Source organism: Ceratotherium simum, chromosome 37 (genome assembly GCF_057802395.1).
Source record: "Ceratotherium simum simum isolate JZ-2026a chromosome 37, ASM5780239v1, whole genome shotgun sequence".
Classification (NCBI taxonomy): Eukaryota; Metazoa; Chordata; class Mammalia; order Perissodactyla; family Rhinocerotidae; genus Ceratotherium; species Ceratotherium simum.
Genome location: NC_141936.1, coordinates 2183501 through 2252955, shown reverse-complemented (window position 1 = coordinate 2252955; position 69455 = coordinate 2183501). Strand labels below are relative to the sequence as shown.

The following is a 69455-nucleotide window of genomic DNA, read 5'->3' as shown; positions in this document are numbered from 1 at the left end:
TGGGGGGGGACCTGGGGTGTGAAACAAGGGGGCTCTGTGCTCGAGGCCAAGGGGCGGGGTGCTAGTTGGAGGCCTCCCAGGGCCTTTGAAGTCCTGGGCTCGTCCACCCCAGAGGCCTGGGATGGGACAGATGCTGGCTGAGCCTCCCACAGAGGTTTCCTGCCCCAGGGGAGGGGCGGTGGGGGCGGGAGAGCAGAGACGTGGGAAGAGGGGAGGATCAGGGCAGGAAGGGGCGTGGAGAAGGGAAGAAGGCCCCCCAGAGTGGCCCCAGCCCTCAATGTCCCTCAGGACACTGAGGCCTCCTCTCAGACAGTCCCCTCCCATTGCCTTTAACTTGGGTCCTCTAGGCCAGTGTAGGTCCCAGGGATCGGTACGCTGTTTCCCTTCACAGCCAACCTCCTCCTCAGCCTCTCTGAGTCCATGTGCTCTCTCTCTCTCTGTCTCTCCCCCTTTCTCTCTCCCTCTCTCTCTCTCTCTCTCCACCCCCAGGTTCCTCAGAAGAAAGCCTGCCCAGCCCGGCCCAGCAGCCACGTGCCCAAGTGCTGTGGGGACCCGCCCAGACGTCGAAGCTCTGGGGGGGCCTCTGTGACCAGCACACAGGATGAGCATTCAGGGCCTGCACCGGCTGGTCACTCCTGTCATGAGCCTCCATTTTCTTATATGCAGACGAAGTGATTCCTTCCCTCCCAAATACTCACACTCAGGCCCCGGGCTGGGCCTCGGGGGTCCTGGGAACCAGGATGGGAGGGGCTGTCTCAGAAGCCGCCATAGGCCAGGCCTCCAAGGAAGAGAGAGCAGGGCAGGGAGGAGGCGCAAGAGACAGAGGATGAGCCTGAGGATGCCCGCTGCCCGTGTTGGCCCCACTCCGCCCAGGAAAGGAAGTCGTCGTCCACAACCACCCTGAGAAGCAGCAGGCAGTGTGTGTCAGGGGCCCGGGAGCGCCGGCCCCCTCATCTACCATTGGAAATGTCAAACCTCATCCCAGTGTGAACGGTCAATGAATGCCAAAATAATCTAGTCCTTATATTTGTGTGTTTAGTGTTAAATGTATCGTACATACAAAAGAACTCATATAACATTTAAGTAATTTTAACAAAATAATAAATACCTGTCATAAGGCTTGAGAAATACAATAAAAATTATATCTTTAAAGCAGGAGGATTTAACCAAAGGAGGCCATGAGTAGATTTCTGGATGTCTTTATAGTTGGATGGAAGAAAAATTACATTTTTATTTTTACTAAACTCCCAGGTCCTCTTGAGAAGGGCAGGTGGCTGTGGCTCCTTACATTTACCCCCGCACTCACACACACACAGTCACACACACATACACTCACACATGCACACACTCACACATAGACACACATGCTCACACACACACACACGCGGGCACAGACGCATGCACAGCCGGGGCTGTCAGAAGAACTGGTGGTGTCCTGGAGAGCTGATCCCACCATCCAGCCTTCCTGCAAGAGCCCCCACCTCCAAGGCCCTGTGGCAAAGGCCCCTGAACCCCAGCGCCTCTCCAGACAGCCTCCCGGACTGGCCTCAGGATGGAGTCCCCTAGCTCACTAGCTCAGCCCCCTTCCCTGGTTCTCGCCACCCATGGGGCCCACACAGGGCTCTGACCAGGCCAAGGCCAGGCCTCTAGGCTGCAGACACAGCGGCCCCTGGGCCCCACTTCATGCAGGCACTCACAGGCCCCTCCCCACCCCTGGACCCCCGTGGGACTCTGCATCTGGGTGAGCCTGGCCACGCTGGCCCTGCCTGACCCTGCCCTGGCCCTCCTTGTGGTCACGGATGTGACTCTGGGCCCAAGGCTCCTGGCTGAGAGCAGAGGTGACTGCAAGGCCATTGACCTGCACCATCCAGCAGGCGTCCAGAGAAGGCCAGGCTCTGAGTGACGTCACTTGGAAGCTGCTCCCCACAGCCCAGCGACCCCACGCTCCTGGTGTCTCTGCTAGAGCGGCCACCCGGGCCCTCCCCCGGGACCAGGAGGAGGAGAGGAGGCCTGGCCCAGAGGTTTCTCTGATGCCAGCCGAGTGGTGGGGCCTGAGGCCAGCTTGGCCTGAGTTGCATTCCTGAGGAATGATGCAGCGGCCTGGTGATCGCAGGCTGTCGCTGGGGGAAGCCCACAGCCGGAGACATCCCAGCCGAGATGCAGGCAGCCATCTGGCAAGTCCTCCCTCGCACACTCGTGCGGCCCCGCACCAGGCCCCCCGCAGGCCCCAGCAGGGGGCCGGGGCCCCAGGAGGGAAAATACCGCGCACCTGGATGCCGAGCACCAGAGAGGGTCTGGTGGTGGCCATCACAGTCAGGAGCGTCCGGCCCCAGGCCCGGCTCAGAGGACCATGTCCCTCCCCCTCAGCACTCAGGCACAACAATCCTCAGGACCCCGAGAGCCCCCACCTTCTAGGCCCGTCCTGCCCTCCTCAACGACCCCAGCCCACCCCAGAGAGGCCCCAGGACAGCTTCCATGCATCACTTTAAGGGGAGAATACAATTCCTACTGCTCCACAGTTGACTTACATAGGGTTTATAATAATATTCAAACATATTCAAATGTAAAACTAGATTTTGCAAACCATATGCAAACAATCTCTAAAAGCCAATAAAGCTAATGTTCACACCACCAACGGGATGCGGCCAATGATGCTGTTTGGCTGAAATTCACTTTCTCTGGATCTTTTGAATCTGGCATGCCTGTGCTCTCAGCTGCTGTGGAATGATGACTCAGTTTCCTCACTGCTCTTCTTGAGTCCAGGAAAAGAGGCAAAGCCCTCCTCGAGAGGGCAGGGGTGCCGAGAGCCCGGGGGGGGTCTCCTTGGTTCAGCCATCGGGGGCACATTGGGCGGGGAGGTGGTGGATCGGGGCTCTTTCCTCTGCACCACGATTCCTACACCAATGCGTTTCTCCGTTCTACTCTTGATGGCCATTTCCAGTTTCTAGCTTTAGGAACAAGGCTGCTATGACTATTCTTGCGCACACATATTGATGCTGTTACACACACCTGATTTCTCCAGAGTGTATCGGGAGCGAAGTTGCCGAGGCAGAGGTTTGCAACTTTAAGTTGACTAAATGCTGTTAAACTATTTCCCAAAGTGATTTCACCAATTTGTGCTCAGTGTATGGAAGTTCTCACTTCTCCCCAGCCTCATCCACACGGTTTCTTTGCCAACCTAGTGGCTGTGGTAATTCATTGTAGTTCAACATGCACCTCCCTGGTTACTATGAGGCTGGGCACCTTTTCCGTGGCTTATGGCCATTTGGGTTTCTGCTTTGTGAAACGCCAAAGTGTCCAGTGTCCTGCCTGTTTTCTGCTTTCATTGACTGCTCTTTTGTAATGGATTTGTGGGTGCTTTTTACATATTCTGGATGCAAAGTCTTGTCAGTTACATATGTTGTGAATATCTTTTTCTGTTCTGTGGCTTGTCTTCTTCAGGATCTGGGGACTTCTGCTTCCTTAATTCACCAAAACCCTTACCAAACATTCAGGGCCTGATGCTAAGTGGGAGAGAACAGAGCATCCACCGCCCTCTGGGACTCCGCCAAGCACAGGTGATACATGATAGAGATGTCCAGTGCAGCCGCTCGGCCCATGTGCTGGGGACTTCACCAAAGGGGTGAGTCTAGAAGTGGAAAAGCATCAGGCAGATGAGGGAGGGAAGGTTTTTGCCTGAGAGCATCTGGTGAGTAGGGTGTGCGTGGAAGGATCTTAGGCCCAGCAGCTCCCACCTGGCCCTGGCTCCCAGGAGAGAGAAGAATGATTCTCCCCCGTTCATGTCTCTTTCTTTATCCTGTCCGCAGAGCTTGGAAGGAAAGGCTGTGTGGCAGGGGCCCTGTAGCACGAGGCCAGTTTGGGAAGCGCCGGCCGGAGGCCGAGGCCTCGGCGGCCCACCCTGTGAAGTTAATCTAGGAAGAGTGCGGAAAGCCGGGTGGGGACAGACAGCCTGTCGTGGGCCTCAGACCCTCCTGGCCAATACTCACTCAGCCATCCTGGAAGACAAGAACATACACTTTCCCTCTCTGGAAAAGGCGATCATTGGAGGCGGAGTCTGGGGGCACTGACGCGGACAGGGCAAAGGGAAAAGCCTAATCAGGCCCAGGCCAGTGAGCAGTGAGCTCCTAGAAGCCACTGACCATCCTGACCTGACTTGTACACCTGGCCCTACACAGCTGGGCAGCCCCCTACTGCGCCGCCACCCCTGCCGGCCGCTGCTCCTGGGTGTCGGCTATGAACAGACACTGATGGGCTGTGGGCACCTGGGGTGGCAGAGCCTGTGAGGTGCCGGCTGTGAGCGTTGCCTCTCTGGAACACTGGCTGGAGGGTGGGAGCCGAGCGGCTGCTGAAAGCGCCCATGAGAGGGGAGGCTGAGCACCTGAACCCCCTTCCCGCCCCGGCCTGGCACCAGCGCTCAGTCTCCACAAGACGGGACCAAAATCAGGGCCCTGGGCAATCCATTCTCCCGGGGGACCGAGGGTGAGAAAGGGAAAGCAACAAGCACGTCGCCGTGGAAACCCAACAGTGGGCATCAACAATTACATGGGGAACACTTATTTTAAAGGGGGAAATTATAGAAATAGATTAATGAGCTAATTTAAAAGCATCCTTCTTTTCTGGAAGATCAAAAAGGCCAAAAACATGGGCCGGCCCGGTGGCTTAGCGGTTAAGTGCACGCGCTCCGCTGCTGGCGGCCCGGGTTCGGATCCCGGGCGTGCACCGACGCACCGCTTCTCCGGCCATGCTGAGGCCGCGTCCCACATACAGCAACTAGAAGGATGTGCAGCTATGACATACAACTATCTGCTGGGGCTTTGGGGGAAAAAATAAATAAATAAATAAATAAATAAATAAATAAATAAATAAATAAATAAATAAATAAATAAAAAGGCCAATATCAGCAGATGGAAAAAATATGCTGAATGGAATGAGTGGCTTCCACCCCATTCATCCCCAGGAGAGCCTAAAGCAGCTTCTCATGGTCCTGGAGCTGAGAAGCTGGGATCCTGCCGCAGAGAGAGGACAGAGGGACCCTCTTGACAGGGGTGGGCAGGAGTGGCCTGGGGAGGGGTCAGACCCTGGGTGGGCCTGGGGATGAGAGAAGGCACAGCGACCCCCCAAGGAAGAGGCAGGGCCCCGGGAGGAACAGCCATCCCAATGCCCTACGCCCAAGAGCAGAGGTCCCGTGGCCTCTCCCAGGGCACGTGGAGACTCCCAGGCCAAGTGGACATGGACCCGGCATGTGTCCACACCAGCCACACCGACTGAGGACACAGCAGAGGTTCTGGGTGGGAAGAGACCCTCGGGATCTCGAGTGAGTGGGAGAGGCTGGAAAGGGCATGCAGTGGTGGCTGAGAGGCACTTTTCCACCTGCTAACTACATTTGATTTAGAGAAAACACAGCAATGTTCCTCGCACTTGAATTTTGTCCAGAAAAACCTCTTTGGCCACACAAAAATACAAAGGATTTCACTAATGAAATCTATTAAAATTGAAAATACTAGCATATAAAACATGACAACATCATGTATTTGTTTCCACTATATAATGTACTTTATGCTCCACAAGCAGTGAACATGCCTTCTCTTCTGGCACTCAGACACGTCTTAAAAATAGTCACGTGCTAGGCCACAACAAACACCACAATAAAGTATGAAAAATCGCTTTATCTAAACGAAATCATACAGCAGGTATTATTTTGTTTCTTGCTTCTTTCCTAAATAGCGTATTTTTTATTTAATAAATTTTATTTTTTAGAGCAGTTTTAGGTTCACAGTAAAACTGAATGGAAAGTGCAGAGATTTCCCATATGCTCCCTGCCCCCACACATGCACAGCCTCCTCCATCGTCAACATCCCCCCAGAGTGGTCCATCTGTTACCGTCGATTAGTCTACAGGGACGCGTCATCAACACCCAGAGTCCATAGTCTACATTAAGATTCACTCCTGGTGCTGTGCATTCTGTGGGTTTGGACATGGGTATAATGACATGTATCCACCGTTACGATATCATACAGAGTAGTGTCACTGCCCTAAAATCCTCTGTGCTCTGCCTATTCAATCCTCCCCCAAGCCCAAGGCAACCACTGATTTTCTTTTTTTTGCCTTTTCCAGAATGTCATCTAGTTGGAATCATACAGCCTGTAGCCTTTTCAGACTGGCTTCTTTCACTTATTAATATGCATTTAAAGTTCCTCCATGTCTCTTCATGGCTTGATAGCTCATCTATTTTCAGTGCTGAATAATATGCTGTTGTCTGGATGGACCACAGTTTATTTATCCGTTCACCTACTGAAGGACTTCTTGGTTGCTCCCAAGTTTGGGCCATAATGAATAAAGCTGCTATAAACATTTGTGTGCAGGGACAACTCATTTTTTAAATGGGCAAAAGGCTCAAAAAATCAATCACGAAATGGCAAAGTAAACATATGACAAACAGTGCTCAACATCATTAGTTGTCACGGAAATGCAAATGTAAAACCACAGTGATCACCAGAATGGCTACAATCAAAAAGGCTGACAAATCGAGGCTGTCATGGACGCAGAGCAGGGACACTCTCCTGTGCTTCTGGTGAGAGTGTAAATTTGTACCGTAACTTAAGGAAACCGGCAGTATCTTTCAAAGTTGGAAATAGACATATCCTGTGACCCAACGATCCCATTCCTAGAAATGCTTGCACATGTTCCCCTAAAGACACGTGCTCGAATGCAGGGCAGCATGGTTCATCACAGCCCTGAACTAGAACACAATTGTCCATTGACAACACTACGGAGAAATCCTTTCAGACAATTACAGAGTCATACAACTGGATACAGCAATGAGAAAAGAATGAACTTCTGCTCATAGTAACCTGGATGAATCTCACAAATAATTTGAACGAAAGAAGCCAGACACAAAGGCGTAAGCACTGTATGATTTCATTTATGTAAAGTTCAAACCCAGACAAAACCCACTGGTGGCAATGGCAGTCAGCATAGTGGTTCCCTTTGAGGGCGTCAGCGAGGGGAGAGGAAGGAGGGGCTCCGGGGCTCTGCTAATATTCTGTGTCTTCATCTGGATGGTGGTTTCACAGGTGTTCACTTTTTTAAATGCATCAAGCTGTACATTTATGATTTGTGATCTTTTCTGTTTATTTATTATTCTTCAGCAAAAAGGTTATTTTAAAAAACCATGCCCGTGAAAATGTATGTGCCATCTTTGGAGTTCAGATAGTCTGTTCACTGCAGGCTCCGCCGTATTCCGCAGCAAAGACGGCCACAGCTGAACCCAGAAATGATTTGCTGCCAGTGGAGAGGGTGCCCCCAAACCCACCTAGATGATCCCATCGGCCCGGGAGCCGCATGTATCTGAACCCAGAGTGTACCGACATCTCCACACCAGCTCCTCAGAGATAAGACAATGAAGGGACTTGGAAGATTTTCCACACGCTGTTCTTGGCTTTTAAAATTCACAGTTTATGAATTTTAAAGCTAGATATTGAAAGCAAACTTTGCCCTCCAAGGAGGAATCCATCTTTTGGCTCCACGCTCTGATGAACCTGAAGATGAATCACCGCTCAAGGCCAATGCGTCTTCTTTACAATCTGCCATCAGTTCTCTGAGATGGCTCCCTGGACAGCTCCCAGTCGGGAAACGCTGGAGCACGCTTCTCAGCGGAGAGAGCCGGCTGCTGGACCACAAAGGCTGAGAAGAGGCAAGGGGGAGGGAGGTGGGCACAGGGCGGTCAGACTACCCAAGGGCCTGCGTCCTCAGTAGGTCCCAGGCGTCTCCAGCCTTTCATCCCACCAGGCCAGGCACCCTGGGCAGCTGAGTGCAGCCTCAGGCCTGGGGTCGGCCAGCCTCTAACCCTCCCAGCTGTGTCCTTCAGGAGCTGTCCAGCCCTTCTCATGGCCAATCCCACCTAATGTCAGAAATGCCAGGCTCCCTGGGCACACCTCCTGCCGCCTCCTCGGCTGGGACTCCAACCCTGCCAGGCAGAGGAGCTCCCCCCAGCTCACTGCCAGAAAGCCGAGCGTTCACTGCCACCGGGTCCTGGGTGGTGAAGCTGCAGGGTCAGTGAGGCCTGCCAGCAAGACGGTGTTGGGGACACGTGGCTGCCGGGAACAGAACCCACTCAGATGGTGTCAGTCCAGGAGCCTTGAAGGCAAGGATGCCAGGCACGCCCACGGTCCCTAGAGAAGGCCTCGTGCGGCCCAGCCTGGAAAATCAGACCAGCTTCCTCCACTGCCCCAGCGGGTCGCACTGAGCATGCTGGTTGTCTTTTTGTTCATTCTTTTCTCTTTTTTTTTGAGGAAGATCAGCTCTGAGCTGACACCTGTTGCCAATCCTCCTCTTTTTGCTGAGGAAGACTGGCCCTGGACTAACAGCCGTGCCCATCTTCCTCTACTTTATATGGGACACTGCCACAGCATGGCTTGACAAGCGGTGCCCAGGATCCAAACCTGCAAACCCCGGCCCACTGACGTGGAGCGCGTGAACTTAACCACTACACCACCAGGCTGGCCCCTCGTTCATTTTTCTTTCTTGTTTCTCTCCCTCTAGCTAACTGGGAGTCCCCGAGGACAGAGACTGTCCAGTCACCACCGGGCCCAGCGCCTGCCAGTGAACAGTGTTCACTGGACGTTTTCCAGAGGAATGAATGAAAGGAGGAGGGAACAAACGAGTGAATGAACCAGCACAGCAGCTTTGGCACACTGCTAGACTGTACACGGCTGTGTTGGTGGTCCTTCCAGGCCACCCCTGTGTACAGCAGCATGGAAATGGCCTAGAAGGCTCAGCTGGACATGCAGCACCTGGCCTGACAGCCCCACCCCCACCCCCACCAGGCCCCCTACAGGCTGCTCTAGGCTGTGGTCATGGTCAGGTCTCAGAGTCCCCCAGGCCCTGGCGGCTCCCGCTCCCTGTGCTCTGGCCACAGCATGGAACCCAGCCTTCCACAGGTGTGGGCACCAGGTCCAGGGTGGCGGGGGCTGCTCTGGCAGGAGGAGGCCCCCTCCTCAGGGCCCATGACCCACCTTGCAGTGGGACCAAGGTCAGTCCCACTCAAGGGCTTTACTAATCGAGGTCCCCAACGCCTCAGCGGATGGTGCCCACATGGGCCAGCCCCCAGCTCCCTCGGGGTGCCACCCTTGCCCTCCCACTCCAGCACGTCCTGCAGCATGCAAGGAGTGGGGCGGGCATTGCTATGGGGGGAACATTGAACCTACCTGGACTTTTAGTAAATCAGTGGTGTGCATTGGTAAGTGCTTAACAATGGCACCTCAGAAGAGCTCAGGACTGATCTGCAGTGTTTGTTAATTTCCACAGGGTAAAGGCCAATTGCCAACTACTATCGTTAGGTCACTGACCATGGGGGTGGGAGGAGATGTGCACGGGGCCTGTGCTCCAGGACCACTGGAGGTCGTGCTGATTGGGTGGTGTACGAGCATCAGCACGTTGTCTGTTGCACATCCCACCACTGACCCTGACTCAGCACCCAGCAGGAGCTGCTCGTGTGATCTGCACAACAGGTGGCCATTGAGACACCGTGTCACGCCTCCACACTCGGGTTTCTGCAGTTGTCTCTGTGTCAGATCCCTCAGCTGCACAGCCCTACACGTCCTTTCGGCTCTGCCCTGGCTCCCCGCGTGCTTCCCCAAATGCCACAGGCTCTAACCCACAAAGTACATCCTGCTTTAGGAGAAGCCCAGGACCTGGGCTGGGCTGGGCTGGACTGGGCTGGGCTGGGCTGGACTAGACTGGGCTGGGTTGGGCTGAGCTGGACTGGACTGGGCTAGACTGGACTGGACTGGGCTAGACTGGACTGGACTGGGCTAGACGGGACTGGATTGGACTGATCTGGGCTGGCCTGGCCTGGGGCCTACCTGTTTACTCTGCCTGAGCTTATGGGCTGGGAAAGTTCAAAGGACATTGCTGACCTAGAGGAGACCGCTTGCCAATGCCCAATCTCTCCCTCCACCTCTGAGGGCTAGTGCGGGGGACGAAGAGCACTCAGGACCTGCAGGGCCTCGGCGTGCACCCATGCAAGTGTCCGCCCACAAGCAGGATGCCTGCCTGCGGGGTCTGCTGGCACTGGGGCCCAGCGGTGGGGACAGGAATGAGGTGGCACCGTGTCGCCTCTGCCATGTGCTGTAGGTGACAAGACCAGCCCTGAGGCAAAGGCAGCAGGAAATAGACCCCGCCCCTGACAGGAGCAGCAGCGAAAGAGCTCTTGGAAGAATTGGGGGCACGTTTAAAAGCAATCTGCTGCATATTTCATATGCTTAATGAAAGAAACCAGACACAAAGGCCACACATCGCACGATTCCATTTCTGTGAGACGTCCAGAACAGGCAAATGCACAAACACAGAAAGCAGATTGGTGGTCGCCAAGGCCTGGGGTAGGGCGATGGGGAGCAACTGCTACCCCGTTTGGAAGTTTCTTTTGGGATGATGAAGATGTTCATCATCAATTAGATAGTGGTGAAGGTTGCACAGCAATGTGAATGTACTTAAAGGCCATTGACTTGTACACTTTACATGGGTGAATTATATGGTATGTGAATTATATTCTCAATAAAGCTGTAATTTAGAGAAACAACAGTCAGATATACCAGCCACCTTTCCCACCCCAGACTTGGACCTGGCCGTTTCGCCACTGATCCCTTGGGGCTCCTCTCATGGGACCCACGTGTGAGCCTGTGTGCTCACCCCACCAGCACTCACGGCTGCCGGCCTTTTCTGTGGGTGAACTGGGAAATACACACACGGAAAAGAGAAATGAATGAGTTCACCCTGATATTTACAGTTCAGGCTTCATAGTACAGGATTTTTAATTCACTTCTTTTCTACTTGCATCTCTTGTCTTTTACACTAAAAATCTTGGTTGCTAATCCCTGAACCACTCTTTTGCATTCTGTTACAACAGAAATATAAATACCCAGATGAAGACGATGGTTTACACAACATACAACTGCGAAAACGTAAACCACTCTAAGATTTCTGTGCTGCTCTATTATCCCTAGATCAATCAAATAATTTAAAATCACAGATAAATGTGATCTTAGCATTTCAATCAGAATATTCAAATTTCAATTGTATCTGGAAATTGTGGATAACGGAAACTTAATATTATTACCAACTCGTGCATTTTGGGATCGATGAATCATAAGACTTTAAAATAGTTGAGTCATGCAATCTCAGATGGCTAAATCATAAATCTGACAATTCCTGAGTCATCTTCAACTGCTAAATCATGATGTCCCCAACCTCAGAACCCCAGAGCTGGAAGGGGCCCCAAAGTCTTCTCCACTGGAGAAAGCTTGTCCAGAGGCCTCTGGCCTGAGGCAACCCCACCCTCCTGTTGGCTGGGGCCCGTTTGGGGAGGCCATGGTGGAGGGGTAGGCCCTCCCAGAGGGGGAGCCCGAGGGACATCTCTTGACACATGGTCATCCAGGCTCCTCTGCAGCTGCCGAGGCCCTGGGAGCCGTGCCCATCTTGAACACACAAGCAGAGGCTTTATCAGGCACAGGGAAGGATGGGGGAGGGCAAGAGCCTGGAAGGCCGGCGGCACCTGTCCCACCTGTGGGACGTGGGCCCCTCCCAGCAGGGGCTTCTGGCTGCTGCTGGTGCACCTCACCCAGCCCACAGGCAGGTCATCCCCGGGAGCCAGACCTGCAGACCTTCCACAGACCAAACCCCAGCACAGCCAGCACTGTCTTTACAGGATGGCATCCAACAAAACAAGGGTTCTGGCCTCCTCAGCATACACACAGGAAAACGGAGGCTGGCAGAGGGACAGACTCACCCAGACCCCCAGCGAGGATGTCAGAGCTGTGACTTGGTGGTAAGTGTCCTGCAGGCCAGCTCAGCCCTGATTGAGGCGTCCAGAGGGACTGCCCAGCCGCCGAGCCTCCAACAAGGAAAGTGGGTGTTCACAGGCTGTGGGCAGAGGGAGGCAGCCCCATAGCCCAGGGCCTCACACACCCCCCACCAAATCCCCAGGAGAGGGAGGGGTATGGGTCTCAGTCCCCCAGGCCATGTGGGCTCAGCCCCAGGGAGGCAGCGCCCCGAGTTCTGCAGCTTTGCTGGGCATTCTCCTTCGAGACGCGGGGGTTGCCCTAGGAGTGAGCTCATCTCGCACGGGGAGGGAGCCAGGGCAGCAGGGACGTGGACTAGGACAGGTTCCTGCTCCCCTGCCCCCAGGCCACCCCCTGGCTGTCCCCCACTTTCAGAAAAGGCCGCCTCACTCCAAGGGCACCTCCACCCTGAGCACCCTGCGGAGGCCCGCTGAAGTGTGGCAGCCCCCTAGAGCTCCCACAGGCCAGGGTGAGGCCCTCGAGCATGCACTGGTGGACGGACTTCACTAAGAAGTTGGTTTTTTCTCGTATTTCTCCCTCCTGTTCTGTCTTCTGCCCTATCTCCTGCCCTCAGTGAGCAAGCAGGGGGAGAGGGAGCTAGGATCATCTACCCTCAGGTCCGCACTCTCTGAAAGACCTGCCACAGCACAGCCTCATCCACCCTCAAGTGGGATGGCGGGGACAGGGCCAGGGGGGCAAAGGAGAGGCCAGGGGCCAGGCTCACAGGCCTATTAGCACTCGGCTGTCCAGCACTGGTGGTGAGAAAGGACCCCCAGCCCCCTGCAGGCTCTGTGCCCACACCCCCACTCACTCAGGCCTCCCAGCACTATATCTACTTCCTATAGCACCTTCCTGCCCGTGTCCCACTTGTAGGCCTGGGCATCACCTTGGAGGGGACCCCTCCTTTGTGACTATGCATCAGCCCAATGAGGGGGACCACATGTGTGTCATGATTGACGGCACCCAGCACAGGGCTGGTTTGGGGAGCTGCAGTAGGTGAGAGGGCAGCCACTGGAAGGACTTCAAGAGGGCACAGCTCTCACCTGGCAGCCCCCTTCCCCCTACCCTGCCCCCTCCACCTCGGCAGCTGGAAAGCTGACCCCCTAGATACTTGGGAGGATTCAGCAAGTGTTCCGGAGCTAGCTCAACCTTCCCTGCTGGGTCAGGGGTGATGGTGGGGAGGGGCGGGCGTGGTACCCAACAGACTCCTGGGGAGACTGAGGCACGGGCAGAAGGCTGCCCATGCAGGCCCTGGGGAGGGTGCCGGGAGAGTAGCCGTCCCCTGCGGCCACAGTGAGGGGTCCCAGCCTTCCACCACTGCCCGCCTGAAAGGGAGCGCAGGTCCCGTCTGGGGATCCCTGACACGCAGGCCCCGCAGGGCAGCCGTCCTCACTGCAGGTCTCCTCCTGGCCGTCCTCACCGGCCCTGCCGTCTCCTTGTCTGTCTGTCCACTCGCAGTGGCCAGACAGGCTCAGCAGTCCCTCCGCCCACAGCTACTCCTCTGTTTTCACTTCTTCAAAGCGAGCACAGGAAATGCCGCCCACATCCCTCCCTAATCCTTCTCCTGACATCTTGAACCACTTGGAGGATTCCAGACCAGTCACCCACATGCGCTCCCTGCAGCCTAGCTCCCCAGGAGCATCTAAAAATAGGGCGTGACTGGCTGGACGTGGATGGGTCCTTGGCTCTGCCCGCGGACTCTCAGGAAGGCGGCCTCGGAGCTGCTGCTTGTCGCCTGTTACCCACGAGAGCAGAATAAAAGTGCCCAGTCAGAGTAAGGACCTGCAGTGAACACCCCAAAATACCAGCCCCTCCCATGTCAGCTGCTTGTTCTCCTCGTCTCCTTTCCAGATGGTTTGCAGCCGTGTCTGAATCACTTTTACGACAGACAGGAGCGTACAAACGTGAACTAAGGCTGCAGGCCCCAAGGGGCAGCAGCAGTGGCCCCGGGAAAGTACGCGCCACGATGGAAGCCTGCACTGCCTAGTGCAGGGAGTGGCGGGCAGCGGGAGGCTCCGGGAGCGGGCGCCCAGTGCTCCTGCGGGAGCAGCCAGCACCAGGCTCTGCACTCACTTTTCACCCTACTTGCCACAATCACCCTAGTAAGTGGGTATTACCAACCTCTTTTTCCTATGATGAAAGTGAAATTCAGAGAGGGTTGGTAACGTCCCCAAAAGCCACAGCCAAAAGGAGGTGACAAGATGGAGCCCAGGTCTATAGGCTCCAGACCTCGCTCTGGGCTGAGTGCCCGCCGGGCATGTGAGATGCAGCAGGAGTGGGCGTCCCAGCACCTCGGGCCCTCCTGGCAGGCCACTCCAGGCCTCAGCTGCACAGGCACTCCATAGGACGAGGCTGGTCATCAGTCTGATGATGTGTGGCATTATGAGCATCTGCGGATAATGGAGGACAGAGCTCGGCCTTCGGAGCCTGGGGAGGACTCTGGGCCTGTGACCCCAACTGACAGTGTCCCCCTGGAGATGCTCTGGCTGGCACACCGGACCTGCTCCCCACACACTCCCTGGCCCTCGTGGTACAAGGACTCACAGCTCAGACTATGGCCACGAAGCAGGAGGACGCAGCCGCCAGGCACGAACTAACTATGTGGGCCATAGGGCTACAACCACCCCCCATGTCCTTTCACAGGGACGCACCTTCGAGAATGGCCTCGGTCCCCAGAAGTCCAGTCTGGAAGATGAGGGGAGACCAGGTCAGCTGGGACAGGGAGGGCTGGCTCCCTTCCAGCACCTCTCAGATTTGGAATCCTTGACAAGACGCCAGCGCCTACGGCCTTCTCTCTTCAGAGCCGGGCACCCGGCTTAGGTGGCACAACTTCATGAGATGCTCCAGTCCCTGGTACAAGCTGGGCTATGCCGTCCGCAGGATAGCTGGCCTCATGGACTGGGAAAGAAGAGAGAAATCGAAGGGAAGAACCAGGAGTTCTGCTTTCAAGGCGAGGCCAGGAGGGTGCTAGGCCAGGAGCCAAAGACCCCCTGCCCACTTTCCACGCGTGACCTCCCTTCTCTGGCCTCAGCTTCTCAGTCTGGGGTTGAGGGCAGTGGGTAGAAGGGCCTGAGATCAAAGGAGAGAAGGTCTGAATTGGGACATGGGGAGCCTGAGGCCAGGGGACGGGCAGGTGGCCCAGCCCTGGCCACTGCAGCTGCTGTACCCACGCCCCTGCCCTGGGGGACCCACAGCCCGGAAGATGGGGCTGTCGTGCCTGCCCAGACAGGGCCCGGCCCCGCCAGGACTGAGGAGGCAGACATCAAAGGAGCCATGCTGCCCGCAAAGGGAGACAGGCTGGAGCATGAAGGCCACGCTTCTCTGCAAGTGTTTGCCTGCCGCCAGGTGAGGAGCTGGCTCCCCGAAGAGGGAGGGTGTCCCTGCCAACAGAGGCAGCACCTGAGCACCACACCCCCATCAAGGCCCACGCATGGTCCTGCCTCCGAGTCTCCTCGAAGGCCAGGCCAGGAAGTGCCTTTGATCCAGCAATCCCACCCTTGGGTGTCCCCAACAGACAGCAGTGCATATATCCCCCACAAAGGGGCAAGGCTGTCCTCAGCAACCCTACTGGTAACAGCCCCTGAGGCAGACAGAACAATGTCCCTGAGACGTCCATGTCCTCGGCCTCAGAACCTGTGATTATGTCCCCTTAAACGAGAAAGGGACTTTGTAGACGGGGTTAAGTGGAGGATCCTGTGGTGGGGAGACCATCCTGGGTTACCCGGGGGCCCAGTGTAATCACAGGGTCCTTATAAAAGGGAGGCCAGAGTATCAGGGAAGTGATCACGGAAGCAGAGGTGGGGCGAAGGGGCCATGAGCCAAGGGATGCAGGTGCCTCAAGGAGCTGGAAAAAGCAGGGAAGGGATTCTCCCCCTGGATCCTCCAGAAGGAGCCAGCCCTGCTGACCTCTTGACTTTGGACCTCTGACCTCCAGGGCTGTGAGAGAATAAAGTCATGTGGTTTAGCTGCTAACTTGGGGGTGACTTGTCAGAGCAGCCCCAGGAAACTCACAGCCCCAACTGAGTGCCATCCGAGTGCCGGCCGAGGAGGAGAAGACGCAGAGCGTGATCAATTCACAAGGAGGACACGGGGCCCGTGGCCCAGGGAGTCTACCGCACCACGTGGAGCGAGGGGCCTGGCAGGAACAAGCTCGCTGCAAGTCTGCCCTGGATGACTGCAACCCAGACAGCGCTCCCCTCCATGGGGCCAGGGCAGGGGTACCTGCAGCTAGAGGGGTCGGGGCCTGGAAAGCAAATGGTTAAGTTTGGCTTCTTCATTTGGTGGAGTTTCACGGTGTGTCCGCTTGTGAAAACATCCGACTGGACATGTGGCTGCCACTCTTCACCTCTGTCTGTCCATACAGCCTCCCTGGACAACAGGGATCTCCATCTCCGCCCTCAGTCAGGGACCCTGAGGCACGGGCCCGTAGCACGGCCTGTGGGCAGGGAGCTGGGACTGTCCCCCCACCCCACCTCCCTCCCCGAGGCCACACTGGGCCCAGGCATTGAACCATACTGGGGGGGGTGGGGCCAGACTCTGCCCCTCACACCCCCAGGGACCCTCTGTGGAGTCAGGGAAGAGCAGGGAGCCCAAGGCAGAGGAGAAGAAGGAACTCTCCAAAGATAAGGCCCTTCCCTCCCAGCGCCCCCACTCCAATGCAGATGTGTCCTTGGCTGGCGCCCACCCTGCCCAGCCCACCGCCTGACCCAGGCCCTCTCTGCCCTGAGGCAAGTGCCCAGGAGACTCCTGCCCTCAGGGATGATCTAAGCCGTGAGTCCTGCCGTGTCCTGCAGTGCAGAGAACTCCCCATCTGCCCAGAGAACACGCCGTCTGAGGGCCTCCACCCCAGGATTCCTGCCCGTCTGTGCACCTCCCCATCCCCAGGCCCAGAACAGCGCCCTTCTCCCGTCCAGGCTGAGCTCCACTGCTCTGGGCCCTCGGGCCCCAGCCAGGAGCTCCCTTTCTCCTCTCATCAAACTCATGGCAGCGGTGGTCCCGCTGTCCACAGCCTGCCCCTCCCCTCCTGGGCTCAGGGCCCCGCTCTCTGCCCCATATTGCCTCTCTGTCCTGTCCGGGGCCCTCTGGTCCTCACTGGCTCCTTTTTGCTGAGCAGGCAGGAGGGACAGAGTGAGGCCTGTCACAGCCGGGGTCCCCAGCTCCAGCTGCCCACCCCGGGCGACCTCTCCAGGAGCAAGGCCCCCAGGCCCCCAGGCCCCCAGACTTAACACTCCCCTGTGCTCCACACCAGCTGTGACCTTTCTGTCTTCCAGAACCCCTTAGCCAAAGCTTCAGTTTGGCATCCTCACACCCACCCAAGCCCACCTTCACCCGTCCTTTCTGGCCTCCTCTCCTGCCCACCGCTGTGGGCAAGGTAATAGAGGAATTCTATCCAACCTCCAAAGAACGGGTCACTCCAACTCCATTCAAACAGCTCTAGAGCATAGAACATATAAAAAAAGCATGATACTGATATCGAAATCTAACAAATATCATACCTACAGATGGAGCTCCTCTATGAAGATCCATGCAAGAATCCTAAATAAAATATGAGCAAACAAGTTCTAGCCTGTTTGCACAGTAGAGCGGCACAGTCCATGAGAAGTGGGGCTGATTTCAGGGGGCAGCTACTGGCACGATTCATGGGGGTTGTAGAAAGCATTTGATGAAATTCAGCACTCATTCTCATTTGAAGTTTGAAAAGGTAATGAAATAGAACTAGATGGAAACGTCCCTCACACGATAAAAATTCCTCCCTCAGCCCCGCACCAGATCATGTTTGGTGGGGAAACATATATTTAGTCCCTAAGAGTAGAGCAAGACATGCCGTCCCCCATCAGCACTATCGTGTCACACTGCTATAGAGGTGCTGGCGGTGCCGCGAGAAACGGGAAGAAGCCGGAGGTGGAAAAGAGAGGTAAAATTAGTACTATTTTCAGATTTTATGATTGTATACCTGGAAAAACAAATAGGAAAATCAACTAAACATAGTCATAAGCCAAAGGAGAATGCTGCATGATGACTAAGTACAGAAATAATATGCAGAAATCTGTAGCTTTCATAAATACAGGTAATAATAAATTGTAGAAGATAAAATAGAAGAGAAGAACCCATTTAAAATAACAACAAAACTGATGAAATCCCGAGGAATAAACTTAAGAAGACATGAAAAATTCTACATGGAGAAAATTTGAAGATATGTCTACAAGACACAGATATATTTTAAACAAATGAAAAGGCAGACTATGCCCTTGTGTAGACAGATTCAACGTTGTAAGGACATCAATTCTCTATAGTTTAATCTAAAACATTAATGTGATTCCAACAAAAGCACCATGGGCCGGCCCTGTGGCTTGGTGGTTAAGTGCGCGCGCTGCGATGCTGGCGGCCCGGGTTCGGATCCCGGGTGCGCATCGAGGCACCACTTCTCTGTCCATCCTGAGGCCAAGTCCCACATACAGCAACTAGAAGGATGTGCAGCTGTGACATACAACTATCTACTGGGGCTTTGGGGGCAAAAAATAAATAAAAATCTTTAAAAAGCACCAATAAAACACGTTAAACAGAAAAGCAAACATTTAAATTAGAACACGTTGTGAAGCATTATAATTAAAACTATGTGGTGTCGTCACACACATGAACAGACAAATGGCTGGATGAGGCAGTCCAGGTACCAACACATGTGAGCATGTCACGTGTGGGGAAAACGGGATTGTTCAATATGTGATAAGTGACATTGGGAAGACTAGAGCTCGCTGGGAGTTAGATATATATCTCACTTTTGACACTGAAAAGTCAAAGATAAATGTAAACAATGAAACCATGACTGTGTTCAAAGAAATCATGAGAAAGAATGTTATACGTCTATATCTTAGGGTGAGGAAGGCCTTTCTACACATGACAAAACCTAGAAGCTGTAAAAAATTTGATACAAATCAACTACTTAGGGGAACTTTTGCTTCTGTTTAGGATAGAAGTCACAAGAGAGGGTGACTCTCACCCCGACAAGAACAAGCCTTCAAAATCATAATTTTGGAGCTGCTGGGGAGCTGAGGGGGGAAGAGAGCGGGTGAACTGAAATCCAGTGGTGACAGGCCCTCCGGGAGAGACAGGGCACGCACAGTTTCCCCTTTGGTTGAGCGAGGCTGGTAAGCAGAGAACAGCTGACATTTCAACAAATTCCTAAGGACCCCGTGGGGGCTGGCATGGCAGTGGGAAAGCCCAGAGTCCAGACACAACGGGAGCATGCACTCAGGGACCCACACTTGCCCCAGGCCCCTCCAAGTACTGGGGACCATGCAGGGGGCGTGGGAGAACACGGGGCACCCAGCCAACCGGGGTTTGAGGGGAGAAGGTGGACCAGGAGAAACCCACGTGAGCACGGGGGGTGAGAACAGTACATGGGCGCGTGTGTTGACGGCAGCCTGGATCTGGACGTGCTCCCAGCCCACCTCCTAGAGGCCTCCGGAAGATCCTGAAAACTCTGGGAGTCTGGGGGGAGGGGAGGGCACAGCGGGAAGGAGACGCTGCTCTGTACATCCTTGGCATCTCTGTATTCTGACCAAGGGATGTATTATTTATCCAGAAACATTCACTAATGGGAACGTTTTAAAATAGTAATCCGTGGTTGCTGGGGAGGCCGGGTTAGCACCTTGCCCTCCTGCCTGTCTCCCCCTCCACACCCTCTCTGGGCACGGCTCTTGGAAACGTGACCCAGGGAAGTGAACAGCCTCACCAGGGCTCCTCCTGGGCCGGGCCCACCAGGGGCCTCCCTTGCCCTGTGACCCCTTCGCGCCTTGGGCCCACTGTCCTCATGGCCATGGAGGTCACTGCCCTTTCCCTGCAGGTCTCAGCTGAGCCTGATCGTCAATGTGGAGGGAGCAGGGAGCTGGCCATAGGGGAGGGTCTGCCACAGCTGCACCCACCCCCTGAGCCAGGCTGCGCGAGCTCCTCTCCCACAGAGCTCAGGAATCCAGGCCGGTGCAGGGCGGGGTTCGTGAGCAACTCAGAGCACTCTCCGGAAGCCTCGCATGCTGGGAGGACAAGGCACTGGCTCTGCCGCCCACGCTTTTGGGTTTGACTGAGAGGCCAGGCCAGGCTGGGCTCCCCTTTCTCTGAAGGCTTCTTGCAGCTGCTTTGGGGGCAGGAAAGGAAAGCCGGACCTGTCAGGCCCCACTGGGCCCTAGAGCAGCTGGACAAGTGGCTGTCCACCCCGGCTGGGTGAAGGCACCTCAGCTAGCCAAGGAGGCGTTCAGTGTGGTGCCAGCCCAGCTCTGCCACTGCACCTTCCCCCAGGCCTGAGCAGCTTGCTGGTGCCAGTCTAGACCCCAGCCTGGCTGGGGTTGGAGCCAGGGTCCCATCTCCCTGGCTGTGGTCAGCTCTGACTGTGTGCCTCAGCCCAGCCCTGACTGCACTGCCACTTCAGCCCCTGGCTCTGGGGCCCCAGCCTCCGACCAGGCTCCTGAGAGGCTTGGCCCGGCCCCTGCCCGCTGCCCCGGCCCTGCCCACCCCATGGTGTAGCCACATCCCTGCCTCCTCCAGGATCAGGCCTTCACTCCCATCTCCCAAATGCGGGGGCCTCTCTCACAAACCGTCCGGAAGATGGAGCCCCGCTGCAGCTGTCCCTGCCATCTGCTTTCCCAAGGGCCACAACCACCCCAAAGGGCCACCTGTTCTGAGTGCCATGAGGCCACAGCAGTCACACTTCAGACCTCAGACTTGCACGTTCTCTCCAAGATAGGCCCTGTCCTCCCCTGCAGACTCTCCAACTCCCGCTCAGCATGGAACTGGGGAAGGATAAGGCTCCCAGCTCCCCCATGAGGGCTGGAGCCTCTCAGGGAGGGGCTGGAGGCCAGGCCTGCATTACCCCGGGGTGGACACTGGTGGGCAGTAGCCCAAGGCTGCCCGGGTGGAAAGAGAAAGCATTGAGAGGAGCCAGACCACCCTGGCTGGGGACTGGCTCTGCGCATCAAGTCCAGAGGTGCCTGTTGTACCTGGGAGAGGGGAGGCACACAGGGAGAGGGGAGGGCACACAGGGAGATAGAAGGGCAGGCAGGGAGAAGGAGGGGCACACAGGAGCACCCCACAGAGCTAGGCTCCCATGTGCTGTCTGCAGGGTGGGTGGCGGCTGGGAGGACTACCGTTGAGTCAGGACACTGTGTTCCAGCCTTGCCCTCCCCTGACCAGCCATGTGGCCGGGCAGTGGCCTCAGTGGACGGTGAGCACTGGCCTCTGCAGCCTCGTCCAGCCTCCACCTCCGAGATGTCTGCCGTGGGCAGGTTTCAAGGCTCAGAGCCCTCTGGATGACGCAGGCCTTTGGGTCCAGCGAGGGGTGAGCCCAAGGACTGGTCACTATGCCAGGGAGAAGTTCTCAAGACACGTCCTGAGTCGGCGGGGTCTCACATCAACCTCCATCCGTCCCCTTCCCTCTCTGCCCGGCTTCATCGTTGCGTGTTCGCCGGCATGGCTGCTCCCCAGTGTGAGAGCTAAAGTTCTTCAAGAAGAGCCAGGTGGAGTGAGGGTCCCAGTCCAACCCCACGCAGAGCCCTGTGCAGGCACAGGGGCAGCTCCTGCCAAGCCGTCCACCCAGCCTGAGGCCCAGGTAACCTGAGACACCATGAGCATCGAGAGCAGAGGCATCCACAGATGGATCCTGGGTGCTCTGGAGACTGGGCAGTGGTCAGTTTTATGTGTCCACTCAGCTAAGCTAGAGTCCCCAGGGATTCAACCAAACACTAATCTGGGTGTTTCTGCAAAGGCATTTTATGGATGTGGGGAGCATCTACAGTCAGTGACTTCAGGGAATGAATGATTCCCGTGACAGGCGTGGGCCTCATCCAATCAGGTGAAGGCCTCAAGAGCCAAACTGAGGTTTCCAGGAGGAAGGGGAATTCTGCCTATGGATGGCAGCATGGCTCCTGCCCAAGAGGTTCCAGTCTGACAAACTGTCTCATAGATCTGTGAATTTTGGACTTGCCCAGCCAGCCCCCAAGTCTCCTTACATATGTATAAAATGTCCTATGGGTTCCATCTCTCTGTGGAGCCCTAACTGATACATGGGAGCCGGAAGGGCCAGATGTGGGCCCCCTTCCCTGCAACCCGAAGAGCTTCAGGTTTGTCCATCTTACAGATCGAGGTGGGGGTCTCTGTAAGTTATTCTTTTAATTAAGCATTTTCTGCTAAAAATAAAGTTTGCAAACTACTGATGGAGCCAAACCTCCTCACTGCCCAGAGGAGGCGCTGCGGCCAAAGGAGGAAGCAGCTGAAGTGCTCAAGGGCAAGGCTGAGGGAAGCCCAGGCGCAGGCAAGGGTCCCGCACCGCCCTCCAGCCTCCTGCCCTGTCCCAGCTACCTTGTGAGGATGGAGCTGCAGGCAGGGGTGGGAGAAGGACCATAGCCGCAGCCATGCCAGCAGCCCAGCGCCTCTCACTGCATCCATCCCTGGCAGGCAGCCCCAGCTCTGTCTCCAATCACCCAGGGTGGATGGAGCCTCACTCTTGGAAGATTCCAGAACAACCTGCTTCCACTGCTCCCTTTCTTTCTCAAGAAGAGCCAATGGCCTCCTCTTTTGCTGACCCGCAGTGACTGGGATGGGGACCCAGGTTATTTTCCTGGGGTTGAGTGTCCCTTTCGCCCCCAGTTGTGCATCTGGGACCCTCGGGAGGAGGGTTGGCTGTGGTGACCCTGCGGGCTTAGGGGATGCTACCTGGTTCCTGCTTCAGCGAAGCAGAACTGGGCTCCCCATGGCCAGCCCTGGAAGACAGGCCCACCCAAACCAGGCCAAGACCCACAGGCCCTTCAGAGCCCCCAGCATGTGTGCCCCAAGGGGTCTGCCTCCCATTCACCCTCTGCCTTTCCACTCCCCCACCCAGGGAATCCAGCAAGCAGGTGCCTCGGAAAAGACTCGGATGACAACTGGGAAACAAACACGGGTGGGCCATGAAACGGTGAAAGCATGTTGGTCTCCTACAGAGCTCTTCCCGCAGTGCACCCCCAGGGCAGGCCTGTGTGGTGATGAACTCAACTTGCCCAAAGAGAGGTCTGACCTCTGCCCTGGGCTTCTGGGAGGTGGTCTCTGAGCCCTTGGATCATCCCGCCTGATAGGACTGACTTCGTTTACCTGGGGGCCTTGGCCACACCAAATAGTGACAATGTGCTTTAGGGTGGGGTCTCTGGGTCATGTGGTACCAGTTGACCTCAGGAGGGGCTGGAGACTGAGGTCAGCCACTTGGACAATCAATTGATCCATCAATCAGTTGTGCCCATGTAGTGGAGACCCAGTAAAAACTCTGGACACGGGCCCAGGCGAGGCTCCAGTTGGCGGTGCTCTGTGTATAACACCACCTGTCAATGCTGGGAGGGCACCGCCATCCTGACCCCACGGAGAAGACGGTGGGAGCTTCATGTCCAGTGTTTCTCTGGGCTCTGCTCTGCACTTCTTCCCCGCTGACTTTAATCTGTCTCCTTGCCCTGAGAAAAACCGTAATTCCCAGTGTAACAGCTTCGGTGGTTCTGTGAGAGCTTCTACCGAATTATTGAACTTGAGGGTGGTCTTGGGGACCCCAAACGTGCCACTGGTGTCAGAAGTGAGGGTGGTCTTGTGTGGACTGTTCCCTCAACTTGTGCCAGGTAAACCTGGGCAAGGCCCCAGCCTGCACCCGCCCTCCCGGAGCTGCGGCAGGGAGACCTGTCCTGCTGCCACAGGGAGCCCCAGATTTGTGGGGGCTGGAGGTCACCCACTCACTCCTCTGAACACAGACAGCTGTGGTCACGGCGGGTGAACACAGGGGCATCTGTAAACAGCTGACTGAGCTCCGGCCATGGCCCTCTGGGACTCGGCCCCCTTAGCTGGAGGATGGCACGGGGCAGGGGCACCGGGCTGGAGACCAGCCTTGGCCGCATCCCGGGGCCGCACTGTGGTCACACTGGGGGGCCTGGCTCAAGGCCCCACCTGCACCCAGCGGCGGGGCTCACCTCAGGGCCATCTGTGTAGACCTCCACTTTTAAGCAGAATCAAAGGTTTTTTAGAGTTTAGGCAAATATCTTGTGATTTTTTTTTTCAAATAGTTTGGGCTTGGCAGATCCCAAGCTGCACTTTGCCAAACGCTCCTTCCTCCTATAATTTAAAAAAGAAAAAAAAACAAAAAACAAAACCGCTATGCATTTCAAGGGAAGCTCGGTCTGCAGGCCATCGGTTCCAACAGTCGTCAAAGTCGCAGTTTGGAGCATCTGCACCGTGTCCAAACAGCCACGCGGAGCCTTTTCTCAAGTTTTGTAATTTTCTATCTTGTTTCACTTTTATTCTGTCAAAGAAGCGTTGTCTCTGCAGGGGGTTAGGAGCCACCGGCCCAGGCCACAGGTAGCCAGGTGAGGCTGCCAAGAACTCCTTCCCCAGGGCTGCCAGGCATCAGGGCTGGTGTCCAGCAGCCAGCGGGCCAGGGCCAGACCCCAGCTGTGGGCAGAGGGCAGGCAGCCTGCGAGGGGCTCCTGTGTTCTGAGCCCCTGCCCTCCATCCTGCCCATCCACTTCAGAGGTCAAGGATCCCACAGACACTTTCCGGAGTCCTTCTTGTGCCAGAACAGATACAGACAAATGGACACCACCCACGTGCCCAAAAGGCTGAGACGGGCTCTGCTCAGGGCTCCAAGGGGCATGTGGGGAAGGGCTGCTCTACTGTGTTGGGGGGTGGTCACACCTGATACTTGACCTATGTCTTGCCTAATGGGGGTTTCCCCAGGAAAATGAGTGCGGGGTGCAAAGGATGAAGGACAGGACAGCCTCTTGGGTGAGCAGGTCCCAAGCAGAGGGACCCTGGAAGGTCCGAGATCCCTGGCTGGGCTCTCAGGACAGACAGGCAGATCCCAAAGATGCCTTCTGCCATCCAGTCCACTCAACGTGCTGACACGGCTCCTCCCTGAGCTCCCTATGTCCCAAATTAGTGGGTTTTCTGTGGCCCTTGGTGGAGGATGGGTCCTCACTGGGCCCCACGCCCTCTGCAAACGGGCACCACGCCCCTGGGAGCCACTAAGCCACACACCCATGTGTCATGACAAGCCACCAAGCCCGTTCACAGGGCCAGGAGCCAAGTGCCCACAACTTTGAGCAGTGGTTTCTGCCGGGATTAGGGGTGCGCATCTTCATTTCAGCTGTGTGCCCCCCTCTGCAGATCAGCCCGGGGCACAGAGGCCTGCCAGGCACACCAGATCCACAAGAGCTGGGCCCAGATCAGCACCCGGGCCTCACGAGGGGTGGTGTCTCTGCCTCCTGCCCTCGAGAGGCGCTCAGCTGTGCTCCTCCCTGTGCAATCTTCCAGATGACCAACTGGACAAAGATGTCATGGGAGCAGAGACTGCAGCCCCCTGGGTCTCAGCTGCTGGGCCTGGCGGTGGGGACAGCTCTGCCCATTTGGGGTACACAAGAAGCAGGGTGCTCAAGCCTCTCAGGTAGCCCTTTGCTCACATGACTCACTGAAGCAGGAGCCCTCCTCCTGAGCTCCTGGAGGACATGGAAGACCTCCTGGAGACCCCCACCCCTTTCCAGGTAACCCTGGGAAAGGGCAAGGGGCCAGGCTCCCCGAGGCAGGATGATGCCATCACGGGCTGAGGACACTGAGCAGGCCATAAGAAGCCCAGAGGGAGGACAGGAGGTGGTCCAGCTCTACAGAGAACTTGCCAGACTGTGGGACTTATAGCACCAGAAGCTGGGTAAGGCAGCCAGGCCCTGCAGATGCCGTCAGTCACTGCCTAATTGAACAGCAGCCAGAGCAAGACAGGGATGGTGCAATTCTACCCACAGTCCCAAGGATGTGGACACATGCTCTGAGCTTGGAGGGGCCCACTGGAGCAGAATTCATCCAGATGGTCAGAACTGAAGGGCTTGGGGGCTAACCTTAGCAAACCATAGCTAGGAAGGGATTGAAAGTGCCTCCCTTTCGAGTTGGGTTTAATCCTGGAATGCAAGGATGCTTCAGCATCAGTAAATCCATAAATACAATTCACTGCATTAAAGAATGAAAAGATAAAACTGATATGATAATCAAAACAGATGTTGAAAAAATCGCATATCTTTTCATACTAAAACTTTAAAAAGAAACCTCTTAGAAAAGAAAGAATAGAAGAAAATTTCCCTAACTTGATAAATATTTCTTCTAGAAACCTTCAGCCAACATCATGATTAATGGTAAAACTTCAAAAGCATTCCCCTTCCAGTCAGGAGAAAAGACAAGTGTCTTCATCACTACCAATGTTTCTATAATATTTCATCACCTACCGATATCATACTCTAGATCCAAGGGAAGGCAATAACATTTAAAAAAAGAAGTGAAAGGCACAAATATTTGGAAATTAAAAGATCAAGTTATGACTAATTATGGATGCTACCAATAAATCAGAAGGTGGTCAACTGAAAAACTATTAGAACTAATTAAATAATTTACCAAAGCTGTGAGGTAAAAAAATCCACGTTGAATGGTCAATAACTTTCCTGACACAGCAATGACCAATGAAAATATATTTCCAAAAATACCGCTCACAGAGCCAGCCCTGATTGCCTAGTGGTTAAAGTTTGGTGCACTCTGCTTCCGCAGCCCAGGTTCGGTTCCAGGGCTCAGAACCACGCCACTCATCTATCAGTAGCCACGCTGTGGTGGCAACTCATGTAAAGGATCTAGAAGGACTTACAACTAGACTATACAACTATGTAAAGGGGCTTTGGGGAGGAAAAAAAAAAGAGAGAGAGAGAGGAAGATTGGCAACAGATGTTAGCTCAGGGCAAATCTTTCAAAAAAGAAAAAAAAGAAAAAGACTGTGGATAGTAAAAAAAAAAAAAAAAAAGTACTGCTCACTATAGCCAAAAAAATCTAAAAATAAATCCAAAATATAAAAGGCCTAGATACTAAAAATTATAAAACTTTACTAAAATGCAAGAAAAAAACTGAATAAAGGAAGAAATCTTAAATACACAAAATTCTCAACTTTGAGAAAAAAATCAGTTCTCCCAGAACAAATCTATAAATTCAGGGCAATTCTCATCCATTATTTATGGGATTTGACAGGTTGAACCCAGCGTTCTTACAGAGGAGAACATTTAAAGAATAGCCAAGAAATTTTGAAAATTAAGAAATATATGTCCCATAAAACTACAGTATTTGAAACACTGTGGTCTTGGCCCAGACAGAAATATGCAAGGAGATCAAAGGATGAGAGTCCAGAAATAGACCTGTGGATGCTGGAATGCATGTTTACTGGCATTTCACACCAGGGGAGAGACAGAGGGGAAATGTCTGCAACAGAGATTCCAGACAAAGATCTTTCATCCATAGAGAGCTCCTCAAAAATCAATACAAAAAAGACCAAGGATGAAGGTGAAAACTGGCAGTGGATTTGAGTAGACGGACCCACATACAAGTGGCCGGTGAATTTATGAAAACGTGTTCAACTTCCCAGTCATCACAGAGTACAGATGGAAACACTCAGGAGATGTCACCTCTCACTCCCAGGTCGGCAAATGACAAGTCCATACATAACCAAATTCTCCATCTGACCCTGACTTTTGGGGGGACAATTTGGCTATATCTTTTAAAACACTAAAATGCACATCCCATAACTCAGCAGACGTGTTTATTATCATCTGGTCTATAGAAATAGTCACATGTGCTCCCATAAAGCCGTTGATGCAGTTTTCGTGTCGCTTTGTTTGAAATAATAAAACTCTTGAGCAGCAGAATAGTTAAATAGAGGGGAAATGCAGCCATTTTTCAGAATATGGCAACAAACAAGGGAGATCTGTAGGTACAAATGTGAAAAGTCCCCCAGGACTTAGGATTCAGTTTTAAAAAAAAAGCTGCACCACAATATGCCTAATAGACCTGAACTATTATGGTCTCTCAGAAGTGCCCACATCAAAGCCCAGAGAAAGTTCTAGAAGGGAATGCCTGCAGTGTTAATGTTAACCACTCTGGGTGGAGGGTGTGATTTGGGGGTGTGATGAGGGACTTTTTTTCCCTGTACTTCTGAATTTGGAGTTTCAACAATCACGTATACTTGCATTACTAGATGCTTTTTTTTTTTTTTTTTTTTGAGTTTTAGAAAGTTTTAAATTCTGGCTGTTGGTCACACGAACAGGATCTTGCCTGAGAACAGGGGGTCTTTGCCTGCTTGGCCCTCCTCCTGCCCCAGCACCTCCATCTGCTCCAGCAGGGCTGCAGCAAATGCTCCCCCACCGCGAGGCCCTGCGGGCTGACCCTCCTGAGTGGCCATTCCCATCATGTCTTCAGACCACACGTGTCATGTGTAAGCCCCAGGTTCCAGGCCCTCCTGCTAACTTACATAAGGCCACTCCAGGTGTCAGGGGTCCACTCAGCACAGCTACTGCCTGTTGCTCTGGGTGTTTCTCACCACTGCGGGGCAGGAGGGCAGCTGGCCAGCAGACAAGGTCTCTGTGTATTTTTGAAGTACATTTTCCACAATTGCAATTAAACAGAAATGCCCAGCTCAGGATGGTTTGAAGATGCAGCTGTAGAGATGGTCATTTGCTGAGAATTGTTCCTTCCAGAAAATCTGCAGGTTGGGTGGGAAGAAGCCTGAGGCCAAGAGGAAGTGGCCCCGGGCTGGGGGTCTCTTTGAGGCAGTGAGGGGGTCAACAAACAGGCTGGCTGCTGATCCGCTGCTCTGTTAGAAGATGGACAAGTTTGTACTTCACATCTGAGCCGCATTTGGAACACAGTCTTGAGGGGTATGTCCCATCCCCACTGGAGAGGCCTGGAGGATCAGTAACTAGGATGTCTGGAGTCTTCATGGGGGAACAAAATCCTGGGGGCAGGTCTGTCAGCCTGGACCAGGCATGTGGGAAATGTGCAGGGGACGGACACTCGGGTGCTGAAGTGGGGCTGCGCCAGAGGCCAGGGCAAAGGTGACTGTTCCCGCTGCCCATTCCCCAATGGGAGCTCCCGAGCTGAGGAGCAGAGGTGGGGGTCAGGGAAAGGCCCTCCACTGCACGGGCCTGGGCTGGGCTGCTGGCTTAAAGGATGGATGAATTAATTAATAAATGCCTAGACCAGCTCCTCTCCGGGGCCTGCTGTACTCCACCTGTGTGTGATGGGGAAGCAACAAATGGAGAGAGTGTGTTTAGAAGCCTCTATGGCAGTTTGACATTGCAATGACATTGCTCCTGCATGTTAATTATCCATCCACAGTGGACGGGAGACTAAAAATACAACCTGAACCCCTGGCCCTCACCTCAGAGTTTGAGAAGTTCTTCTCTCGGGCGCTTCCCCTCTCTCCTTCCCTCCCTCCCAGGAGGACCTGCCTTCAGAGGGCAGGAAGAACTCCAGCTTCATGGTGACAATTCCAGGTCCCGTCAGGGACTGAAGTCAAAGTGAGGGTGCATGACCGGATTGCCTCTTTCTGCTGTAACTCCTGTCCCTTGCTGTCTCCACTCTGGAAGTTGCTCTTCATAACAGCAACAAGAAGGTCAATGCCCCAGGAGGATGGCTCCACGTCAGGCGTGCTCTCAGGCTTCACTGAATAATCAAATTTACACTTCATAACAACCCTGGGTTTTTTTTTGTTTTGATGTAAAATTCACGTAACACAAAATTAACCATTTAAAGTGTACAATTCAGTGGCATTTGACACATTCACAATGCTGTGCAACCACCGACTCTATCTAGTTCTAAAACGTTTTCATCACCCCAAAAAGAAGCCTCAGACCCATTAGCAGTCACTCCTCATTCCCCCTGCCCCAGCCTCTGGCAACCACTAATCTGCCTTCTCCCTCTACAGATTTCCCTGTTCTGGACATTTCGCATATGTGGAATCAGACAATATATGGCCTTTGTGTCTGGCTTCTTTCACTGAGCACAACAATTTTAAGGTTCATCCATGTTGTAGCATGTATCAGTACTTCATTCCTTTTTATGGCTGAATAATACTCCATCAAATGGATGGACCACATTTGGTTTACGCATTCATCTGTCAACAGACACTTGGCTGTTTCCACATTTTGGCTCCTGTGAATAATGCTGCTGTGGGTGCACAAGTTTTTGTTTGAATACCTGTTTTCAGTTCTTTGAGGTATATACCTAGGAGTAGAACAGCAAGATCAAATGGTAATTCTATGTTTTATTTTTTGAGGACCCACCATACTGTTTTCCACAGTAGCTACCAGTAACATGTGGAGGTTTCAAATTCTCCACGTCTTGGCCAACACTTGCTATTTTCCATCTTTTTTATTACAGCCATTCTAGTGGGTGTCAAATGGTATCTCATTGTGGTTTTGGTTTGCATTTCCCTAATGACTAATGATGTTGAGCATCTTTTCATGTGCTTGTTGGCCATTTGCATATTATCTTTGGAAAAGCAGTTATTCAAGTCTTCTGCCCATTTTTTAATTGGGTTGTTTGACCTTTTGTTATTGAGTAGTAAGAGTTCATATATATATGTGGGGATATATGTTATATATATACATTACATATAATGTATTCTGGCCACTAGATCTTTATCAGAGATGTGATCTGCAAACATTTTTTCCCACTCTGTGGGTTGTCTTCACTTTCTTGATTGTGTCCCTTGATGCATAGAGGTTTTTAATTTTGATGAAGTTCAATTTATCTAGTTTTTTCTTGTGTTGCCTGTGCTTTTGGTGTCCTGTCTAAGAACCCATCACCAGATCCAATGGCATGAAGATTTTCCCAGTGCTTTCTTCTAAGAAACATTGAGCTCTTCCATGTAGGTCTTTGGTCCATTTTGAAATAATTTTTGTGTATGGTGTGAGGTAGGGGTCTCCCTTTAGTTGTCCCAGCACCCTTTGTTGAAGAGACTATTCGTTGTCTCATTGAATGGTCCTGGCACCCTTGTTGAAAAGTCAACTGACCATAGATGTATATGGGCTCATTTCTGCCTCTCTATTCTGGTCTCTCTGTCTGTCTTTATGCCACTCTCATTTTTTATTGATTTTGTAGCTACGTAGTGAGTTTTAAAATTGAGAAATGTGAGCCCTCCAATTTTGTTTTTCCTTTTTAAGATTATTTGGGTATTCAGGGAATAACCTTATGTATGCTCATTTTTCCTATGAGAAAAATGGAGGCAGCAGGAGATGGACTGCCAGGTGTGCAGGCCTCCTGCTTTCAGCCTGTGGGCTGCCAGCCAGGGCCACTGAGGCCACAGCCACCTCCCCATCCACAGGCCTGTGGCTCCTGGATGCCAGCCCCAGACAGGGGGACAGATGCTGGCCCTACTGTTGTCTGCTCCTCCAGGGCGGGCTGAGGAGGGTGCCCAGCCTGGCCACCTTCGTCTCTCAGGCAGTCTCCCTGGGGAAGCCCCCGGGGATGACAGCCCTGTATCCCAGGGCACCTTCATCAGGAGCAGCAAAGGTTGGGACAGCGGGTCGGGAGGGGTCTGTTCCTCAAGCGCAGCTCATTGCAGGAATGGAGTGTTGTGCAGTCACCATGTCCCATGCATTTTGGCATCTTGGCCTGTGAGGTGAGCAGGGGTTTCGCGCCTGAAGGTCAGCGAATCTGGGTGAGTGAGGTCACGTCTGCGGAGAGAGGTGGTGACGCTATCCAAATGCTGAGGTGGAGGATTTACCACTGGACCCAGATGTTGCTGGGGTGGCCCTGCCATGGCAGTGGGCAAGGAGTACGAGGTGGTCACAGAGCCAGAACCCAAGGAGGAATCCAGCCGAAGCCAACCAGGGATGTCCGGGGAAGGGCGAGAGTTGGGTTTGATTAATGGAACCGTCAGCTGTGAGGTGAGGTGAGGAGTGGGCGAGGCCCAGATGCACAGCGGCTAAGGGCCTCCACGCTTTATTTTGGAGGCAGTCACCGTGGGCTTTTGATGGAGTCTGGTTTTGGAACAACCAGCCTGGCTGTGCAGGTTGGAGAAGGAAAGACCAGGGAAGAGGTGCAGGGAGGGGCAGGCAGAGCCCGCGTGGGGAGGGAGAGCCGGGGCCCAGCAGGAAAGCAGCAAGCTCCTGGGCCCACGCACACCTGTTTCTACACCCGCACCGGGCATGGGAGTGCTTTGTTCCAACACGTCTGACAGTGCCTGGGTGCCCTGTGGCCGGGCTTCCCCCTTCCTCCTGGGGACAGGCCAAGAAGCCAGGAGGGGCAGGAAGACAGCAGAGGGAAGACGGTGCCAGGCCCGGCCCAGAGCTGAGAGTGGGGCCGTGTCCTCCTGCCAGGAGCACAGACGGGAGAAACCTCCTGGAGGTGAGGCCCCACCGCCCCGTGTGGGTGAACAAGGCTCGCTCTGAATCTACTTCCCCTCTGCTGGCTGTGGATAAGAAAGGCTGCCCAGGCTTCTGGCTGATCAAAGGGCTTGGCCAAGCTGAGCAGGCTGCCAAGGAGCTTTGCCTTGAAGGCCGTTGCCCCAACACGGGGTGTGGAGAGAGGTGGAGGGTGGGTTCAGGTGGGACACCTTTGGGAATAACGGTGCCATGTTATCTCTGTCCTGCCAACTCCGCGCTCAGCGTGGGGCCTCCTCCACCCCACCCCTGCTCCTGAGCAGCAGTTCCCCCCACCCAGCCCCCCCACCCCCCCAATTTGGGGAGCAAGGGTGCCTTGCAGCTCAGACTCAGAGCTAGCTTCTCTAGATTGGGGACCAGGCCCAAGCGTGGGGTGGGAGGGCTTCCAGAGTTCCACTGAGTTTCCAGGCAGAGCCAGGATCAGCACCACATTTCAGTGTGGGCTGGAACAATCCCTGGGGGCGGTCTTGGGCTGAGGTCCTTTATAAGAACAGGAGACCAGACAGGTTCCCTGAGCCGACCAGTGACTCCTGCGTTTTCTCTACGAATCAACATCGAGAGGCAGGGAGCCAGTGTAAACTGGTGGCATCTACAAGGCAGCAAAGGCCCAGAGGGTGGCTCCCCCTCCCAGCTCCAAGGCTTTTCCAAGTGACAGGGTGATGGAGCGAGCCTTCGCCTCTTTCCAATAGGAACCCTGGTGATGGTCTGCAGAAAGCCCTGCCTGCCCAGGGTCGAATTCCTCTCCATCAGCCACACCCTGTGGCATCCACTTCCTCCCTCAGGCTGCTGCCCAGGGGTCCTCAGTGTCCTGCATAGGAGTGGGGACTCTGTGTCCTCCGTTGCCCCCCAGCACGTCACAACTCCTCCCAGGGCCTCAGTGGGCCCAGGCGCCACAGCCCAGCCATCCATGCCCCACGCCCTCTGACCCCAGGCATCTTACTTGCCAGCAGGACGAGCCCTTGTCAGGGGACGCCATTGGCATTGACATGCTGAGCAGGCACACATGGAGGGAAGCCACCTTAACTGCTCAGTCTCTTTGGAAACTCGCTTCAGAGGCTGCCAAAAGACACCCAACAGAGAACGAACTCGGTCGCTCCCCAGTAGCTAGAAGGGGAGCGCTGGCTCACAGGAACCCCAAGGGAACAGAAGCTGAATCATTTCTGAGGGAGAAGTGGAGGCCAGCAGGCCTACAGCCCTGACACCTGGGAACTCGTGACCTGCTGACTCCCATGTCTTCAGAGCAGTCAGGGCCCAGCATCCCCGATCCCGCCTGGCCAGAGGCAGGAAGTGGGGGAGGGGGTGGGTGCTGCCCTCCAGGACAGGGGTCACTCCTCAAGAAGACGGAAACGCGGGAGAGCCCACACTCCCCTTCTGACATGATTCTAAATGGCCCCTTTCTTCTCAGCCCTCACTTGGTGTCAGCAGAAGGGCAGACCCAGTCTCGGTCACACACCCACTTCTTAGGGACAATGCAGTTTTCCCTTCTTATGAATAAACAGCTCACTTATTCCTTCCTTCCTTCCATCACACGTTTGTGCCCACATGGTCCGGATGGGCGAGGACCCCAAAGTATGAGTGGGTGTCTTGCTCAGAGCCACAGTGGCCCTCTTTGGATGGGCAAGCGGCACAAACGGGGAGGGCTCTGTCGGCCACGCCCCCACCTCAGCCTCTGGGACTCCCACAGAGACCCCACCCCAATGACCACGCTGATGGAGGGCATGTGCGGTGTGGTGGTTGGGGGAGAACAGGGTGAAACCTCGGCCTGGGGGGCTGACATGGCCCCTCACCAATGTAACCCGGCCCTGGCTCCCAAGGCCCCGGCTGCTTGTGCCAAACTGTGCCCTGGCCTGGCAGCACCAGGTTACCTCATCCTGGGTGGTCCTAGGCCGATCCTAAATCTGAACTGCCAGGGCCACAGTGGTAAGCAGCGCAGGCCTGGCAGAGGCAGCCTGTGTCTCAGGAACAGGAGGTCCCGGCTGCCAGCACTTGGGGCAGCTCCTCTGGGCTGCATGACCTGGGATGGAACCGTTGCCCTTGCCCAGTAATGATGTCCACATGTCTGTAGGATGTAAGCACACCCCTTGGGTGGGGAGCAAGGGAGGAGGCCCCATGGGCCGGAAAACTGGAGGGAAAAGAGGGGAGGAGCGCTGGGGATGCAGATAGCATCTCCTCTCCGTGCAGCCCCCGTCACCCGCCTCCGGCAGCCTTCCACAGAGCCGCCTCCAGCCATGACCACCTAGCGGTCAGCTGCACATGGCCTCGCTCCTTCTGGTCATCAAGGCTCTGGCAGGTGCCAGCCCCAGGGAGAGCTGAAAGCACTGGCCCCTGCTGTCCTTCTGGGCCAGGGACCAACACCACGGCAGGGCCCCTTATCACGGCCCTTCTCCCTGGCCCGAGGGCGGGCCACTCAAAGTTGGGTCCATGCTGGTCACAGCGGCAGCATCTATCCTGCAGGGCACGGGCCAGGCTTCGTGGGGAGCGCGTCTCTCAGTTCCTCTCCTAAATCCTCACAGGAAAGATCAGGAGACTAAGCCGAGTGCAGCGTCCAAAATCACATGGCTGGTAAGTGGTGGGGCCCAGATTTGAACTCAGGTCTCAGCTTCCTTTACTGAGGGACTGGACCAGGGAGCTAGCTAGCGTCAGTGACAGACAGGAGACCATGCACTTGCTTTCTGCTTACATTTTTTCCTCCAGTTGGCCTTCTGTCGCTTTCAACCAGAAAGGGGCCGGAGGCCACCTGAGGAGCACAAGCTGGGAAGAAACTGCCCTGGTGGGAGGCACGACGCACCCTGGGCAGCCATGCAGACCGCTGACACCCAGGCACCTCTGCCCCAGCCCAGCCTGAACCTCAAGCACGGCAGGCTGAGCACCCACAAAGCTATCCAGAATAATCAGCCAGAGCCCCAGACCCCTGGGCGAGGGAGGGGAGGCTGTGGGCCACCTGCGCCCTGCTGGGTGCCTGCCGGTCTACATGGGCCATCCCCACCGTCTTCCTTACAGCCATTCTCAAAAGGGACGCTGTGCTCCTCACTTACCCCGTTGCCCTCGACATCAAGGCAATGGGAGCTCAGAATCGGCTGGGGAACGTTTCCTCTCTGGGGAAGGGCCCTGACTGGGAGTGTCGCGATCTGTGAAGCGACCTTGCAGGTGGTGGTAAGGACTTCTCTGGGGGACGGAGCCATCATATACCTGGGACGTACTCCGGCAGGGCACATGCCCACGACCACCACATCCTGGAAACGTGCCGTGTGAGCCTGACACGTGGACAGTTTGGCCACGCTGCTGTCTGGAGGCCGGGAAATGCACTGGACACTGAGGAGTTGCCCAGTCTGGTCAGATTAAGAGGAAGTAACAGTGACAAGGATGACAATAACAATAGAAAGAGTAGGTGACTCTTGAGCCTCAAGCACAGTTAAACCCCAGTCCGCTCCTGCCTGATCCAGAAGCACGGGGCCAGAGGTGAGCTCCTACCTCGAGGGCCTGGGCCAGGTGTTCCTCATCCTATCACAGGGGCCTGAGCCAGGCAGGCACTGGGGGAGGGGTCCAGGCGGCCGTGCAGATCCAGGCAAGAAGCTGGTGCTGCATGGGGGTCTGTGAGTTACTCATGTGATGAGGAGCAGGTGCATGGGGAGGGCAGGAGGGCTGTACACTTGGGTTGGGTCCCCGCAACCTCCGGCTCACGCAATGACTCAGTGTCTCCGGGTGAAGAGAGCGGCCTTCTCTGGGAAGCAGGGCAGGAGACCCCAAGTGCCTCTGGGGCTGCTGAGTCAACAGCTCAGAGAGCCCCAGGGGAGGGATGGAGCCCACCTTCCTGCTCACAGCCCACAGTGGCCCGCAAGCTGGCAGGCATGGGGTGGGGGGTGTTGGCAGAACCCCATGGGCCAGTTCTCTGCTATGAGGTAAAACTACAACCCCAAGGTTCGGGCACCCTTAGTGCCAAGTGACAGTTATCTTGGGGTCCTCTGCCAATGGTGCCAACTTATTTGCTTCCCCCATTTCCGCCAATCAGGCATGTGGGTTCACGGCCTGGCCTAGACCTGGTGGTCTCTGGGATCTTTGCCCACATGGCAGCACCAGGAGTAGGAGGCCGGGGGGAGGGTTGCAGCAGCTCACAAAGAAGGAAATCGAGAAGCCATCCAGGTACCAGCACCCTCAGCTTCTCACCTCCCTTCCCACAGACCCCTGTCCCCACCCAGCTCTGCAGCTAAGGGCACTGCCACGGACCCCGCCTGGTGCTGGGCCAGCCTCACTCAGCAGGTCTCCTGGCATTTTCTCTCTCTGTCACTCTGTCACACCTCATCCCCCAGCAATCTGACGGGTTGTTGGCCCCGACCCCCATCCCTTCTCCAAGACGTCACCTGCTACAGCTCGGCGCCCCAAGCCAATAGATACGCTTCTGCCCCATCACTTTTGTTTCCCCAGCATCCAAAGAATCACGTGGAGGGATCAAAAACAGGCCGACAATCTCCAACACCTTAGTGGGTCGTTGCCTCCACACAAGGCTGGGAGAGGGTGGGGTCTAGTCTCTTGGTTAGCTTCCCACGTACAGACCCAGACCCCCATCCTCCCCCATAAAGCCATCAGGTATGAGTTGGAGCCGTGGGAGAGGCGGATGAAAAGGGCGTGGGGGGCAAGGGGCTAGTAAAGGGGTGCGGGCGAAGAAGGAGGCGGCGAACCGAGGTGTGGGCGGCGGGCAGCCAGGACCGAAGCGCTGCGGGAGCGGAGGCGCGGGGCGCGCTGCCAGGGTGCAGGAAGGCAGGGCCGGCGCAAGGGAGAAGGAGGATGGGAGGGATGCCGATTTCGGCTGGGGGCGGGGACGCCCGTGATAGGTGCACGGAAGGCGTGATGTCACGTCCGGCGGGGGAAGCCCTGCCTCAGCACCCGCGCCCCCGCCCCCACAGGTGGTGCCGCCGCCCCGGGCGCTGGGCGTTAGGGGCCCGCCGTTGGGGACCCTGGCCACGGCCCGCGCTCTCCCCGGCTCCCCCGCCTCTCTCGAGCAGTCGATAGATCCGCGCGAGACAGGTGGGCCCCCCCAGTTCCCGGCGAGCAGGAGGAGCGCCCGGTGCGCCCCGGATCGCGTCCTCGCGCCGCGCCCCGCCCCGCTCAGTGCTCCCCTCCTCTCCCGCCCTGCGCGCCCCTCCCCTCCCCGCCCCTCTCCCCGGCTGCCGAGGGGCCGGGCCGGCGGCGGGGGAGGCGCCGAGCCCGGACTGCGCGCTCGCCCGCCGCGCTCTGGGCGGCCGGACCCAGCGGCCGGACCTCGCGCCCCGCGCCTCCGCCGCCGGCTTTTGTTGTCTCCGCCTCCTCGGCCTCCCGACCGCGAGCCGCACGCCGGGACCTTGGCTCTGCCCTTCGCGGGCGGGAGCTTCGCGGGCCCGGCTGGGATCTGAGAGAGGCGCGGGCGGGCGGCCGGGGGCGCCGCTGGCCCCACCATGGAGCTCCGGGCCCGAGGCTTGTGGCTGTTGTGCGCGGCCGCCGCGCTGACCGCTTGCGCCCGCGGGGACCCTGCCAGCAAAAGCCGGAGCTGCGGCGAAGTCCGCCAGATCTACGGGGCCAAGGGCTTCAGCCTGAGCGACGTGCCCCAGGCGGAGATCTCGGGTGAGTGAGGGCGCGGCGCCCCGGGGCCCCAACCCGGCTGGGCTGCGGGCCCCGGATCCCGGCGCGCTCGGGTCTCTCCTGCGGCCCCTGCTCTCGCCTGGTCTGCCCCGCGCGGCCCCTCGCCCCGGGGGCACGAATCCCACCGCCTGAGCCCGGCCGCCCGGGCTCCTAGTGGCCCTGTGCTCCTCCACTCGTTTGCATCCCCTCGGGCCCTCGCCTCCGAGCTTCGCGCCGCCCTGCCTCCCCCAGGTCTCCACTCTTCTCGGTCGCCGCCAGCCCCCAACTCGCACACGCGCCCGTTCCCCGTGGAGCTTTCCTCGCCGGGCTGTGGGCCGGGCGGTACCCTGCTCCGTGGCGAACAAGGGACTCACGCTCAGCTGTGCGGGCCTCTCGGGGAGGCGCCTAGGGTCGGGCCCGGGGATTCCCGCGGGGTCCCCAGCAAGGGAGCCTAGGGGCCCCTGCGAGGCAGAGAGCAAGCTGTGCGCTTGGGGGGCGGGGAAGGCGCGACCTCTGCCATCTCGAGCGGGAATGCCGCTTGGCAGGGATTCCTGACGCCTGCGGGGAACTTGTGCTCGCCTGGTGCGCTCGCCCCGCCTGGCAGTCTGGGTCGCTGTAGTCCAGCTGCAGGTGGTCGGTGCCTTGGATCCCGCCCAGGGGCCATGTCATTTCTTTGTAAGAGTGTGGATCCTCCCAGGCGGCCTCAGCCCTGCAGCTGCCGGCAGTCCCGCCACCCTCTCCCTGTAGGCCTGTGGGGACAGAAGTGTGTGTGAGCATGGGCGATGGAGCAGTGTCCTAAGGGCCTCCCGGACCCCCAGGCTTCATCCTTAAACTGCAGATGTGTTTGGAGCCGCACTGGGTCTGTGCGGGGTGACTGGGGCACAGGGAACAAGAGCAGGGCAGACCAGGCTCCTGCCCTGGGGGCTCCTGCCAAACAGAGGGGGAGCAGGCAAGTAACGGCCACACTCAGATGGTGACATGGGGACAGGGAATGACCAGGGCCACAGGAATTCTGGATGAGAGAAGAGAGCATCAGTGTGAGGGGCGGGCCCATGGCCCTCCTTGCTGGGGACTGGGAGAGGCAGCCAGACTCTGGCCCGCTGGCCCCCAGAGGGGCAAACGCACAGAAGGCTGCCTTGTGAGATCCCTTGATACTCATCCTGAGGTTCTGGAGAGGCCTCTCTCAAGTTCCCCAAGGCAGGCCTTCCTGTGCCTCCCTGTGCTTACGGGGCCCCTGCCATTGTTGGGGCTCCCTCCTGGGTGGGAGGTGGGTCGGGTTTGGTGGGCACACAAGCGCAAGCCCTCTGCAGTGTTTAGTTCATGCTCCACCACCACCTCTGCCCCTCCCCCTACAGGCACTTTTGCCGGAGCATCCCTGGCCTTCCCGCTGGATCCCTTCTCAGATCGTGGGTTCTCAGGGTGGCTGAGCAGCTGCCCCCACCCAGCCTGGATCTCGGGTGGAAGCTTTCCTCTCTGCCCCACAGCCCCCTTTCCCACGTCCACTCCGTCTCAGCCATGGTGCCCTTGGGGGCCATCCTAAACTTGCTCACATCCACAGGCCGAGTTAGGCCGAGAGACAGAGTGGCAGAGTTTGGGCAGCTGCCAAGGGCTAGGGGAGAGAGCTGCGCAAGCTGGAGAAGCTGAGGTGGGGCTAGGCTGGGGGCTGGGTCTCGGCCCCCTCTGGTTGGGGGATGCAGTGGGTTACAGCCCATGACAAGCAAAGTGCGTGGCTATCAGTGTGATGAGTGGGGGCGGGGTGCTGTCCGTCCAGCTGGGGGAGTATGGCCACGCAGCAGCTGTCCCAGCATCATGCTGGCCAGGGCTTCGGGCGCCGCCCTCCTCTGGGTCTGGAAAGCTGGAGACTGCACTCCGGGTAGGGTTACTGCCCTCCCTGCCAATGGCCCACGGCTCCTCCATCCCAGCACCGAGGGCTTCTCCAGGGCAGCTGCTCCCTCTGAACCCCCATGGCCGTACCCACCCCCTCGCCCAAGAGCACGGAACTCTAAAGTGCCCTAGGGGCACAGGCGCTGAGGAGAGTGCCAGTGCCACGTGGGGCAAAGGAAGCAGGGTGACCTCCCAGGGCAGCCGCCAGCCAGCCAGCCAGCCGTGTCCCCTCCTGCTCCCTCTGTGTGACCAGTTCTGGCCTCTGCAGATCGGGCGCCCTCTGGTGGGCCTGCAGTGGCACGCTGCTCTTGGGGAGCCCTGCCGAAGGTCCCCTCTCCTGCAGGCCTGGCAGCCAGACTTCTCCACCATGGGGAACCCTAGGGGTGGACACCTGTTGAGAATGCCCTGGCTCAGCTGGCCCAGGCCGGGTGGGGCAGAGACCCAGTGCTTCCTAGTGGTTGGAAGGGAGGGAGGGGGGCCCTGAGTCTGCAGGTGGCCTTTCCAGCCTCTGCCTGAGGGAGCAGAAATGGCGGTGGGCTCGTAAGAGGGGACTGTCAGAGTGCATTGGTCTCCTGTTCATGACTTTGTGTGGCTTTTTGGGCAGCCTGGGTGACGAAGGTTGTCACCTCATTTTACAGGGGAGGAAGCAGGCCTGGGAGAGCAGCAGCCAGGGGAGGCCACCAGGTAGCCGTTCCTCAGGCAAGGAGCGCTGCACAGAAAGCAAGGGCCAGGAGCTGAACCACCGGGACCCTCTGCTGTGTGGGGAAATGCCCTGCCTCGTGCTGAATCACAGCCCCGCCTGGCGGGCTTTCTCCTTCCACCTGCAAGGCTGCTTCTGGTCCCCAGAAGTTCCCTGAGCACCTGCCGGGCCTCCCTTCTGACCCTTTATTGATCTTGGGGACAGGGATCCCGTCTGTCTGTACACTTCTCTGTTGTAGCCACAGAACTTGGCCTGGCTCCCAGTGCCAAGCAGGTTCTCAGTGAACACTTGCTGGGGATCCACGAATGTCCTGCTTTATGCTGGGTTATGTAGGGTGGGCAGTGGGAAATGAGGGCCTGGGCAGAGGAGGAGGGGCCTGGAGGTCCAGCGGTGGGGGTTAGAGGTCAGAGGGGATATGGGACTGTCCGAGCGACCAGAACTGGCCAGCTGCTCCTCTACCCCAGGGGTCAGGTGTCACCAGTGTGCCATGGAGCCTGCACCGAGGACTACGCCTCAGGCCCAGCAGTGGAAATCTTTACTTCCCCATGCTGGCTCTGACCGCCTGGGTGGCGGGCACCCAGGGGAGGGTTCGCAGAGGGCCTGGGCCTCCCCCCCACTTCCTAGAAAGGGTTGTCCTGGCTGAGCCCAAGAGAACCCAGCCACAGTCAGCGGGGCTCTCGTAAGCCACCTGGCACACAGCCCATCCCCAGACCAGAAGGTTCTGTGTCCCTTGTCCTATTCAGAAGGCAGAAGTCCCCATGTGTCTAACGTGGGTTCCCAAGGTGGTCGGTGGTCTCCGGCTGGGCCACTGCTTGGTCCTCCACCATTCCAGCTGAGGTTTCATCATCCCCATCATGAGGACAGGGCTTCCAGCGTGGGGGAGGGTCCCCCGGGGAGCCAAGATTCGACAGGGCCACCTGCCTGATGCAACAGCCTGGGCCCCTTGCTCAAGCCTCTGTGCTGGACGTGCTGCCGTGCTCCCCCAAGAGGCGAGACGTCCTCCCTGGGCCTGGGTTCAAATGCCGGCCCTGCCGTGTCGGCTTCCCACCCCACTTGGCCTCTCTGTGCCTCTGTTTCTTCACATGTGACAATGGGAATAGTCACGATCTCCCCCAAAGGTCGCCAGGAGGGAGAGCATGTGGGCACCCTGCACCGCGTGGGCAGCCTCAGGCCATGTCCTCCCCCTTGGCCCCTTGGTCCCTTAGCCTCGGAGGCCTTCTGCAGAGGCATGAACCAGCCTCCATGTGACTCACTTCCCATTACTGTCTAGTTAATGTATTGGATGAGGAGGGGTCTTTGTAGACCTGTTTCACAAATGAGTAAACCGAGGCCCAGAGAACCCACATAACTTTCTTCAGAGCCCGCGGCCCACGGGGAGCTCTGGGGACTAGAGCTAGTCTGCAGACCCCAAAGCCTGTGTCATTAACTGCTGTTCAGTCCCAGGGTCTGTGTTTTGTGGAAGCCTAGTGCCATCCCAGGCTGGAGGCCTGAACTGGGACCACGAGGCCCAGGCCCTGATGGGCCACCAGCTGCTGTCGGTTCTCTTGGCCCTGGGCTCCATTTCTTAGGCCGAGTTAGAGCTTCTCTTACCTCCCGACTCACGAAAAACCCCTGCTCTGGCCTCGCTGTTTCCAGTCTTGCCCCGATCCCTCCTGACAGTGCTGCCCAGCGACTCGGCTTCCACGTAGCTGGGCCTCACCCTCTAACCAGGCCCCCGTTGCCTGTACAGTGAAGGCCAGCTTTTCAGCGGGCCTTGGAGCCTGTCATTCCCACCCTGCTAAGGGCTGTTCCCAGGCCCCAGGGGCATGAATCAAGTGACCCCAGGGTGCACACAGAAGATGACCCAGCTGTGTGCTGCTGGCCAGCCTAAGGAGCAGCCCCCAGCATGTCCCCAGCACCATGCTGGGCCAAGTCCCCCAGGAGCTGAGGATACATGGCCTATGCAGGGGCTAGTAAGCCTAGGAGACAAGACAGGCCAGTCTGTTGGTAAGCTGGCTCCGTGCTGGTCCTAATGAGGAACAGTGTGAGCCACGGTTGAAAGGCTTGCAGGGCCGAGGAGGCCTCCCAGGAGAGGGACTGGGGATGTGCCAGCCGGGTGGCAGGCTGGGTTTGGAGTCAGGAGGAGAGTGCTATGGGTGTGTCAGCCTAGCTGGTCCTGGACAGGGAGACAGGCAGGGAGAGGGGCTCCCCTGAGGCCACATGGGAATCAAGTCAGGCCTGGGCCCACTGTCTGCTGTCCCCAGGCCTGGACATGCCCAGGCAGTGAGAGGTTGACCTTCTCTCCTGTAAGCCAGACCCTCCTCCCCAAGACCTGGCTTGGTTAGGGTGATTTCAGACCAAGACTCAGGGCATGTGTCTGCCAGGAGGGCGTCGGGCCCTGCAGCCTGAGCCCAGCCCTGCCTGTTCCATGTCTCCTTGCCTGGCATCCGGTGCCAGCCCTGATCATGTCTAACTGCCAGCACAGCCCTGTGGGGTCAGGTCGTTGGCCGCATTGGGAGAGAAAACAGGCTCAGGAGGACGAGGGCTGCCCACCCTGGAGCCTGGCTCCTCACTGCCGCGCTGGCTGGCGGCCTTTCTTGTCGGCGGCGTCTGTCTAGGGACAGGCCTAGGCAGGTGCCCCGAGCTGCCAGAAGTCTCCTGGGGGTGGGGGATGCTGCCGTCCTTCTCCCTCCATCTGCTCTAGGCCCCACCCCACCCCAGGCTGCCTTCCCAGGTGGGAGCACACGGCAGCCAGGTGTGAGGTGAGGGCTGGCCTGTCCCCCGACACTATGGCCTCTGCACTGGGGGAGAGCCAGGTGTCCAGCCTCCTCAGCTATTCTCGGCCAGGCTGTGGCTCCCAGGGAAGCTCTGAATGTGAGAGCCCTGCTCTCTGGGCAGAAATCCTGGAACCCTGGGTGGGTTTAGGAGCCCCTGGGGGAGCCAGGCCAGCCTCCCCGCATCCGCTCATCTGCCCGTCTTCCACCGGCTTCTGGCTGGCTCACCTTCCTGACACACGCACCTCTCCCACCAGGCAGGTCCTCCCCCTCCCCACCCACAGCAGACGCCTGGCACCGTGCTCCCTCAGGGGCTTGGCCCTGATGCCCAGCTTCCCCGGGCATCCCCAACACACCTACAGTCCGGGGCTCTCCCTGCTCCCCAGGGTGCTCCCCAAGTCTGGGCAGGCCTCTGCTATGTTCACTGCAGTAAATATTCCAAGCACCTCCCGTGTGCCAGGCCTGGGCTGGGCGCCGGGGGTCAGGAGAGTATCAGCTTCCCAGGACTGCCGTAACAAATACCACAGGCTGGGCGGCTCACACAGCAGAAGTTTACTGTCTCACGGTTCAGAGGCTGGGAGTCCGAGGTCAAGGTGTCGGCCGGGCTGGTTCCTCCTGAGGCCGCGAGGGGAGAAGCTGTTCCAGGCCTCTCCCTGCTTCTGGCGGTTGCTGGCGATCCTTGGCGTATCTTGGCGTGAAGGTCTCGGGCTTCGTCTTCACATAGCCTTCTCCCTGTGTATGCATCTGCCTCTGTACTTCACCCTGGAAAAAGAAGGACACCAGTCCTGTCAAATTAGGGGCCCCCCCAACTCCCATGTGACCTCATCTTAACCAGTTACATCTGCAAAGACCCCATCCTCAAATGAGGCTACCTTCTGAGGCCCTGGGGGTTAGGACTCCAGCACGTGAACTGGCAGGACGTGGTGCAGCCCACAGCAGGGGGCAGCCCCTCACGCCTGCCCCTCGCTCTCCTGCGCTTCCCGCCCAGCGGGCAGAGATCCCGGGCTCCGCGTATTTCGTGATGGCAGCTCCTCAGGACAGGGCCGTGCCTCCTTGAGTCTGCCACAGGCTTGGCCCAGCGCAGACATTCACCCAGGCCCTGATGACAACGTGGGGGTGTCAGACCCTGGCCGGCTCCTCACCCCTCCCACCCACAAGCTTCTCAAGACACAGCCCTGTCTCGGCAGGCTCGGGGACCTCACCTCCAAGCCCTGTGTTGCCACCCGGTCCTTGACCAGTCCCAGCCCTCTGTGAGTGGGAGGGTCCCAGGGTGGGCAGTGAGGGGCCTGCCTTAAGATCCTCATGGGAGTTGGGGGCACCTGGCTGGGACAGTCGTGACTCAGTGGTACCAGTGTGCCTTGGATAGGCTCAGCATCCCCACCTGTGAGTGGGAGGGCCTCTAAGCAAGGGCACAGCGTGCAGGCAGGTGCTGGGCCCCTAAGTGGACTTCTGGAGGAGGCAGCCAGTAGCACGGGAGTTTGGAGGGTTTGGAGAGAGATGGGAGGCAGGCAGCAGCACAGGGCCTGGGTGGCAGCTGTCCCCTGGCACGGTGGCCCGGCTGAGGAGGTTTGCTGCTCATTTGTGCTAAATGCTCCCTGGGTTCTCGAGGCTTGGTTGGGTGACAGGGCAGCCCCGGGGGGCTCCATCAATCCTGCTCCTTTGCTACCTGCCTTGACCTCAGCCCCTCAGGGGCCCAGAGCCCTCCCCACTGCCCCTGCTGCATCCGAGAGGAGGAGAGTTGGCTTGGGCTCTGGCAGAGGAGGGGACCAGGCCATTTGCAGACTGTCCCGAGGCCCAGGCTGGAGGGTGAGAAGCAGATAGGAAACCAGAGACCAGCGCTGAGGGACTGGTGCGCGGTGAGGACCAGCCTGGCAGCACCGCAAGGCAGGCCTCCCATGGCCAACAGGGTCTGCGGTGTGGGTGAGCCCCAGGGCCTGGACAGTGCACAGGACAGCCACTGCAGGGCCTGGGGCTGAGGAGATGACCTGGGCTGGAGCTGGCCAGTAAAGGGAGGCCCAGCTCTGGGCCCCGGCCTCCCCTGCCCCTCCTTCCCACCTGCCAGGGTGCCCCAGAGCCTACCAGGGCCTCAGCTCCAGGCCCTGCCTCCTGCAGCCATGCCCTGACCTCCGCCGGCCCATTACCTGGGGGTCTCTCCTGGACTCCCAGAGCAGGCAGGGCCAGGGGGTATCTTCAGGTCAGGCTGGGTACCATCTCGTATGACCACTTAGTGTGCAGATGGGGAAGCCGAGTCCCAAGAGGGGGTCCCCAGGGCTCAGAGTCCTGTTCCTTGAGTGGCTTCTCCCCAGTCACCTCACTGCCTCAGGCCAGGCCCTGTCACCTGCTGGCTGAGTGAGTCACTCCTGCCCTGGCCTAGACTGGCCCCGGGTGTCTGGTGTGGGCACGAGGTGGTGGTGCTGCCAGCTAAAAGGGATGCCCCAAGGAGGAGCAGGTAGGGGGGTGAGGCCACATGAGCCTGCCTTATTAGGGTAGTGGGGGGACGTCCACGTGGCCTGGTCCCATAGGCGATGGGTATGTGGTCCAGAGTGCAAGGGTGGGGTCAGCCAGAGGACAGAGAGCCGGGGGTCAAAGCCCCAAAGCATAGGCCACAGAGCACCCCACAGGTGCAGGGAGAGATGGCTCTGGAAGGCCCCAGAGGACTGAGGGGTCCCCAGGCTGGGGAGTGGAGGAGCCCCGGGAGGGGCTGGGGAGGGCCCAGGAGAAAGGCGGGGCCTGGGAACCTGCAGGCCCCAGTGAGGCCCTTGTGACGCCCGCGTGAGGAAGGGCTGGCCGGCGGCTGGCAGAACAGAAGGTCAGGCTGAGCTCAGCTCCAGCCCAGGCTTGGCTTGCCAGCCACCCCCTGGAAGGCCTCCTCAGGTCAGAGCGGGTCCTGCTGATGGGCACCAAACGCCTGAGCCCAGCTGCCATGCCTCCTTATGAGAGACAAGGAAGGGTCACTCAGGCTGGGAAGTATGAGCCCCTCATCCTTCCGTTCATTCATTCATTCATTCATCTGCTATGTGCTCACCCCTCTGCTAGTTTCTGGGACACAGAGATCAAAAGCCGTGGTCCCCAACCCCCAGAAGGTCAGGGTCTGATGAGAAAGTCAGTTGGGGCTGCCAGCCCCTCCCAAACCCAGCCATCCAGGGCCCGGCAGGCACTATGTCCTAAGCCTCGTTTGGGACCCAGCTGGTCAACCCTCAGACTGTGGACTTGGCTGCAGTGCCATCAACACGTTGAGGGACAAGCTGGCATATCTCCCTCCCAGGCAGGCACTGGGCCCTAGGCAGTGCACCTGGCAGTGACCCTGGCCCCGAGCCTCCCTGGTGGGGACGTTTCCTGGGCTCACCGTCAGTGCTGGAATCAGTGGTGGTCTGTGGCCTGTGCACACCTTCGGACCACATCCCCAACACCGAGGACCTCTGTCTGAGACCGTGAGTAGCCGTCCAGCCCATCCCTATATCTGAGCACGTCCTCGGCGCCTGGGGCCACCTGTGGCCATCTGGGCCCCTGTGGTGAAGTGTGTGTGACATCCGAGTGCATCCTTAAGCATCTGGGGCCCTGAGTGCCCATCCCCGACTCTGGGGGCTTCAGGGAGTACATCCCACCCACCTGTGACCACCTCCAGGCCCTGGGGAGAAGATGATGCCACCCGATGCCAGGGTTGGCTCAGGTGTTCGCTTGCATGTCCCGTTGTCCTGGAGCGCAGGGCACACTGGACAAACAGAGGTTTTTTAAAGGGATGAGGCTCTTAAATGATTCAGCCTCACCATCCCTGGCCCCCTCCCCCGGCCTGGTAGGGGCTGCTTACAGGACACCCCAGGCATCTTGGCGTCCTCCCTTGGAGGGACCTAACACCGGGGACTGGTGTCTCCTCGTCACTGTGTATTTGCGGAGTTGGAGGACATTGTGGGGCGGCCGCAACTCAAGACACACAGCTAAAGCCTCCTTCCTGGGATGTGGTTGTCACAGTGATTTAGGGGTAGAGTCAGGGAGGCCAGGGACCCTGTGCAGTGCAGGACACTCCTGAGCAGCTAGGAAGTGCCTTCTGGAAATGCCACCCACTCCCCATTAGGAGCACTTGAACCAAAGCCCTAGGCAGGACGGAATCGGCCGAGGGAGCACGGGGGAGAGGGCACCTCTCTGCTTTGGGGCTAGGACAGCCTTGCAGGGGTGAGTGGTGGAATCGGCTCTAGAAGGATGGACAGACATGGTGTGCAGGCAGGTCATTCAAGGCTGGGGTTCTTAACCGGGGTGCGCGGGAGAGGCCCAGGGATAGTTTCATGAACTTGGCTAAGAAAGAAATTAGATCTCCGTTTTTGCTGACCTGTAACCAAAATATAGCATTTCCCGTGACTATGGACAAGGCAACAATGGTATTCCAGTACCTGGGACTTGGTCGCCAATAGAAACTGCTGACATTTTCACGTCCCTTTACATTTGTAGCAGAAACACCGCTGACATTCATCACAACTTTGAGATCCTGGGAGGTGTTAGAGCTGCTGCCGGGTCTTGCAAAACCTGTTCGTAGGAAAGCATGTGTGGCACAGCCCACGTTTGTTTTATAACATTCTGATAGCTATTGCATTGCACCTGGTTTCCTTTGTGAGCCTCTGCATAGTTTTTTACTTCATAAACATTGTCCTGAGAAGGGGTCTTCAGGCTTTAGCAGACGGCGGGTGGGCAAGGGCACAGAGAAGAGAAGGAGCTCTGGGCAGCTAGTGGGAAGCCTGGTGGAGGGAGCCTGGATGTGTGCACTCAGCAGAGCCTGCAGGGGATGGGAGCCAGGGCCAGGAGGTGGGAGCAGGGGGGGTGTCCAGGCACCTGGGGCTGAGCGAGAGCCTAGCCAGCTGCCTGCAAGGGGGGGTGATGGGGACACTGAATGTTCACAGTCTCTCTGAATCCCTCAGTAGCTGTTCCTTGAGCTCCTACTGTGTGTCAGGTGCTGTTCTCGGTGCTGAAATACAGCCATAAATGATGCTCTTGGTGCAGGAACAGGATGAGTATCAGGTCTCACATGAGCTGTGGCTTTGCTGGCCACAGTGACCACGTGTTACTTTTGTAAGTTAAAAGTAAGAGAAATAACATATGTGAATGTAGACATGCACGTGGGGTTCACAGTCACATGACCGTAGAGCAAAGACCCCTCCCTGTCTGGGACGGACTAGGGTGCCACACGCTGCCCAGCCACTCTTGCTGTGAGCATGACCTTCTCACCCTGTCCTCAGTAGGGACCTCAGATGCTTGCATGGCCACACTCCACGCCCAGCCTCTACTTTGTCTGACGTTTAGAGTTTTCAGCCTGAGGCCAAGGGTCCTGGAGCATTTCAGGACCAGAGAAGGAGGAAGAGGAGACCTGTCAGTTCAGAAAGTCGGGGGGGCTGGGCACAGAGAGGGAGGACCTGGAGGGCTGCTGTGAGGAGGTGGCATCTGAGCTGAAGGAAGGAGGGAGGGGCACATTGACCCCGGGGCTGAGACGAAGGCAACCAGCTGAGCTAATGGGCAAGGCCACACCGCTGGCCCAGGGCCAGCGTCCCTTGAATCCAGTGACTATTCCTCATGGCCATCGTCTTAGGAAGAGACAGGGACCGAAAGGAAGCCAAAACCCGGTTTGCTGGACCCGGCCAGCCTGCCGGGGTTCACATGCCGGCTCCGCACTCACTCGCTATGTGACCTTGGGCCAGTTACTGAACCTCTCCCTGCCTCAGTGTCATTTTCTGTAAAATGGGGATGGTGGCATTGCACCCAGCTGGGCCAAGGAGCCATGGCTGGGGATCAGAGAGATCCAGGCTGGAGGGGAGGGCCTCTGCCCTTCGTCACCCACCACTCAGCTGGCCCTGGTCCTGGGAAGTTGAGAATTGCAGGAAGAGTCGGCTGCAGACCTCTCCTGGAGGGGCAGCCCACAATGAGGGAGTACTCCCCCAGCACAGGGCCGTGCCGCCAGCCAGGAGGGGCTCTCGGGGTGGCCTTGAAGGGTGGCAGGTAGTTTTCAGAAGAGGGCCGCAGGCCTTGCAGAGAGGTCAGAGGGGAACGGCATTAGGCAACAGGTCTGAGACATTGAGCAAGTCACGTAACCTCTCCCAGCCTCAGTCTTCCCATCTGTAAGATGGAGATAATTGTGTCTTCCTATTCGTTGAGATCGTGAGGTCCGAGGAGGCTGAGGCCTGTGGGAAGGCAAAGTGCCCTCTGACACTTCCCATGCCCCCCTGCTGCCGGCCTGGGCAGGGTCTGAGGACCCCAGCCAGGGAGCCCTGGGGACACGTATGCATGTATGCATGCCCTGTGTGACAGGGTGTTGCAGGTGGGGAGCCTGTGTGACGTCAGTCAGGGTTCCCGCACCACACCAAGGGCCACCGGCTGTGGCAGAGAAAACTATAGGGCACCCAGTCAAATTGGTATTTCAGATAGCGAATAATTTTGTAATGTAACCATGTCCTGAATATTTTAATTTTAAATAAACAACAAGTAAGTTTTTAGTCTAAGTATGCCCCACATGTTTAGTATAAATATATCCCAAATATTTGAGGGGGAGGGTGTTTTTTGAGGGGGAGACTTTTTTTGATGGTAAAAGATGCATAATAAAATTTACCATTTTAACCATCTTTAAGTGTACGGTTTAGTGGCATTAAGTACATTCACATTGTTGTGCAACCATCACCACCATCCATCTCCAGAATGTTTTCATCTTCCCAAACTGAAACTCTGTCCCCATTAAACACTAACTTCCCAGCCCCTCCCCCAGCCCCTGGCACCCACCCTTCTACTTTCTATCTCTATGGATTTGACGACTCTGGGTACCTCATTTAAGTGGAATCATAACAGTATTTGTCGTTTTAAGTCTGGCGTCTTTCACTGAGCATGATGTGTTCAAGGTTCATCCTGGTTGTGTAGTGTGTGTCAGGGCTGCATAGTATTCCATCACGTGGATATGTCACATTCATTTATCCATTCATCCATCAGTGGACACTTGGTTGTTTCCGCCATTTGGCTATTATGAATAATGCTGCTATGAATAGGGGTGTACGAGATTCTGTTCAAGTCTCTGATTTCAATTCTTTTGGGCCAGATCCTTTTAAACTAAAAAATAATGCATTGTTTATCTGAAATTCACATTTGGCTGTGTCCTATACTGTATCTGCTCCCCCCACCAATTGTGCCTGCAAGCCTGGGCTCGGGCTCCCTGCTCAGCACCCACACACCTGCAAGCTGGGTGTGTGCTGGAGGCAGAGGTGCTGCCTGGGCCGCTGTGCTGAGTCAGTGGCCCACCCGGGGAGACCATCCTGCTGGAGACTGCCCAGACCTCTCCGGGCGGCAGGTGGGCCGTCTGCGGCGTGTCTGCTCCTGCTTCAGCCTCCGCCCTCCGCTCAGGAATTCCCCTGGGACTGGAATTAAGGGAGGTCTTGCAGTGGGAGAGGTGGGGGAAGCCAGGCCAGGATTGTTGGGCTGTACTGGGCCCCGTGTCCGTGCAGCCACTCCAAGCTGAGTGACCTCGGGCATGTCACTTTAGCTCCCTGCGTCGGCTCCATCAGCAGTAGAATGGGCAAGAGGAGCTGTTCTGAAGATTAAATGATTCGAAAACCCAGAAAGGGCTGAGACCCTTACATAGCACATAGCGAGTGCTCCATCTCTTCGGGGAGATGGCTGGCACCTCTGTAAGAACAAGGGAGACCTTGTGGGGTGTCTGGCTGTCGTGCTGCCTCTGGGAAGGGGTCGGGTCAGGAAAGTGCTGGCTTCCCAGAGGAAGGGGAGGTCTGAGACGTGGCTGTGAGGCCACAATGGTGTTAAGCGTTGTTTCTGTGAGTGCCAACACTGGACAAAGATTCTCTCTGTACAATTTCTTTATGCAGTTGTTTACCCAGCACCAGGTCTGCCTGGGTGCTGGGCGGAGAGGCGAGAGAAGGGAAGTGGAGGCTCCCCCCAGCAGGCAGAGCGGCTCTCCTCGCCCAGGGAGGGTTGCCGATTGGGACCCCAGGGAAGGCCTCTGGGGAGGGCTGCCTGTGCTCAGGGAGGTCAGAAGCTGGGCAGGTGCTTTGGCCCAGAGGGACCTGGGAAGGCTTCCTCAAGGAAGAGGTGAGTGGGCCTTGAAAGAGGGCAGAGCAAAGGAGAGGGCATGTGAGATCCGAGGGGTTAGTGGAAGAAGCAAGTCACAAGCCGGATGGCAGTGACAAGGGGCTGGGATGCCAGGCAGGGGGCGACCATGACCTTGGTGATGACTGCCTGGCTTTGAGGAAGTGGCTGGGTCAGAGTGAGCAGCAAAGCCCCTTTGCTCCTGCCCATTCGTCTGTTCAGTCCCCAGTATTTATGGAGCCTGTGCCAGGTATGGGCCTGCCTCCATGGCATCCTAGGGTCCGCTCTGTGTTCTGGCCCAGCTGAGAGCCTGTGCCGTCTCTGCCCGTTTGGCATTCACAAAGTGGATGGACGGGTCTACGTTATGCCTTTTGGGGGAACACAGCTGAGAGGGTCCCTGAGCTGTAGCATCCTCTTCTGCAATTCCAGGATGTCCCCTGTGGACACGGCAGAGGGGGCAGCTCCAGTCCATCTCCTGGGCCTCCCGAGCTGACCCCTGCGCCCCAGGGGTGGGCGGGCGGGCAAGCTAGATTGGAGAGCCGTGCAGAGCCCCAGGAAGTTCCACTCACCCACCAACCTCCATCCCCCACTGCCAGGCCACTGTCAGGGAGAGGCATGTGAACGCGTCCCAGTGAGTGCCCTCTGCAGCTTGGCTTGGGCGGAGGACCAGAAAGCAGGGCTGAGCCTACTTCTGGGGAGCACCTAACCGCCAGGCCCCGCGAGGGAGCCCCTCACCCCACAGCCAAGACTTGGAGTCCCAGGTGATGCAAAGCCTTTGACCCTGCTTGACTTGTGAGCCATGAACCCTGGAGCAGCCATCAGGGAGCCACTTGGAGGGGGCCTGGCGTCAGCCAGAGCTGTGACCAGGCCCACATCCTATGGGGCCCACCACCCGGCCAAGATACCCCCAAACCTGGTGCCCCCTGGCAGGGTGGCCTGCCCAGGGGGTCCCCGAGCAGAAACCAGGCAGCACAGAGAGCAGCCTTCTGAGTTACCTGATGAAACCCCTTCTTCAGGGGTCTCAGGTGTGTGGCCACCCTTGGCAAGGGCACTTGGCTCAACAGTTGCCTGTCCAGCAGGCCCCTCTCTGTGTCCCCATGTGCAGGCTGGCCGAGGGGGACACGGGACCGCTGCACTGAGGGGAGGCTGGCCTGAGTGGGTGAGCCTGTGTTTTTCTCCAGTGGGGCTGGTAGGCACAGTGAAGGTGAGAGGCGGACAGGGGCTGCAGGGAGTGGAGGGTATTGGTGAGAGCCATCCATGATGTCCTAGGACGGAGGGAGGGGCACAGGTGTGGAAGAGGAGGTGAGGGCTGGGCCAGAGGAGGGTCTGGCCAGGTGGAGTTTGGTATTTCCTAGGGAAAGCAGATCGGGAGGTTAGGATGGAGGCCCAGGTCACTGAGGTGAGAGACTAGGGGGCTGGAGCGGGCAGGTGGAGGATTCGGGGTCACTGATGGCCTTTAAGTGCCCAGACAGCAGTGGGGATCTGGTCCTGGTCAGCAGGAGAGGGGACTCCCAGGTGGTGGGCTGCCAGTCTCTGACGGGGAAGAAACCTGACACCGGCCCCATCACCATCCCGGAATGGGCCCTGGCTCCCCTGAGCACCCAGCCCCGGACCTGCGCCAGCTGTGCTGCAGGGGGAGGGCGGAGGAGGGCCTGTACTCGCCCGCGGAGATGGGGAGCAGCACCTGCAGGGCAGGGCGGGAGGGGTCTGGCCGCGGGGGTGGGCACCCCGGGGCCCCGGGAAGCGAGGGGCCTGTGGGCCGCTGTCCCGCAGGCGGCGGGAGGGGGCGCGGGGCGGCCGCCGGGGTTTCCTGGGAGACGGGGGCGGTGCCGAGCGCGGCGGGGCGGGGACTGCGGGAGGAGGCGCGTCCTTCGCTGTGCGCGCCAGTGCGGCTGCGGTGCTGCCCCGCGCGGTGGCCGCAGAGTCCTTGGCGCGCCTGCCCTGTCCTGCCTCGGCTCCTCTCCCTCTCGCCTCCTCCAAGCCCTTGCAGCCTGGTCCTCCTCCTCCGTCTTTCCCCTGCCGGACCCCTAAACCCTCTCGCACACGCACCCGGAGTCGCGCGCGCCGCCCGGAGCGTCACCGCCGCCACCACCGCAGCTGGGGACGCCGCCGCTGGAGCTGCCGTCGCCGCCGCGAACGGGTTTCGGGCCACGGCCGGCTGGCGTCCGCGGAGCTGGGATCCAAGCTGGGCGGCCCGCCGGGTCCCCAGCCCGCCGTCTGCCCCGTAGCCGTCTCCATCTCCTCAGTCCCACCGCATCCCCATCCCCTGGCGTGCACCTCCTCCTCCTTGTCATCTTCATCTCCATCTCCACCCCGGTCGTCCCCGACACCACCGCCTCATCCCTCTTTCAGTCCCTCTACCCCACTTTCATCCCACCTCTAGCCCATCTTTGCCCTCGTGCGCGTCCGCATCAATCTCTCCACCCCCTTCGCATCATGAGCCCTATCGCCAGTCTCCATGTCCCCGGCACCGATCTCCCCATCCTCACCGCACGCCATCACCGACCCTCCTCTCCTCCCCATCAGTTCCCCACCTTCACCCCATCCCCATGGCCCTCTCAGCTGTATCCCCGCAGCGTCCCCGTCACCCCTCCCCACCCCATCCCTTCCTCTGCTCCCCATCGCCTGCCGCAGCCCCCTTCCTGCAGCTAAGCCCCCTTCCTCTTCCGTCAGACCCATCCCCTCCGCTTCGCTTGCCGCAGCCCCTGCGAGCCCCCTCCCGCCACCCCATCCCCGTGCCTGCCGCACCCACTGCGGCAAGCCCCTTCCCCGCCAATCGCGTCTCCCTCCTCCCCTCCCCCTCGCCTGCCGCAGCCCCCTACGGCGAGGCCCCCTCCTCTCCGCCTCGCCCGCCCGCCTGCCTGCCGCAGCCCCCGCACCCCCGCCTCCAGCCCCCTCCTCTCCGCGCCCGCCGCGCCGTCTGCGCCAGCGCCCCTCCTCACTGCGCGAGCGCACGGCCGCAGTTCCAGACCCCGCGCGCCGGCTCCCGCTCCGCGGCCCGCGCCCCGCGGTCCCCCGTCCCTGCCCACAGCGACTGGCGACCGGGGCGCCCGGCCTTTGTTCCGCCGCCTGCGACGCAGCCCCGGCCAGTCTCGCGCTTGTCGCCCTCGGGCAGCGGAAGCCCCTCGAGGGCCTGGGGGGCGGAACCCTCTCACCAAGCCAGAGGTGTCCGCAACCGGCGCCCCTCGATTTCGGGTCCCAGGGCGTGACGGAGGCTCTGCTGCGGCGGCAGAGGGGCTCCTTGGTGACGCTGTCATTTGGCTGAAAGGGTGGAGGGGGCTTGGGTGGTGGGTGAGGTTGTGGGTGAGGGGCAGGGAAGCGTGTTGGGAGCGGAGGTGGGAGGGGTTATGAGTGTTCATGTGTTAGTAGGGGCAGGCGAGATGGTCGTTGAAATGTCCTCTCCGAGGTGGGTCTGAAACTGCCCTCCTGGGTGGACTCTAGGTGCTCAGGTGTGACCGTGCGACAGGGACTGGCCAGGGGCAAACGCTTCTGGGGGCACGGGGTAAGAAAGGAAGGTCTGGAGCTCAGGCAATGGTGCCCAGGAAACCCACGGGCCGTTTGTCCAGTGCCCCCCCCCCCAGCTGAGTGGTGGGCATGCCAGGAGGATCCTGTGGCCCACTGGAGCTGGATGGGGTCCCGGAGGGAGTGGGCATGGGGTAGTCATCCAGAAAAGGGTCTCTTGCTTGGGGACAGCCTTCTGCACCCCCCCTCCGCCCAGTCAGCCAGCAAGACCCGCTGTGGGGTTCAGCATTGAGCAGAGGGGAGGCTGGGGAAGCAGCTGCCTTCCTGCTTTTCCAGACCTGGGCCTCCCCCTTGGTGTGTTTGGAGACCATGGTGCCTGGAACTGTCCGCATAGCCGTGTTCCAGCACGGTGAGGGAGGCCAGTGCCGGCTAATTGTCTACAGTGAATGAGAGGGAGTGTTCTAGGGGCGGCTGGGTCAGTTGGTGCAGAGTGTCTGGGATGTGGCTGTAAAGGCAGGTCGAGCAGGCAGTCTGCATGCTCTGGTGTTTGAGCGCTGGAAGCTTCTGGAGAGATGGGCTTGGCATGGCGCCATCTTCCCTCTGCAGTCTCCTTGGGAGGGCTCTAGGGCCACCAGTCACAGGCGGCTGCCAAGCTGGGCCTGGACAAATGAGGTCTGTGTCCAGCATGAGAGAGAGTGACTGCTGTTGGAATGGGGGTCTTGAGCTAACACGTGGGGGTGACAGTGCTGGAGGGGGTGGCTGCTGGGTGGGGATGCCATTAGGGGGCTGCTCATGCCCTAAGACAGGAGGGCTGGAGCTGCGGCTGTGTTAGCAGGTGGCAGGAGGGTGTGAGCCTCAAAGATGTTTGAGCTGTAGACTGACAGGGGCTTACCGAGGAGAGGGGGGTCTGGGTGACCCCAGGAGATCTGATTCTGGAGCGGGGAAGATGGACAAGCATCGGCGGCCCAGCAAGAGAGGCACCTGCGCTGGGTTAGGGCGTGAGTGCCGCTATTTTAACCTGAGGAGCAGGGTCAGAGGGCATCCGGGAATTGGGGGGCTTGGGGTTTGGGGGTGGGGCCTGGAGGAGAGGCTCTGCAGGGACTGGAGTAGGGGAACAAACCTCCCCTCTTGCCCTGCCAGAAAACCTGGGATCATCAGGGGAGGAAGCTTCCAGAAGGCTGAGGGAAGGGAGAGTTCTGAAAGGAAATAGTCAGCTGTGCAACAAGCAGCAGAAGGAGCAAGGAAGAAAGGAGGGACAGTCGCGGGCAGCTGGGGGAGCAGCCTCAGAGCAGATGGGAGGGGTCAGTGGGAAGAGGGGAAAGGCTGATGCCCCCCGGTGGGGTGGGCTTGTCAGCTGTAGGATGGATGGGGGGGAGCAGGAACACTTCCTCCCACCTGGCCTGAGTCCTCACCTTTCTCCAGGTGCTGAACTGAGAGAAGAGGTGGGGGTCTGGGGATGGAAAGGTTTGCAGTGACAAGAGCAGAATTCTGTCAGTCTGCACACTTCCAGGGTCGCGGAGCTCATCCTCTCTCCTGGCAGACGCTCCCCACCCCCAAAGCATTTGGCTCTGACCAGGAGGGGTGGCTTGCTTTTCGAGAAATGCAGGGGGTGTCCTGCAGAGCCCACCACCAGCCGTCTGATGTCCAGGACCAACAGATGACCTGTGGGCCTAGGCCGAGCTGGGCCAGGGCTGAGCAGAAGGGAAGCTCAGAGTCTCTGTGCCTCGACCACCACGTCTTCCCTGCAGCGGGCTTCGGGGGGCCGCCTCAGCCCAGCCTGCCCGGAGCCTCAGGCCGGCGCCCAGGCTCTGGCTCCGTGTCTTCACTCCCGTGTGTGTCTGAGGAGGGAGGGAGGGACGGGGGCTGTGCTGGGGCTGCCGGAACAGCGCAGGTCACCGGGCCGGCTGGACGAGGTGGCTAGGCAGGGCTGGGGGGCTGCAAGGAGGCCGCTGGGGTGGGGGCCAGCTCACAACTGTGAGCGGTGGGTGGGTTGACAGCGCCAAGGAGCGCTACTCAGAGCCTGCCCATGGGGGGCTCCCTGTGTCTCTCAGTGTTTTGTCTTCTCCTCTCTGTTGACAGCCTCTCTCTCCTGTCAGCATGAATGGCAGGTTCGGGATGGGGGTGGGGCCCACCAGGGGACAAGGAGGGTTCAGGAGGGAGGGCAGCCAGCCAGGGATGCTTACGCCCTTGCAGCCCGTGCCCACCTAAAGAGCTGTGTCTGCCCCACGGAGCCAGCGCCCTCCTGCCTGCCCCCCCACTGCCCCGTGACCCAGCAGGCCTGGCCTGGGTGCCCATCACAGCTGAGCCCAGGGTGTCACCCGGTAGCCCCAGGCTGGAACCTGCCTCCTCTCCCTCCCCCAGGGCACACCCCCTAGCTCACCCCCCAACCCCCACCTCCAGCACCACGACAAGCCTGGTGGTCCTGAGCAGCAGGAGAGGGTCCTCGTCAAGGGTGCTCTCCTAGCCCTGCAATTGGAGGGGGAGGTCCGCAGGGGTTGAGGCAGAACTCTGGCCAACATGAGATAGGGGGCTCAGCTGCCTCCTGGTTGGGTGCACACGGCCCCATTGCATAGCCCCACAGAGGCCTCCACCCTCCAGGAGATGGGTCCAGTATCTGCCCTGCTCTGCAGGAGACACCCAGGGAGAGGACCCGCGGTCCTGCTCTGTATCCTGCTGCCGCTGGTGAGGGTCCGGGGCCACACAGAGTCGGTAAAGGCAGCTGAGCACAAAGGATGGTCGCTGGGGATGTTCTCATGTCCCAGCCATCCCTGCCTGGAGGTGCCTGCCCTCTCCCAGAAGGAAAGGGGACAGGGATGGGGGGTGGCTCCTCTCTACCAGGCCTTGGGGAGCCAGGCTCCGTCTCTCCACTCCAGCTGGTGCCCAGGAAGGCCCATGCCTGGCCTGACTCACCTCAAAGGTCCCTGACCCCTGACTTCTGCACCCCCACAGGCCTGGGGCTCTCCAAGGGTGGGCACACAAGTGGTCTTGTCACTCCCATCTATCTACGATGAGGTCAGCCCTGTCCCAATGTAGGGGGCCACAGCCCCCTTCACGTAGGCATGCCAGCATCACTTCTAGGCCCAGGGAGCAGGGGGGGTGGTCCCCCAAACATGCAGCTCCTGCGGGGGCAAGCCCTGGGTAGTGGGAGGGAGGTGTGAGAGCAGGGGGCAGCTGGGGCCCTAGCAAATGAGGCAGCTCAGGGCAGGTTTGTGTGGGAAGGGGGAGGGGGCTGTCCTTCCTGCCTCTGCCCTCCCCTTACCCACCACATCTGAGTAGGCTCTCCCAGGCCCCTCTTGACACCCTCCCTCCAGTCCACCCAGGTATGCAGCAGCTCCCTCCCACTGTCCTTGCGGCCCCGCCACCCACTCCTCACTGTCAGGTTGAGGGGCACAGGGCTGCAGCGGGGCCTGCACTGTGACTTTGCCCCAGCCAGACACTCTGTTCTCTCCACTTGTCTCAGCTGCCCCGGCGCATTGTGCATATGGAGTGCAGGAGATAAAGTCATTCAAACTTGGTCGGACCCGGCCACCCCAACAGGCTCTTCAGGGTTCATTCAGCCTCAGGATCATTACTTAGTCTTATTTATCCCCCACCAAGGCTTCTACTGGAGGCTGCCTGACTCTCCAGGCCTCTGCCCACCAGGGCAGCTCATGCAGGCCTGCTGACTCCTCCATAGGTCACCTTGGAGCCCCCCGCCCTTCAAGACCCAGAGGGCTTGGTCCAGGCTCCTCCACCCCCTACCCCACAACTGTTCTGGCCATACCAGGTGACCCCTCGACCCCAGCCCCACACAGCCCCCATCCAGGCCAGACCCCTGCCTCCAGTCCTACTCCGTGGCCAGCCCAGGCAGACACCAGGAGGGACCCTCCTTCTCCAGCTTAGAGGCAGGAAGTGCGGGCTGTGGGGAGTGTGCAGAGGGCTGTGAGGAGGGGTGGCTGAGGGGACAGGCCTAGCCGGTGTGGGGGCCTGAAATCAGGCAGCGTGAGCCCTTGGCCCCTCCCTGTGTGACTTGGACAAGAGACCCAATCTCTGGGAGCCTTGGTTTCCTGGTCTATGAAGTGGAATCACAGCGCCCACCCCAAAATGTGGTTGTTACAAAACTGGGAGCAGCACGTTTTCAAAGGAGCGGTTTTTCCTCTCCTGCTGGCGCATGAAGTAGCCTGGGCAGCCCTCCCCGCGGCTCCGCAGTGTGCCCGCAGGGCTGTGTGTTCTTGGGCCTGTCCTTACCCAGGACAGAAACATCTTAGCTCAGGGCTGTAAGCAGAGCCGCCAGGGAGCCGACACCTGAGGCGGCAGCACGAGGGGCGATGGGGGCTTTGAGGGTGCAAAGGAGGGACTGACCCTGAAGGGGACACAGGTGTGTCCTGCTGGGCAGGGGCAGGGCTCGCGCTAGGTCCCCCAGCCAACTACTGCCCGGCCCCGGCCGACCCGGGTAGGCTGTGTGCCTTGTGGGGCTGCTGCCTCAACCAGCCCAGAGCTGTCGGTCTCCGGACACCCCTCGTTGGCAAAGCTACACCCCCCTGCTGTCTGTCCTCAGTGGGATCTTGTGCCCTAGGCCGGTGTCGGGAGAAGGAGGCTCCGCCCTGCCTCTCAGGAAGCCATTCCTCCTCCCTGTGCTCAGCCTGGGCCCAGGCGAGGGGCACCGGGCAGGCCTGGGAGCCTCCCCAGTGAGCCTTGTGTCTGGCAGCCCACCCCCACCCCACACACAGGACCCTGAGGCCTCTCTGTGCTGGGGTACAGCTGAGAGCTGAGCTGCTCAGGGACCCCTGGGACAGCCCTCCACGGTGGCAGCAGGGCAAGGCTGGGGGGCTAGGAGGAGCTGAGTAAAGAGGACATCCTTGCGCTGGGGCCCAGCCTTCTGCACCCCTGCTTTACACCCAGCCCCTACCGGGCTTCCCAGGGGTCCCAGAGATCAGGCCTGCAGAGGAAGCCTTGCTCCTGCGTCCTGTGCTGGGGGCCTCCTGGCCTGCCCTGCCCCCAACTCTTCTGCCTTCACCCAGGCACCCCCACCTAAGCTGTGCCCCCTCCCAGGTCTGCCATCCACGCCCACCCCGCCCAGGTGGCCCGCCGAGCCCAGTTCTCCTGGTCCCACAGCTGCCTCCCCGACCCCCTCCTCTCCCTCACGCCAGCCCCTCCCCACAGGTGAGCATCTGAGGATCTGCCCCCAGGGCTACACCTGCTGCACCAGCGAGATGGAGGAGAACCTGGCCAACCGCAGTCGCGCCGAGCTGGAGACCGCCCTTCTGGACAGCGGCCGTGCCCTGCAGGCCATGCTTGCCACCCAGCTGCGGGGCTTCGACGGTGAGTGGGCTGCTGGAGCTCGGGGACCACGGGACGCGGCCACAGTGGGGAGCTGGGCACACGGGGCCCTCTACCGGTGAGACAGGGTCAGAGGGTAGGTGGGGTTAGCACTTTGGGGGTGGGGTCTGGGATTTGGGAGGTCACAATAGCAGAAGGCTGCCTGCGGGTAGGGGCCTGAGTTGGGGATCCATGAGGCCTGGAGTCGTCTGCAGGCCTCTGCACACACCTCTGTGTGGTGTGTACTGCCCGATACACATGCATGTTTGGGGAGAGAGGGGCTGTCCCTTCCGTCAGCCCCTCAGAGGGGACCCTCTGCCCTTGAGGTGGCTCCTTGTCATGCACGGAGTTCTGAGCACCTGCCAGGGACAGGCCTTGTACTGGCCACCAGGTGGCCTGGATCCAGGGAGCTCAGCGTGAGGGCTGAGATCAGGAGCTGTGGACTGAGGGTGGGGCTGCAGAGTGCGTGGCCTGCCCTGGGTGGGGGCACGAGGAGTGTGGGGCCCCTGGTGTGGCCCTTGCATCTCCAGGGCAGCTGCTCTGTTTGAGTCATTTATCCCCAGCCCCTCACCAGGTGGTCATATATGGGCAGAGAGCAGTGGGCCCTAAACGAGGAATGGTGAGGTGACGTAATGACACCAACAGTGGGCACCTCAAAGAGGACAGTGTGGGTGCTGGGGGATCCCCCAGGAAGTGACCTCTGAGCTGAGATCAAAGCCCAAGGTCTCAGTGGTCTCGAGGGAGAAGGCGCCAGCCGGAGCTGGGGGGATGGGACAGTGAGCCTGAGCAGAGAGAAGAGGGAGAGCGGGCACCTGAGGCTGACAGGCAGCCCTGGCGTGGCTTTGAGGCCCAGCTTGGAAACACCAGCAGTGGCTTCCACGGGAGGCCCATGGATCTCGGCCCCTGGACTCCGACCCACAGCAGCGGGCCTCGCAGGCTCCCAGGGTGGGGCGGCCCCTGCCCCAGGGGACAGGCGGCCAGGGAGCCCGAGGTCATTTCCACGTGGCTGCTGGGCCTGGCCAGCTTTAATTGGCCTCAGCTCGTTGGCGCCTACTCTGTCCCTGTTGGGTCAGCTGCACCATCTCTGCCTCCAGCGATGATACTTGGAGCAAGTCTTCCCTGGCTGTCTGGGGTGGGGTGGGGTGGGTGGGACATGGGTGGCCCCTTTCAGTGCCACCCAACACCCAGCACTCCTGGGCCTGTCCGTGGGTGGGGACCCTGCATCCACTCCCCTGCGTCTTGGGGTCTCCCTGACGTCACTGAGACCTGCAGCCCTGGATCCCTGCTTGCTCCCTGTCAGCATCCTGCTGTTCCGTCTGCGTCCGTCAGTCCCTCTCCGGCATGCCATACAGAGCCTGCCCCGGCGTCTCTCTCCTGCTCCTTCCCGCCATTGTCCTCCCTGCTGTGATGGGGTCTGCGCCCCCCACACTCTGAGGCCCATCCCATGGTCTGTGCCCTGCGGCCCCTGCACTGCCCTCTAGAAGGCTCTGGCCTTCTGATGTTTATGCCCTCTTGTCTGGCATGTAAACACAGACACCCATTTGTGGTGAGAATCTGTGTTAAAAGCAAGCCTTCATCCCTTTCTAGGCCCCCCATGGAGTCTCCTCCACCTCCCCTTCTGTGTGCCACCCCCCATCCCCACCCCCACTCCTGTGCCTGCTTCTGGCCCCCTCGTGCCTCGGGAGTGGCCCTTGCCCGGGCCACCAGCAGCAGCCTTGGGCTGAAGTGCTCCTGGGAAGTGAGTCTGGTGGAGCCACAGATGGCTGTGTTCAAGGACACCAGGCCCCCAGGCTCTCTCACCACCCCCATCACACCCATCCCTGGCAGCCTTCAGGGGCAGCTGCCTGGGCCCTGGTTCAGAGCAGGACCCCCGTCAGGAGATGGGGCTGGGGGCTAGGCATGGATGTGTGGGTACCATGACCCCTCGTGTGCAGCTCAGCTAATGATTGAACTACAAACTGACGTTTTTGGGGGAGAGGCCAGGGTGGGGGGTTGCCAGGAGCCAGAGTCCCACAGTGGGAGCTGAGATGGGAGCTTGGACTGTGCACCCTTCCCACAGTCCCCCAGCCAGCCCTACAGCCCGAGGCCTTGGGTGGGTGGGAGTGGGAGCTGGTTCTAGGATCTCAGGCCTGATATCCACCAGGCCCCAGAGGAAAGCCCACCTGGCCCTGTGTCCCTGGAACACTGAAGTTTGGGCCTGAAAATCCCTAGCTGCCCAGGGTCCCGTCCCCGTGGTCTGTGTAGGAAGGGCAGCCATGGCTCTTGGGGATGAGTCTGACTGGACGGTCTGTGTGGTTATGGACCCTGAAGTCTCACTGCCAAGGGGGTGGGTGCTGTTTGGAGCCCCATTCCAGACACACAGGGTGCAGGGCATTTCCCTAAAACCACAGAGGTTTGCTGCACATGCGCACTCCCTGACCCCCGAGAGGCCTCAGCACGCCCGTCCAGGGCTCTGGGCACATCCCAAGGGCAGCAGGAGGTCCTCCCGGGGCCCTCAGACAGGCCAGCTTCTGGAGAGCATGATGAGAGCCGAGGCTTCTGGAACCAGAGGGAGAGCATCCAAGAGAGAGACAGGCGGAGAGGGAGGGCCAGACATGGGGTGCAAAGCAGGAAGGGATGTAGGAGCCCAGGAGAGCCTCAGAGACGGATGGGTGGAAAATGGACAGACGCAGAGACCCGAGACACCTGCAGGGCAGAAGGGCCAGCTGAGCGACAGGGAGGGTGGGGGAGATGGGGGGAAGAAAGGAGAGCAGCTAGGGATGCCCTGGACCTCTTCTCCCTCAGTGGGTCCCACCCCCTGACAGGGAAGACCTTCCTGCCCCACCCAGCGGCCCCTCCTCTGGTGACCCCAGTGGGTCACTGAGACACTGTAACGTCTGTCCCCCGGCCAAGGCCCAACTCAGAAATGTCAACTGGAGGCCCAGTTGAAGGACCTGAGACTCAGGAGGGGACCCCCACCTGGGCCTCTGCACCCTGGGCCAGGAGGGAAAGTCTCAGGAGCCCTGTAGGGGCTCCCATCCAGCCTCTGCAGCCTGAGGTCGGGGCTCTGATGACCACACGAGAGTATTCTCTCAGAGCATCAGGTGTCCCTGGCAGAACCCCCTGAATCCTGGTCCAGAGGCCACAGCATGGGAGGGCGGGCAGGAGGGCAGGGGCCCCTCAGAAGAAGGCCTCACGCCCACCTCCCCCATGCCCAGATCACTTCCAGCACCTGCTGAACGACTCAGAGCGGGCGCTGCAGGACACCTTCCCCGGCGCCTTCGGGGAGCTGTACACACAGAGCGCCAAGGCCTTCCGGGACCTGTATGCCGAGCTGCGCCTCTACTACCGTGGGGCCAACCTGCACCTGGAGGAGACGCTGGCCGAGTTCTGGGCCCGCCTGCTCGAGCGCCTCTTCCCGCAGCTGCACCCGCAGCTGCTGCTGCCCGACGACTACCTGGACTGCCTGGGCAAGCAGGCCGAGGCGCTGCGGCCCTTCGGGGAGGCCCCGCGTGAGCTGCGCCTGCGGGCCACCCGCGCCTTCGTGGCGGCACGCTCCTTTGTGCAGGGCCTGGGCGTGGCCAGCGACGTGGTCCGGAAGGTGGCCCAGGTGCGCACAGCTGCCCGGGGCTCTCAGGAGCCCATAGGCCCCCACACCCGCCCCCTGCTTCACACCCCAGCCCCGGTCCCCTATGCCCCTGCGCCTCCTGACCCTGGGCCACTGCCCCGGGGCCTGTGGACAGCACCTCCACGGACATGAGCTCCACTCTGGGCAGTGACTGCTCTGGGCGGCCCACCCGCTGTCCAGTCCCACCCTCAGCCAGGCTGGGTCCCAGGCAGGATGGGAAGGGAGAAGGGCCTGAGGCTGGATGCCAAACCAGCTGCAGGGATCAGGTGGATGGGAGACAAGAGTGACACGTGGCTCGGAGGCTGGAGCAGGCTGGGGCCCAAGGCCTCGCAGGCCAGCAGGATGCCTGTGTCAGGCCCACTCAAGGACGGGTGTGGGAGGGCATCAGCGTCAGACCCACACAGCCCTGGTTGTGGGCCACCTCTCCTCCAGCTGGGGCCCTTCAAAGGTTATGACCCCAGCCCTGAGCCTCAGTCCCTTGTCTGCACAGTTGGCGGGCACATCCACGCTCCCCTGGGAGGGTCAGTGGCAGCAGTGCTCCAGGGAACCACAGCACTGTGACCGTAGCAATTACTGGGATGACCGCCCCCATGGCACGCAGGCCCACTTGGTCATCTGAGAAGAGACAGGCCCCCGAGTGGGGCCAGGGCCAGGCTGAGGTCCCACTGCAGTCGGGGCAGAACCACGGACTCCTGGCTTCCGTCCAGAGCCCCCCACTCCAGGGCTCCTTGCAGGGGGCTGGGCACACCCAGCTGCGAGGTTGGGCTCAGGCTGCCTTGGCTTCCCCAGGTGCCCCTGGGCCCGGAGTGCTCACGGGCCGTCATGAAGCTGGTCTACTGCGCGCACTGCCTGGGGGTCCCCGGCGCCCGGCCCTGCCCGGACTACTGCCGCAACGTGCTCAAGGGCTGCCTGGCCAACCAGGCTGACCTGGATGCCGAGTGGAGGAACCTTCTGGGTGAGCCCTCACTGCCCCCACCCATCAGAGCAGCCCAGGGCCTGCAGAAGCGGGGACAAAGCTGGGCCTGTCCTCTGGAGCACCCGGCTGGGGCCTGGGACGCAGGTTGCCCCAGGGTTGAGGGACAAGGATTCCTTCTGAATGTCCCTAATGGAATGTGACTTGGGCAGCTGCCTGGAAGGGAACCCTGTGGGGTCATGGTTCATTGTCCTTCCCCACTGAGCAAGTGCCCCAGCATGTATACATGCTAACACGTGTGACGCATGATAGGCCAACCTGCACACGTGCCAACATGGGCCTATATGGCAACATATGTAAATACTAACACTTGCTGACACAGTGGGCCCACACCTACATGCCAAAACATGCGCTAGTGTGTACATGTGATGGCAGGATACAAGCCAACACGCGTGAGCTAACATGCATGTGGTGGGCCAAACATCTCTGTGCCAACACGCATGGAAGCTTACATGTGCTCGACATGCATGCATGCCAACACACACAAGCTCATACGTACCGGCCTGAAGTGAGTCAACATGCCTACATATCACTTCATACAAGCTAACGTGTACAGACACTGACATAGTGGACCAGCACGCATGCTTGTCGACATGTGTGAGCTTATGTATGTTGGTGTGAGGGGGGCCGGCAGGCATACATACAAAGTGCCCTCTGTGTGTGCTCACACGTGTGTGTATGTCTGCCAGACTCCATGGTACTCATCACCGACAAGTTCTGGGGACCGTCGGGCGCAGAGAGCATCATCGGCAGCGTGCACTTGTGGCTGGCAGAGGCCATCAACGCCCTCCAAGACAACAAGGACACACTCACGGCCAAGGTATGGGCAGGAGGGCACGGTGGCTATGGGAGGGGCGTCTCGGATAAGGCCTCATCCCCTCCGGGACCCCTGTGGTCTCTCCCCAGGTCATCCAGGGCTGCGGGAGCCCCAAGGTGAACCCCCAGGGCCCTGGATCCGAGGAGAAGCGGCGCAGGGTCAAGTTGGCACTGCAGGAGAAGCTGCCCACAGGCACCCTGGAGAAGCTGGTGAGTGGCCCATCAGCCATCCAGGCCCTGGGTGGGCAGTGGGGAGGGGAGGGCAGGCTGGGCTGGGGCACCCTGTGGTCTGACTGCTGCCCCACAGGTCTCTGAGGCCAAGACCCAGCTACGTGATGCCCAGGACTTCTGGATCAGCCTGCCAGGGACGCTGTGCACCGAGAAGATGGCCATGAGCACTGCCAGTGATGACCGCTGCTGGAATGGGATGGCCAAGGGCCGGTAGGTGCCACTTGGCTGACCACAGGCTGTCCCTCCTGCACGGTCTCAACTGGGCCCCTTGTCTGGCCCGTGGCACTGGGCACTGTGTGCACAGGACCACGCCTGATAGGGGACACACAACAAGACACAGAAAGCTGGGACGAGGGCCAAATCCTTACCCTGTGCCAGCTCCCCGCAGCATGCACCATGCTCAGTGTGTCCACACTCAGCTACTGTGGGGCCTACATGGGCTTCTGTCGGCCCCTAATGGCCACTGGGGGTCTCAGGCTTGCCACCGTCCGGACAGGAGGAGGGGAGTAGGAGGGTATGCTAGGGTGGGGCCCCTTTGCAGCGACCAGGGCAGTGACCCAGCACCTGCCTTCCTGGCCCCCAGGTACCTCCCTGAGGTGATGGGTGATGGCCTGGCCAACCAGATCAACAACCCCGAGGTGGAGGTGGACATCACCAAGCCTGACATGACCATCCGCCAGCAGATCATGCAGCTGAAGATCATGACCAACCGGCTGCGCAGCGCCTACAACGGCGACGACGTGGACTTCCAGGACGCCAGTGAGGGCCGGGCTTCCTGGGGCTGGGGGCTGGGGCCCTGGAGGCTGAGAGCCATGGGGTTGGCGCAGAGCCCTGCCCTGCTAAGGCAGGGTACGGGGTGGGGACCCTCCCAGCCCCTGGGCCCCACAGTGGCTTCAAGGGCGCTGCTGCTGCCGGAGGTGGACACCCAGCTCCCTCTTCCATGTCCCCAAGCACAGCTGAGACCTGGCCAGGATGTTCCTCCAGCCTTGGCAGACCCAGGGAGTGCCAGCCACCCCAGGGTCAAGGTGCTGTGGTCAGGAAGGAGCTGGCATCACTTGGCATGGGGGGCCCACACAGGGGGACGCTGCACTTGGGGTCCCCAGGATGGGTGGGCTGGAGCCTCCTCTCCTCCCCAGGTGACGATGGCAGTGGCTCAGGCAGTGGCGGTGGCTGCCCAGATGACGTCTGCAGCCGGAGGGTCAACAAGAAGAGTTCCAGCTCACGGACGACACTGACCCATGCCCTCCCCGGGCTGTCCGAGCGGGAGGGCCAGAAGTCCTCAGCCACCAGCTGCCCCCAGCCTCACATGTCCCTCCTGCTCCTCCTCCTCACCCTGGTCCTCTCAGCGGCCAGGCCCCGGTGGCGGTAACTGCCCCCGTCCCAGGGACGGAGGCCAAGGACTGACTTTGCCAAAACGCAAAACAGATGATATTTAATTCCCTTCGTCCTGGAGGCCCTGAGGCAGGACAGGGAGGGACAGCAAGGGACCGCGGCTCTGTGACTACGCTGGGGGTGGGGCGGGTGGCGCTGGCCCCCCAGACCTGGCTTTGCTGGCCACCCTGGCTTTTAATTTTGTATGAGGCCCTCAGGTCAGCCAGGAACGATGTCCCCAAAAGCCATGTATTTCAGGGACCTCGGGGATGCCGGTGGCCGCCTCCTGCCCACCTGCCTGCCTCTCTCCGCCCAGCTCCCTGCACTGTCACAGCAGCGGTACCCAGGCCTGCGAGGAGGTGACCCCAGGCAGGGTCTGCTGGAGAGTGCAAGCGAGCTGTGCCTTCCTCTCCTGCCTCCTCCAGCTGAGAACTCAGGGCTCCAGCTGTCAGAGAGCGAGGCCCACCCCTCAGCTCCCCGAGGATCCCTGCAAGGGCTCAGGTTTCTGCTGTCCAGGGTCTAGCAGGGCCTCCGAGATTATGCATGAACACTTCAGACTCAGCCAGGCCCCCCAGGCTGCCGTGGCCCCCCTAGAGCCCCCAGCGTCAGAGTGAAAGCCTGTCTGGCGAGGATGGCCCTGACAAGGCACCGTCCGGTCTTCATCCTTGCCAGAGACCAGCCTCAGGGGTCCATGGACGTGGGGGTGAGCCGCAGCTGGCACAGCCACGCCACTTCTGGGCTCTGGCCATCCCAGGAGGGCAGGCCTGGAGCCTCAGCAGATGTGAGCGTCCCCTTCACACAGGGGGCTCACAGCAGGCCTTGTGGGGTTCACGGCCTACACAAGGACCTCTGGCTATGCAGAGGAGCAGCCTGGCCACTGTCCATCCCCCCCCTCCCAGCCACATCCAGACCCAGGGCCAGGTCCCAGCTCAGGGTGACACAGGCCAGGGCTGGAGGTGACCCATGGCCTTCACCTGCCCACAGGGATGCTAGCTGGCTGATGAGACTTCAGCTCAGGGCCAGCGCGACCTGGCACTGCAGGCCAGAGGGACGCCTGGGTCCCTTCCCTGACCCCACCAGCTGCAGGAGGGCTGGGGGAGCTTCGACAGTTAAGGGCTTTTCCAGACGAGCATACATTTACAAGTGCTTCCCCTCCTGGTTCACCAAGAGCTGCTGTCTCCGCTCCTCCCAAATAGCTTTCCAAGGACCCGGGTGACCCTCCCAGGTCCCCGCATCTGGGTGCCCCGCTGCTCACTCAGGCTGGCGAGGCCCCTCCCCCAGGCCTGGGGCCTCCCTCTCTCCTGGGCACCAGCCACTGCAGGCCCTGGGGAGGGGGCTGGCACCCTGCCAGAGGGGCTCAGGCAAGGAGAGGGCAGCCCTCGAGGGTCTGGGCAATGCTGAGCCACCGAGGCCAGAGCCAGCAGTCCTCAACAGCACTGGGGCCCTGAGAAGGCTGCTTAGCGCTGCTTTGCTTCTCGCCGGGTTGGGGAGTCCTCTGGTTGCTGGCCAGGGCCCCTGGCACAGTCCTTGGACGTGTTGAGTCCAGGGTCTCCAGTCTGCGCTCCACCAGGCAGCCCAGTCCCGCAGGTACACCCACCCCATGATAACCTGCTAGCGCCGTGGCGGGGGCCAGCTGGACTCTCAGGGGCTCTGGGGCAATGACTGCCCGTGTGCCAGGACTGTGGCACTTTGCTACATACAGACGGCCCCAAAGGGGCCTGCGCTCTGGCCTGCCCTACACACATCCCTGGAAGGGGCGGCCCTGCCACCGTCACTGGCCCGGCAGCGGCCAGGCCTGCTGCATCCTTCTGCCGCATGGTGTCAGCAGGCGACGTGTGTTCTTTGAGTCCTTGTATGAATAAAAGGCTGGAGACCTCGTGTGGCTGCTGTGATGCCGCCTTGCACAGCCTGGCGGTGGGCGTGTTCCCATGGCCTGTGCACAGCAGCATGTGACTTCGGGCCCGGCAGGAGGTTGGGAGGCACATGGACACTGATTTCACCCGGCGGCGTGGCCCCAAGGCTGCAGAGGGCAGGGTCGGTCTGTATCTCCCCGTATCACCCCGGGCGGTCTCACTGGTACCGGGGAGAACGAAGAGGCCCACGTGCTGTCCACTCCTCCACTGCTCTGGACGCATAAGTTCTCTGACCCTCAGGAAAGTTCCAGGTCCTGCCAGGTAACCTCAGAGATATCCAGGAGGCTACTGTGTAGGGCCAGCATTGTCCTAAGGCCAAGCCTAGCAGGACGTCCTGACGATCCAGTCTGTCCCCATGCCACAGTGCCCTGCCGTGCCTGGCACCTCTCACCAGAGCGGGCACCCCTGCCCCAGCTGCCTTGCCTTCCCAGAGTCCTGCATAATTTTTGGGGTGAGGCGCCAGCCCCTGTCCTCGCCCCGTGGGGGTGCCCTGCCCTGGCCTCGAAGCATCACCCCATGTACAGGGCTGGCGCCCAGCTTCTCGGCCAGAGGCTGGCGGCCAACACAGAGGCGTGAGCCGCTGAAGGGTCACTTTATTTGGGCATCACAGCCCGCCCCAGTCTGCCTGCAAGCATTCAACACAGGGCCCTGGGATGCTGAGGCTCCAGCGGCTGGGACCTCAGGCTCCCTGAATGTGGAGAGCAGGGTTCCCCCAGC

At 59.0% G+C, this 69455-nt stretch overlaps 1 protein-coding gene across 1 annotated transcript; it reads left to right on the top strand.

Annotated features, from left to right (window-relative positions):
- Positions 1-37102: 37102 nt before the first annotated feature.
- Positions 37103-68701, top strand: GPC1 (glypican 1). The gene is made up of 9 exons (XM_004427741.3): positions 37103-37669; positions 59672-59830; positions 63025-63416; positions 64224-64389; positions 65097-65227; positions 65314-65433; positions 65531-65664; positions 66038-66213; positions 66591-68701. Exons 1-9 carry the CDS (start codon positions 37504-37506, stop codon positions 66821-66823), a joined length of 1677 nt encoding a protein of 558 aa, XP_004427798.1. The 5' UTR covers positions 37103-37503; the 3' UTR covers positions 66824-68701.
- Positions 68702-69455: the final 754 nt, after the last annotated feature.

What these genes read in the sequence shown, in the direction of transcription:
- GPC1 (XM_004427741.3), top strand. Translation starts at nt 37,504, where the DNA reads ATGGAGCTCCGGGCCCGAGGCTTGTGGCTGTTGTGCGCGGCCGCCGCG. An exon ending in CAGGCACCCTGGAGAAGCTG is followed by an intron (nt 65,434 to 65,530) that starts GTGAGTGGCCCA and finishes GCTGCCCCACAG; the next exon opens with GTCTCTGAGGCCAAGACCCA. An exon ending in CGTGGACTTCCAGGACGCCA is followed by an intron (nt 66,214 to 66,590) that starts GTGAGGGCCGGG and finishes TCTCCTCCCCAG; the next exon opens with GTGACGATGGCAGTGGCTCA.